The sequence below is a fragment of the Cherax quadricarinatus genome, chromosome 13 (genome assembly GCF_038502225.1).
Source record: "Cherax quadricarinatus isolate ZL_2023a chromosome 13, ASM3850222v1, whole genome shotgun sequence".
Lineage (NCBI taxonomy): Eukaryota > Metazoa > Arthropoda > Malacostraca > Decapoda > Parastacidae > Cherax > Cherax quadricarinatus.
The window spans coordinates 11648759-11720847 of NC_091304.1; the positions used below are offsets into that span (position 1 = coordinate 11648759).

A 72089-nucleotide genomic window follows, 5' to 3' on the forward strand; every position below is an offset into this window, starting at 1 on the left:
TCCTTCCTCCACTCTCCAATAATAATAATAATAATAATAATAATAATAATAATAATAATAATAATAATAAATCTCTAATTCCACAAGTACATGTACAAGGTATACAGACCATAGCTGACATCAGTGACATACTATTATATAGAAAGTCGCTTGTTAGGTAGAGCAATTCTATCAGTTTAGGTTAATCTTTTACCCCCAGGATGCGACCCACACCAGTCGACTAACACCCACGTATCTATTTACTGCTAGGTGAACATGGACAACAGGTGTCTTAAGGAAACACCTCCAGATGTTTCCACCCGTACCGAGGATCGAACCACGGACCTCATTGTGAGAGCTGAGTGCGCTACCAACCGAGTTACGGGACTGCAAGTGAAATTTGTTCTTGACTCATGAAAAACGCAACACACAGTTACGTGGTCGTTGATATGAGGGGTGGTCATGAGTGATCGTGAGTGGTCGTGACAGAGGGCGTGAGTGTTGGGCCTGAGTACTGGGCGTGAGGTGGTGTAAAGGATGAGTGAGTGAAGGATGGATGTGTAAGTGAAGGATGGGTGTGAGTGAAGGATGGGTGTATGAGTGAAGGATGGGTGTATGAGTGAAGGATGGGTGTATGAGTGAAGGATGGGCGTATTAGTGAAGGATGGGTGTATGAGTGAAGGATGGGTGTATGAGTGAAGGATGGGTGTATGAGTGAAGACTGGGTGTATGAGTGAAGGATGGGTGTATGAGTGAAGGATGGGTGTATGAGTGAAGGATGGGTGTATTAGTGAAGGATGGATGGATGTGTGAGTGAAGGATGGGTGAGTTAAGGATGGGTGTGTGAGTGAAGGATGGGTGTGTGAGTGAAGGATGGGTGAGTTTAAGAGGTGGGTATGAGGGAAGGATATGATGAGAGGATGTAAGCATTATTGGTGAGGAAGGAGGTGGGTGGGTGTGGTGTGGGTTTGAAAATATGACTGTGAGGGGGGTGGTGTTAGCCTGAACGATGGTGTTAGAATGAGGATGTCTTTCCTTTGCTGACGATACTACAATTTGCATGATTCTCTCATTCATCCATCGAGGACACTACAAGCATCCAAGTGAGACACAGAAAACATATGATATTCAATGAGGATCAATTTCATTTATTCCGTTATGGAAAACTTGAGGAAATAAAACCTAGTTCGGAGTATTAAACAAATTCTGACCACACGATAGAGCGGGAAGTTAATGTGAAGAACTTGGGAGTGATAATGTAAGAGGATCTCACTTTCAAAGATCACAACAATGTCATTATATCATCTGCTAGGAAAATGATAGGATGGATAATGAGAACCTTTGGAGTAAGAGATGCCAAGCCAATGATGATCCTTTCTCAATCACTTGTTCTCTTTATGCTGGAATACTGTTACATACTAACGACCTTTTCCAAGGCAGGCAAAATTGCAGATCTGGAGAAGATACAAAGAACTTTCACTGCATGTGTACGAACAGACAAGTACCTCAATTACTCGGACAGTTTGAAGTTCCTCGACCTGTACTCTTTGGAATGCAAGCGAGAAAGACACATAATTTACACCTGGAAAATTCAAGAAGGACTAGTCCCAAATGTGTACACATTAATCACTCCCTCCGAAAGCAAAAGACCCGGCAGGCGGTGCAACATCCTGCAACAAAAAGCAGGGCTATCATGAGTACTCTAAGAGACAACACAGCAAGTGTCAGGGGTCCAAGACTATTCAATTGCTTCTCAGCGTACATAAAAGTGATTACCAATAGACCCCTGGCTGCTTCAAGAGAGTGATGAACAGACACTTAAAGATAGCAGCTGACCAGCTGGGCTGTGGTTCGTACGTTGGATTGCGTGTGGTCGGTAGAAACAACCTGGTTGATCAGGCCCTGATCCACTGCGAGGTCTGGTCATGGACCGGACCTCGGGGGCGTTGTTCCCCAGAGTGTGCACAATACACTACCAATCACAGGAGAACCAGGCTGTGCACAATGCGTTGCCACTTACTGGAATACCAGACAGTGCACAATACACTACCACTCACAAGACCAGTCTGTGCACAATACACCTTAAGTCTCCGTCCAAAGTAATTACTCCATCAATTAAAAGTAATTCCAGTCCTGTACATTTGAAATTGTTCACCAGTGAGGTAATTAGTGAGGATGAAGGAACATTCCCTGCTGCATCAATGTGCTATACAACATTCGCTTGTAACGACCACTTCCTTGCTGCATCAATGTGCTATACAACATTCGCTTGTAACGACCACTTCCTTGCTGCATCAATGTGCTATACAACATTCGCTTGTAACGACCACTTCCTTGCTGCATCAATGTGTTATACAACATTCGCTTGTAACGACCACTTCCTTGCTGCATCAATGTGTTATACAACATTCGCTTGTAACGACCACTTCCTTGCTGCATCAATGTGTTATACAACATTCGCTTGTAACGACCACTTCCTTGCTGCATCAATGTGCTATACAACATTCGCTTGTAACGACCACTTCCTTGCTGCATCAATGTGTTATACAACATTCGCTTGTAACGACCACTTCCTTGCTGCATCAATGTGCTATACAACATTCGCTTGTAACGACCACTTCCTTGCTGCATCAATGTGTTATACAACATTCGCTTGTAACGACCACTTCCTTGCTGCATCAATGTGTTATACAACATTCGCTTGTAACGACCACTTCCTTGCTGCATCAATGTGTTATACAACATTCGCTTGTAACGACCACTTCCTTGCTGCATCAATGTGTTATACAACATTCGCTTGTAACGACCACTTCCTTGCTGCATCAATGTGTTATACAACATTCGCTTGTAACGACCACTTCCCTGCTGCATCAATGTGTTATATAACATTCGCTTGTAACGACCACTTCCCTGCTGCATCAATGTGTTATACAACATTCGCTTGTAACGACCACTTCCCTGCTGCATCAATGTGTTATATAACATTCGCTTGTAACGACCACTTCCCTGCTGCATCAATGTGTTATACAACATTCGCTTGTAACGACCACTTCCCTGCTGCATCAATGTGCTATACAACATTCGCTTGTAACGACCACTTCCCTGCTGCATCAATGTGTTATACAACATTCGCTTGTAACGACCACTTCCCTGCTGCATCAGTGTGTTATACAACATTCGCTTGTAACAACCACTTCCCTGCTGCATCAATGTGTTATACAACATTCGCTTGTAACGACCACTTCCCTGCTGGATCAATGTGTTATACAACATTCGCTTGTAACGACCACTTCCCTGCTGGATCAATGTGTTATACAACATTCGCTTGTAACGACCACTTCCCTGCTGCATCAATGTGTTATACAACATTCGCTTGTAACGACCGCTTCCCTGCTATATCAACCTGTTATTCAATATTCATCAATGAAGACAATACGTACTTATATTGGGACTAACTTTTGCTGTTTATAAAGCTCTTCCTTGAAGATAAAGCTCTATACAGAGCTTAACGTGAATTGATGAAGTTCTACAGAGTGTAGTGTTGTACCAACACAGCCGTGTGCTGTAAGGTGATTATTCTCCTCTGTGAGTGATGCTCACTGTATGACCCATGCGGGTATGGCGCTTGGGTCATACAGTGGTTCACTTACTGATTTTTTAGCTCAGAGGAAGCACTAAAATATATTGGAGCGTCAGGACTCGGCTCAAGTCGGCGTCGTAGAGCTTCTTAGGTGAGCTGTGAGCTCTTTCCTCTTCTTTTAATGAGCGTGTCTTTATGGCGTTGAATGGCTCTTCATCCAAGGAATTGGAGTTACCTTCCCCTTCCTCGGATCAAATCTGATTACACCTCATTCCTCACGCGCTCTATGATCGCTGCTTATCTGTGAACTTCCAAAGACTCTGTCTGGTAAAACAAACCACTTAAGTTGTCTTGTGGACCTTTATTACACTAACAGTTTACACATTCATTTAACATGTACAATGTTGTCAGTGGACAAAGTTTGTGGTATGTGTCTGGGTGCGTGTTCGTGTGCGTGTGGGTGTGTATGTTATCTAGTGTTGTAGCCACTACGGCGTGTGGCGCATCTACAGTTTACCTGGAGAGGGTTTCGGGGGTCAACGCCCCCGCGGCTCAGTCTCAGACCAGGCCTAGTGGTACGAGTTACATCAGGGACTTGAGTTAGCGTGCACTCTGTGCTGTACCGACGTCACACAAGGTGATACAAGAAACGCCTGTTACACACTGACCAATCTGGTAATCAAAGACTTGTCCAACATCGCACTGGAAGTGATAATCAGGGTTGACCGGTCCAGCATTTGTACAGATGTAGTACCTGTGGCAGTCCGTAGGGTCGGGGACCTGCACGATCCCACCTGGGCAGTAGGGAGTGCACGAGACTGTGCAGCAAACCTCTTTGTCGCTGACGCATGCCTCCCCATTAAAATAAGGTCTGTCAGGGTCACAGACGAGGGGTCCTTGCACATCATTAGCCAAACAAATATAATAGACGCTACAGTCGAATGCGTCGCTAATCAAGCTGAGGGAGCCGTTGCAGGTGATGTGGTAAACTGGTGGCTTGCATGTGGGTGTACAATCAGCTGGCGAAGCACAGGCGCTTGTTTGAGCATCGAAGTGCTCGCCTGCGTCGCAGGGTAGAGACTGGTCCGCCGCGGTGCCGTCATTGAAAAACAAGCAGTAGTTGGTGCAGTTCAAGGGGTCGGTCACCACGCCACGTTCGTGTTTTCCAGTACAGTCTGGTGTACAAGTGTCTTGACAGACAATCCCAGCGGCGCTCAACACCTGTGTGAAGCAGAGGAGAATGTCACTGTGTAGTAATCAAAGCAGATAGAGAGAAAGTGGGAAGGATAGAAAGATAGAAAAGGACGAAAGTGAGAGAAAAATAGGCAGTTAGAAGAAGCGAGGAGAATTTTTCCTTAATGCATTTAAGGGGCGAATTATAAACCCGTAGGTGTTCCACAGCGCCTGGGGAGAATGAGAAGCAGTTACTTTTGATCCAAGAAAGGGGAAGTCAGGTTTAATTCCTTGGATCAAGAGCCCCTCACCAGATTCAAGGAGCCCCCCTTGAGAAAAGATGAAGAAGAGGGAGAAGAAAGACGAACTAATACAGAAACTCACTAATGAAAAACACGTGGCAGCACGACAGCTAAACTTGACAAGTGTTCACATTAAGTGAACTAGATGCATGAAGGTTGAGACAGAGTACAACCACAACAGTGGGTGAACAGAGCACAGCCACAACAATGAGTGAACAGAGCACAACCATAACAGTGAGTGGACAGAGCACAACCACAACAAGGAGTGAACAGAGTACAACAACTGTGAGTAATCATACATAACTATGTATACAGTAAACCTCAAGTAGTCTACAACACTGACGACTTATAAAACATCCTCCAAATACAGGGAGAAATGCTAAAAAAATGTCTGTTTACAACACACATTTAGCCATGAATGGGATGAGCAGCAGTTGTTTGGTGACACACGTAAAAACAACACAAGTTAGAAAAGTTCAGAAAAAGAGCTGCAAAATGGCTACCCGAGTTAAAATAATATTTATAACGAAAGGCTGAAAACAGTGAAAGTGTCCAGGTTGGCTGAGAGGAGGAAGAAGAGGAGACGTGATAAACAGATGCACAGTGTACAAGAAAGAATAGATAAAGGAGATTCCTCAGCAGCTGCTGCAGAGATAACAAGAGGCCACAGTTGACACTAAGAAAAAATGGAGCCAAATGAATACTATGGAATTTTTCTTCGCGTAGAGTCAGTCGCTGAGTAATGATGGAATGGTCTTAGTACCGAAATAACCTTTGAAAATTAGAAATACTAATAATAAATCCTGACAATATTTAATAAAAATGGGATACCACAAGTATTGTTCTGCTACTGTGGGTACACACAGGTAGTTTTACACACACACACACACACACACACACACACACACACACACACACACACACACACACACACACACACACACACACACACACACACACACACAGCAAACAATAAGAAAAGTTAATCTCTCACCAACAGCACTAACATCATTCGTAGTTTTTCCATGGTGTGAACGCTGGTGACACTGGTGCAGCTGTGATGTGTTGAGGTGTAGCTGAGCTGTGCTGTGATGTAAGTTATAGTGAGATTGTTGTGTTTACATCCTTGTCCTCACCCAAGGGAAGTTATCAGTGTTGGAGTCGTCGTGGCGACGACAACTTCCACACAAACCACAACGTTACACACACCAGAGACGACATTGTCAGCACCTCCGTGTCCTCACTCACCTGTGTTACTGCTTACTACGTGTCAGTATTTTATCCATAATCTTAGTGACACTTGTCAGTGTTTATCCATCATCTTAGTGACACGTGCCTGCATCTTATCCATCATCTTAGTAACACATGCCTGCATCTTATCCATCAATTTGATAACATTTACAGACGTCTTGCCTGTTATCTTCCCAGCAAGTGAAAGCGTCTTAACCACTAACTATTATCTTAGAGACACGCGCCAACAACTCAGTATCTCCTGTAGATACATATGAAGGATGTTACGGCCCCCTGCCAAACTAGCGGTTAAATAGTTAACCTGCCGGCCGGCAGTACCACTGGGTACGTCATCAAACCCATTGTGGGGACTGCCGGCCAGCAGGTTAACTATTTAACCGCTAGTTTGGCAGGGGGCCGTAACAAAGGACATCGATAATGAGTTATGACAGTGGTAGCTTTTGTTTTCCTTTTGCAGTATAAATTTTCATAGTTATATTGCTAGTAATTCTTTGCACTTTTGTAAGACTTTTCTTTATTATTAAAATAGCAGATATGACACAGCTGGAAGCCATTCGCATCATACCCATTAAAAATCAAATTTGATAAACTGGCCATACAACGGGTGGGTAAAGAACCCGCGGTCGGAGAGTCATAAAACTCCAGACCGACGTGTTAGCCACTGGGCCAACTGGCTATAATAAGATTCATCCAACTAGGTATATTTATACACCATAGGAAGGTTAGCATACGCCACCACTGTGACCATAAGTGTAAGTTTTTACAGATGAATCTCCCGCCTGAGGGATGGTTTGTTTGCAATCGTGTCATTACGAATTCGTGAGTCTCGATGAACTGGCCCCTACACAGTCCAATTAACATCTGGAACTCTCTGCTGTGTATAATACGTCAACGTTGACAATTTGATGTCGATCAGAAAAGGAATTCACAAGTTACAGCTCAGACATCAACATCCCAATTTCTTCAGTAAAATTGGCAGATTGACATATTTCTCTAAGATACACTGGAGAGGAGAGTTTCAAGGCGATCAGAAGAAGGATTCTCAAGATATTACAGGGAAACCAATAAATTTGCCATCTTAACTGCAAACCTATGAAGGGTCCTGTAAAACGGGAATTTCGATTCCTCTACGATTATCTTTATAGTTCTCTGCCGGTCATGGACTGGGTCGCGGGGGCGACGACCCCCCCGAAACACCCTCCAGGTATACTCCAGGTAACAGTCTCCAGGTCTTATCAAAAATACTAATCATGCCTTGTAACGCTGACAGACTGTTGAACAGTGTCATTTACAATAAGCCACAACCTTGCTTTGTTTACTCGACTTCCTGCACTGACTGGCTACATCAACAACATACACATCAGTCTACAGTAGTAGAAAATATTTTAATATAAATTCTTAGTTGTGATATATATATATATATATATATATATATATATATATATATATATATATATATATATATATATATATATATATATATATATATATATATAACATATATATATATATATATATATATATATATATATATATATATATATATATATATATATATATATATATATATATGTGTGTGTGTGTGTGTGTGTGTGTGTGTGTGTAAATTACTTACAGTCTGTACACCATAAGTTAAAATTATTACGCCACTGATAAATGTAAAAAAATTTTTTTTTTAATTAATTTTCAATGTCAATCTAAAAGGAAATGGGACTCTTGGAGGAATTTTTATGAAGCAACACTACCAGCCAGTGTTGCTTAATCGTCTCGTGTGTACAGTGTATTGTTTATGAGTGGCGTGGGAACCAACCAGAGTTTGACACCTGTCAACACCTGTCTTATTTCATAGTTTGTGATTATATTATTTTACACTCTGAGGTGTTACCCTCCCTGATGCCCTGACGTGTTACTCTCCCTGATGCCCTGACGTGTTACTCTCCCTGATGCTCTGACGTGTTACTCTCCCTGATACCCTGACGTGTTACTCTCCCTGATACCCTGACGTGTTACTCTCCCTGATACCCTGACGTGTTACTCTCCCTGATACCCTGACGTGTTACCCTCCCTGATGCCCTGGCGTGTTACTCTCCCTGATACCCTGACGTGTTACCCTCCCTGGTACCCTGACGTGTTATTCTCCCTGGTACCCTGTCATGTTATCCTCCCTGACACCCTGACATGTTACCCTCCCTGATACCCTGACTTGTTACCCTCCCTGATACCCTGAAGATCTTGCCACTCAGATACCACATAAAAATACCAGGATAATTAATTTACACGCAAAACATAAACAATCATACGCAGAAAGTCATAATCGGAGGTCGAGTGTCAGTAACTCAGAGATGATGGTGTTCACAGAGACAAGTGACAGGACTGATCTCATTATCTGTGAACAAGACTCGTGTGTGATTTCCTGTTTATAATTGCCTGTTTGTAGCTACAGACTGCAGACAGGCAATTAGTCGGTGTCTCCGTCTTCAATACTCTGTTCATCATATATAATTCTTATAATTTTCAATTGCTGTCGCGCCTATTAATTCCTCGTTTAATGCAGTCCACTAGTCAGTCACTCTATTGAAGAAGAATTTTCTAGCAACCTTTCCACACCACTTTTTTCCTCAATTTTTCAACTGTGGTCTTGTTATCCCTATCTCAGGAACTTAGAAAACTTCGTTATCAGTTCAAGTCCTTTCAAGACCTTATCTGTTTATCATGTCTCATCTCTTCCCCTTAACAGTCAACATGAAGGTCTTAAATGTTTTCAGTCTTTCACCAGAGTTCATAATGTTTATCTCTGGCAGCTATCTTGTAGCTCTTCTCTGGATATTTTCTAATTTATCCATGTGCATTCTCCCAGGTGTGGAGCACCAGGTGTGGAGCACCAAGTGTGGAGCACCAGGTGTGGAGCACCAGGTGTGGAGCACCAAGTGTGGAGCACCAGGTGTGGAGCACCAAGTGTGGAGCACCAAGTGTGGAGCACCAAGTGTGGAGCACCAAGTGTGGAGCACCAGGTGTGGAGCACCAGGTGTGGAGCACCAGGTGTGGAGCACCAGGTGTGGAGCACCAAGTGTGGAGCACCAAGTGTGGAGCACCAGGTGTGGAGCACCAGGTGTGGAGCACCAGGTGTGGAGCACCAGGTGTGGAGCACCAAGTGTGGAGCACCAGGTGTGGAGCACCAAGTGTGGAGCACCAGGTGTGGAGCACCAGGTGTGGAGCACCAGGTGTGGAGCACCAAGTGTGGAGCACCAAGTGTGGAGCACCAGGTGTGGAGCACCAGGTGTGGAGCACCAAGTGTGGAGCACCAGGTGTGGAGCACCAAGTGTGGAGCACCAGGTGTGGAGCACCAGGTGTGGAGCACCATGTGTGGAGCACCAAGTGTGAAGCACCAGGTGTGGAGCACCAGGTGTGGAGCACCAAGTGTGGAGCACCAAGTGTGGAGCACCAGGTGTGGAGCACCAGGTGTGGAGCACCAGGTGTGGAGCACCAAGTGTGAAGCACCAGGTGTGGAGCACCAGGTGTGGAGCACCAGGTGTGGAGCACCAGGTGTGAAGCACCAGGTGTGGAGCACCAGGTGTGGAGCACCAAGTGTGAAGCATCAGGTGTGGAGCACCAGGTGTGGAGCACCAGGTGTGGAGCACCAAGTGTGGAGAACCAGGTGTGGAGCACCACACAACAGCTGCATATTCCAGTCCTGACCTAAGTTATAAACATTTCTTTAAAATTTTATCATACGTATATTTCAAGGACATTTTATTGTTTGTCAGAGCAGCGTACTAGTCTCTCAGTTTTATTTATATGTGGGTGTGCGCGCGCGTGTGTGCGCGTATTTATGTGTGGGGGAGGGTAGACGTGGGGGAGGGTGGGGAAAATGGTACACAATAGCTAGGTCCGGATGCTTTACCCCCTTTCATTCAACCCACTGTCTCACACGCTGTCATTCGATCCACTGCCTCATACACTTTCATTCAACCCCTCTGCCTCATACACTTTCTCGTATCCACCTCATGTTCGTCCTCACTCTCACACTGTCTCAGATCTCACTTTCCCCTGACATGAAATCACCTACACGAAATTTCCCTTAATCATCAACAGTCAACAGCTAGTTTAAACATCCTCTTTATCTTACTAGTACCTCCACCTCTCTATCTTACTAGTACCTCCATCTATCTTACTAGTACCTCCATCTATCTTACTAGTACCTCCATCTATCTTACTAGTACCTCCATCTATCTTACTAGTACCTCCATCTATCTTACCACTACCTCCATCTCTCTATCTTACCACTACCTCCACCTCTCTGTCTTACCACTACCTCCATCTCTCCATCTAACATCTTCCCTCTTACATTTTTAACTGTCAGGTCCACCTGTTCTCCAGACATATTCGATGTTGATAAATTAGACACATGTGCAACTCTTGGGTATCTTTATTGAGGAAACGTTTCGCCACACAGTGGCTTAATCAGTCCATACAATGGAGAATCTTGAAGAACAGGAGGAGAATGAGGTAATCAGTCCCTCAACCTTGAGTCGATGTGGTCAGTCCATCAATCATTCTATTCAGTCATCAATCATTCTATTCAAGATTGATGGACTGACCACATCGACTCAAGGTTGAGGGACTGATTACCTCATTCTCCTCCTGTTCTTCAAGATTCTCCATTGTATGGACTGATGAAGCCACTGTGTGGCGAAACGTTTCCTCAATAAAGATACCCAAGAGTTGCACATGTGTCTAATTTATCAACATGTCGGTTCTCTGAACCATTCATCTACAAAGACATATTCGATCTATTAACATCTCTAGAAGTTTGCTATTCTCAAGAAAATTTGCTGTCAAAGCCTCGCAGTCTCTCACTGTCTCTCTCTTGCGCACTCACCACTTGACAAACCTCTTGCTTTCTCTATATACTCTTGCTTTCCGTGTATTTTCACGTTGTGAAAAGCCTCTTACACGCTAACAAATGCTGCAGAATGTACCGGCTCTTACTGGACATACTTCTTGTCTCGTAAGATAAGATATAAATGCGAATACTGTCCTGAAAATTTTTTTTACGTTGGCAGTTCTTGCGAGAATTTCTCTGGAGTGATTTCCCATGGACTCACATTGTCAGGAGTGTGTTGCTGACGGTTACACTAGTAACAGGGCCCTCCTTCTAGTGTTACTGTGTGACGCCCACGAAGTGTTAAGTGTTGTGGTATACATGTCGACTTCAAAACGCCAGGAACCAGCGAGTATACCTGCACTTGCCACAGTGTACATCTGCATGAGCCACAGCACACCTGGACTCACCACAGCACACCTGGACTCACCACAGCACACCTGGACTCACCACAGCACACCTGGACTCACCACAGCACACCTGGACTCACCACAGCACACCTGGACTCACCACAGCACACCTGGACTCACCACAGCACACCTGGACTCACCACAGCACTCCTGGACTCACCACAGCACTCCTGGACTCACCACAGCACTCCTGGACTCACCACAACATTCCTTTCGGTAAGATTCTATATAATCTGAAATATATATGCTAGCATTTCTTTGCTTGTGTTTCTATAAATCCAGACCTCATAAAAGCCAGTGCAACTACTGTCTTAAGCTTTCTTACACCCAGCAGCAGGTTGTAGGCTATACAGCTTCATAAAATTGGATAACATGGGTACGGGGAAGTGAGTCCCCCACATCAACCTCCTGACAAGGTGGAATTTGAGGAGACGACTATACACACCATCAGAACTACTAAGGTAAGGAAATGTTTTGAAAGACTTTTTACCTTTATGACTTATGAGATGAGATACATGTATATGCTCGGGCAGTGTCGATTTCATCTGCTAGTTTACAACATGAAAAAAACATGATGAAAAAATTCGCAACCAAACCACAAATTAGGAACGAAGATTGGCCGACGTTTCGGTCTCTGCTGGACCATTATCACTCACAAAATGATTGATAATCGTCCAGGAAGGACAGCAAATTTAGTTTTCATTTTTAGTCTCATGAATTTGCATTTCTTTGATTTTTAAAAGCCTTATGCACGTTTCCGATAGTTTTTTTAGTCTTCATTATTTCGATTTGCATTCAACAGATAAATTTGATGCCGTCCTGTCTGCTCCTCGTCAGGATGAGGTTAAATTCGAGATATGTGTGTGTGTGTGTGTGTGTACTCACCTAGTTGAGGTTGCAGGGGTCGAGTCCTGCCCCCGAAACACAGTATGCGATGTGTGTGTGTGTGTGTGTGTGTTTTAAATTTGTATAAAAAGAGCTTAAATATGTGCTGTTCATCAAAGTACAACGATAACAATGTTATCCTCGTTTCCTCTGTGAGGCGCCGTCTATAAATGAAACTTTTGGAGTGCCCTATAGTCTCAAGTTGTTCCTGGGAATAATAAAGCCATTGACGAAGTTTGATTTTACTGATTTTCATGGGGACCGAGTTAATTTTTTTATCAAATCAACATTAATAAACATAGGCAAATTTATAAGAGAAACTAAGTAGTGTTGTGCAGAAGCGAGTCATTGTTATTACAACTATCATAGTCACTAGAAATTCGTCTCTGACTTTTTTATATATTCAGGAACAAGATAACTGGTACCTCCCCTTGTTATTTCAGCTGTGATGCTCACACAGTGATAAGTGTTGTGGCATATGTTTCTACATCATGACTCCAGAAGCCATAGTATATAACTGCTCTAGCCACAGTACATTGTTACAACAGCTGCCAGGATCTACCACAACACTAGTGGACTCACCGCAGTACTCGGGGACTCACAACATTCAGACTGTCCCTCATGAGCAAGCTCTTCCTGTTTATGTCCTTATCAGTAAGAATCTATGTAATCTTATATTTATCAACGTTTATGCTTGTGTTTCTTTAATTCGGTCCCCATGAGACTTAGCGTAACCAAGTTTTGCCACAGACTGCCTTATACTCAGCAACAGTTTTCAGGCTACAAGATATTCCAAGTTTAATTTGTATTTGTCTCTGGCCTCAAGCTTCTGCTTTACAATAAGGGACTGACCACCACCTCTGGCTGGGAGACAGCCTAATAGAAGTGTGATATACGCCGTATGAAGTGTAACATACTCGTAGCATGTCACACCTATACTTTTTCTAAACTCTAGCACACTTGGAATGGACTCTCCACACCTCCTGGTAAACCATAGACTCAATCTGGTCTTCCCGTTGTTTCTGTTGCCCCTTGGTACGAACTTCTCCGCTGCCTCCCTGCACTCTGTGGTCACGTGTTCCATCATTTCGCGTACTTTCCTTCCCTCTAGTTCACTTGCTCATTGCACCTCATGTAGGAATTGCCTCATGTTTGTGTAGTCCCCTCTTTGGAAGTTTGACTTCTCCCATCCTTCACGTACTGCTTCCCTCTTCGTTGTTAACTCAACTATGTATTAGAAACACAAGACCACGTGGCCACTGGCGCCTAGGGGCCGTTCATGTATGGATACCCTCTGTCTGAACTGCTCATGGCGAATTCGAAGTTCAATCTTGCTGGTACATCGTCTCTCTCTCTCTTGTTGTGTTCCTATTATGTCTGTGCAGGAAGTTTTCCAGTACCGTCTCCAGCATCTTGGCTCTCTACGTCCCTGCAACCCTCCCCCCATGTGTGTGTGTGTGTGTGTGTGTGTGTGTGTGTGTGTGTCTTCCATACTGCCATCCTGGGGTGATCGAGGCGCCAGATCCCACCGACTGCAGCAAATACTATATATGTATTGCAGTTGGACCGGTCGATGAGGCACTGCATTTCAACTGTGATCCTGGGTCTAATTTTGAACTGGCTCTGGGTCAGTGTGTGGTAGGAGCCCCGTGTAACACACTATGTGGAAACACCACCATGGCCACGCCATTTCTAACTGTATGACATCAGGGGCATGTATCGAAGTCGACAGCCTCTCCAAGTGCTCTTGTTTTCAGCCGCAGCACTTCCACCGTCTTCAAGCAGGTGAATCCTCATTAGTACAGAGTTACACAAAGCTTCGTCTTGTACACTGACCCCGACTACCCTTACCCTATCGACTGCCTCCAAAAGCCAGTGATCTGAACCCACCGCCCACTGATATGAGCCACCAACCCTCTGCTTCCAATCTGTTGCGTCTGCCCCCCCCCCTTCATTCACCCTCCCATGCTACTTATCAAGTAACCTCTCTTCTCGACCCACCACCTTCACTTGTAAATCAACAAATCTCAACTTAAGCAACCTTTGTAAATCATTTGTAAAGGTCACATTCAGAACCAATTCATGAAATTAATATATACACAAAATTATTAATGTACATTGAATAATACGTATATTGTTCGTAACAAATAAAGAATCCAAACAAAAGACGAGTATCTCTCCTGACCTTCACTCTCCTCTGAGACAACAGATATGAAGGTTTCCTCAGCCCTGTAAGATCTTAAGTAGGTATGACCAAAGCTGGCTCCTCTTTAGGAAAATTAATGAACAGAAAAAAGAATAACATGCAAATATAAACACTTTGTTAGAACTGAAAATATAAAACATTTAAATATAAACTTTTATCCTACTTTAAAGAGCAATGAAAAATGAAATATAAAAATATTTGAATTCAACGCTAATTTGTATAAAATGGAAGAAAATTATGTCGACGTTGTTGACACCGCAATGTATTATTATTATTATAATCAAAAAGAAGCGCTAAGCCACAAGGGCTATACAGCAACACCGCAATGTAGAAACTGCAGCCGTTGTTGATGAGGGGGGGAAGGGGGTTCACAGTTGGTAAGTGACAACCCACCGACTATTCGGTCACAATGTCTAGCCTTGAATGATCCGTCAAGATGATAGGAACTCAGGTCTTTCACCACTGCAAAGATGAGGGGTAGTTGCCTGGGGTTGGCTACACTCAGGTACGTAGATCAAGGATGACGTCCCAGAACCAAAGTGAGGTTCGTCTCCTTCAGCACTGTCTCTGTAGTTACCAGAGGACCCAAGCTGACATTTCAAGCTAGAAAGAGACAAAAGTTAACCACTGCTCAATAAAACACTTTCCATGATAGGTGAAGGGCAATTAAAAGAATGGTGAAGATTTAAAAGCAAGATGTTAAACATGAAATTCAAGACAGTATGAACTAAGTCTCAGAGTGGGTGAAAAGTGAAGCTTTTAACCAATATATCCATTAAAATAGGAGCAGAGGCTTTTACTTACAGTTGTGTTGGGACCTGTGAGTCAAGTGAATATCCATTTGGTCAGAGTCCCACACATCACCTTTCCGGGTGGAAAAAGGGGGGGGGGGTGTAGCGGGAGCTAGACACTGACCCTACCTTAACAAGTAGTCTGGCAATCAAACTATCGTCACCACATATTCGCTCACTACTCCTATCTGTTGAACTTTTCCCTCACAAGAGACAAGAAGTGAAATTCCTACATGGCTAATGAAAAACACATTTGTCGCTCGACCTCTGCACTGCCCTCTGCTGGCCGTTGAAGCAAGCTGAAATTTTCTCAATATGGCACAGCAGGCAAGGAGGTGGATCAACACTGTATAGAGCTGGTGCGTGGGGCTGTGGCGGCCCAAACAGCTTCTGTTATCCTGCCAGCCATCATCAGGGAGACTTAGTTGTATCATCCACGTAACCTACCAACCCAGGCCAAGGCTTCTGCACACCATCCCTTCCCCCATTTCTTAGACGGTCCTCCACCATCCTATAAAAGGGATCCTGAACACATACAAACAATAGTTGGGATATTGGACAGCCCTGCCGAAGACCCCCGCCCCATGTTGACTGCCTCCCCCCACACACCCATTGACTTGCACCCGCGCTTTCGCTCCCGAGTACAATGTATCCACCCACCACACAATTTCTTCCCCAAAACCCTGTCTGATGAGAATATTCCACAAAGGTCCCCTTTCCACCCTGTCATACACCCCTTGCCAATCCAATGCCAACAACCCCCCCCTTTCTCCCTCCATGCCCTCCACGAACCCCTTGATGATCCCATGACCCTCGACCATTGACCTACACCGCAACCCAAATTGAGACTCAGGCACCACCCTCCCCACAACACATCTAAGCCTATTCCACAGGATTTTCGCAAACAACTAATAATCAGCACATAGCAATGAAATGGCTCGGTAATCCCCAAAGATACTCTGCTTTTTTCCCTTTGGAACCAACACCACCACCACCGTTGCCTGCGTTTCTCCCATCTTACCTCCGTCTTTCATTGCATTCAGTAACCTAACTAGGAATCCACTTAGCAGCCCCCAGTGTTGCACATAAAATTCACAAGGTAAACCATCTATCCCAGGTGCCTTTCCCTTACTCATGTCCATAAGTGCTCTCCATATTTCTTCCTCTTCAATGACCATCCCCCCCAGTGCCTCCCGATCACTCCTCCCCAGTTTGCACGGCACATACCCACACACCTGCCCAAGAACCTTCCCATCCACCCCATGACTTTCCAAGTACCCCTCATACCATCTATCCACATACGCACTCACCCCCTTTGTGTCTCGCAATACCTGACCCGCTCGAAATCCCCCCACTGAAGAAATGACTTACAATTCCGGTATTGCAGTCATTTGCCGTCGCAACTTCTGGCCTCGCAGCACACCGATGGCTTGTCTCCCCAGAGTACCTCTTCCAACCCCGCCTGTACCCGCACTGCTGCAAATCACTCTTCTTGCAAATCCCTTATCCTGTCCTTCAACATTTATATTTCCTACACTAGGTAAACCCCCGACAACAACCCCCCCCTGCACAACATTCCCATAATCTAGATTCAAAATAATTTGGCAAGCCATACAGCAATTGATTAATTCGTTTGCCCTCCCTCACATAAAATTGATGGATTCTTGCCTTTGCCACACTGTTCCACCAGCCTACCACATCCTCCACAGTCCTTCCCTCTGCACAGATCTGTTCCCATAATACTGCAAAACCTTCCAATCCCTCCCCATCCCCCAGAACCATCGTATTCAGTTTCTAATAACTCCCATGCCTATGAGCCAAAGCCTCCCACTCCACCTCCACCATTACCGCCCTGTGATCAGAAACCGCCATCTCATTTGTTTTAAAAGACTCGACCAAAACCCTCTGCGATAGATATATCCTGTCTAACCGAGCCGCATATCCCCTCCGTACAAAAGTATGCACCACCTCCCACATACCTCCCCCAAATGCATCTCTTAACTGGAGATCTCTGAAAAGGCCCCCTAAGACTGACGAAAAGTACCCCGCTTCCCTGGGTTCCACGTCTTCCCTCTTAACTACACAATTCCAATCCCCCCCACAATCGCCATGGACGGTAACGTGCGTAGTAAGTACACAAGTTCCTCATGCACGAAATCTGTTATCACTTTCGCATCACTTTCAGCTGGGGCATATACACACACAAACGCCACTCTCTCTCCCATCCACCATCCTTCCACACGCAATACTCTCCTCCCTTCCCCCTCATTCCTGTGCAAAACAAATGGGCTCACCTCCCTGATCAACACACCCACTCCCCCTTTCAACCGCTCAGACAGCAACACAAAAGCTTGATAACCAGACACTACTAATTCATGACCAAGCTTAAAATTGTGTTCCTGCACAAAAGCCACATCTACCTTACATCTGTTCAAAAACACTCTAAAGCACTCACGTTTCACGCCATCACACAAACCATTTATATTTATAGTTACACACCTGAGGCCGGCTTAAGGTTTCCCTGCCCTCCGCCTTTCAACACTCTTCCCTTTCCGACCATTCCCCTGGGCATTACCTTTGCCACTCTCTCCACTCTCCTTCCCAACCCTCCTCCCCCCCCGGCTGTTGTGGCCCTCTCTTAGGGTCACTTTGGGTCCCATAACCCCATGTCTTTTTCCCTTTGCGCCGGCATCAGGACATCGTCCGAATCTGACGCTGCCGCCCTTTTCCTTGTCACTACCTCCGCCTCCATGTCTGTGTCCTGAGAGGCCTCGCAATGGACTTCCACCTCCACGTCGAATCCGCCTCCATGGCCTTCCATGTCCACCGCACTGTCCATTTCAGGTGCCACATGGTCCTCCCTCCTCTCACACACACCTTCTTCTGCCCTGAGCCCAGGCTCCTGCTCCTTGTGACTCTCCTCATCGGTAGGCTGTAACATAGCCTGTAACACCGTCGCCAACTCCTCCTCTATAGCCTCCACTTCGGCGCACACTTGCACCTCCTCACTCAACAACTGTACTGAGGATGGGCTGGGTGATACTTTGGTCTCCACGTCCTCTCCCGTTTCCACAGGAGGAACCACCACCTCTTCATTCCTCGTACGACCATGCCTTCCTCCGTGACCTCGTTCGTCCTCAGACACCGTTCTCTCGTGCGCAGATGCCCCACCACTTGCCGGTCCAAGAGCCTAATTCCGCTTGTCACAATCTGCCACCATATGGTCATATTCACCACACAGAGGGCACGTACGCTTCTGCCCGGCATACGCCACCATTACCTGGGTTTTAAACTCCTCAAGCTGTATAGCCCTTGTGGTTTAGCGCTTCTTTTTGATTATAATAATAATAATTTAAACTCCTCAAGATATACATATGAGGGTATAGGATGTCTCACCATCATCTTAAGATTAAAGGTGCCCTCTGGAAATCCTGCGTAGGCCCCTTTCACCCACTTTCCAGGTTGGGTTAGATGAACAGTCCCATATTTTTCGAGGACACGTCGAATATCCGCTTCGTCAGCCTCAAAAGGCACGCTTCGGAGCTTGACCCACGTGTAATGTCTGGATACATCCGTCAACCTGATCCTCACTGCCGGCATCACGTTAATACAAACATCTTGGAAACGATGCCGTATGTCTCTCATATAATTTTTGGCAACAACACCTCGGCTGATGTAGGCGTTAATGCCCCACTGATGAACTCAATGCCCACCATATTCACTCTCCGGCACACACCTAGAGCCATGTTGTTTCTGAGTAGCTCGTCTGGGTAAACAGTAGAGGGGTGCTAAGCACGACTGCACTCTACCCCATCCAGGCAGCAAAAAAGGAGCTACTGCACAGCACAACCTCTCGGCCCGAAAGCGAAGAGGTCAATGAAGGCGGATGGGAGTGGGAGTGGTGAATGTGAAGAGAATACAGTCAGGGAGGGAGTGGTCTTAGCGTAAATAGGGTGAATGTGCGCTGGTGAGGGTGAGTGTGAGGGTGAAAGCAAGGTTGTGTGTGAGCATTGTGAGAAATGACATAGACTGCAGTGTGTTAACTCACACAGAGACAGACTGTCCGGGACGACAATGCTGTCTTAAGGTGAAGCTCAGGGTAACGTGTCAGCCTCGTAGCTCGATCGCTAGCGCACTCAGCTCACACACTGTGGTTCGGGGGTCGATCCCCGGTACGGCTGGAAAACATTAGGACGTGTTTCCATAAGACACCTGCTGTCCATGTTCACCTAACAGTAAAATGGGAACCTGGGTGTTAGTCGACTGGTGTGGGTCGCATCCTGGGACAAAACTGACCTAATTTTCCTGAAATACACTGCATAACAAAGGGCTTTCTATATAGTAGTATGTCACTGATGTCAGCTAGGCCTGTATACCTTGTACTTGTAGAAATAAAGATATAATAATAATAATAATTACTATTATTATTATTATTATTATTATCATCTTCGCTGTTTGTTTTGTAAATGTTATTTAATTACTCTTTATTTAACATGGACAGAAATTTGAGTCACCTTTAATCTTTAATATTTTTTGGTAGATTCAATGGTGGCACAAGTAGTCCCTCCCCTTGTGGCAGCGGTGACGCCCTCGATGTGATAAGTGTTGTGATTTGTATGTTGACTCTGTGACACCTTCACTTATAGTGCATACCTGCTCTAGCTACAGTACACAGCTGCATCAACCACAGCATATGAAGACTCACCACAACACACCTGGGCTCACCACAGCACACCTGAACGCACCACAACACACCTGGGCTCACCACAGCACACCTGAACGCACCACAACACACCTGGGATCACCACATCTGGACTTACCACAACACACTTGGACTCGCCACAGAATTCAGAGTCCCTCCCAGCTTGTCCTTCATGAATAATTGTATGTTGATATATGCCTGTCACCAGGAATCTGTGTAAATTAAAAAAAAAAGTCACAAAATCGTGGCTGAAACAATTCACAACTAACCCACAAATTGGAAAGGGACGCTAACGGACGTTTCGGCTTGTCTTCGACCATTATCAGTCTCAAGCTAACAAAGATCCAGGAATGACCGGAAATTTTAATTTCTTTTCCAGTTTCTAGCATTTACTTTTCCGGGATTTTTTAAAACCTGTTTACGTCTGTTTATATGCTCTTTTTTTCTGTCATTTCCTCTATTCTTCAATAATTTTTACCTTATCGTCTTTAGATAAATTGGATGCCTTCCCGTCTGTTCTTCAGTGTCTCACGCCAACACTGAGACGTTCCCAGTGTTCCGCACACTGACACAAGCTGAGACACATCCAGTGTGTCTCACGCCAGCAGGGAGACGTTCCCAGTGTCCCACACACTGACATAAGCTGAGACACATCGTAACAATACTCTGTGCTGGTGTTTATCTGCAAATGGGTGAGTACGAATAGGAAGGCGTCTGTGTCGAGCTCAGCAGACGGAGGATCAAGCCTCCACCACGTCTTGCGCTGAATGACCCATATGGGTTTAGCGCTTAAATTATTTCATAACTGTTATTTTGCTCACACTCCCAAAGTCTTCATAAAAATCGCATGTCTGTATACACTCGTATTTTACATGCTCACATATCTGTTGGATGTTCAAACATTTACCACTCAAAACCTCCTTTATCCCCTCATTTCAGCCCTTCCCGGAGACGACTCCCACCTCTCCTTCCCTCCATTCCAGATTTATATGCTCGCCTAGTCATCCTATTTTACTACATCCTTTCCAGATGTTCAAACCATCTCGATAACCTCTCCTTCAGCCTTCTGAGTTTTACCTTCTAATTTCCACACTCCGAAGTCTCTACGTAATATTCAGAATAAACACCACATCTCCACTAACTCCACCAGCCTCCTCCTCGCTGCAACATTCAAAACCCAAGTTTCACACACGAATAACAGTGTTAATTCCATTATGCTCTGATGCCTTCCCTTTCTCCTCCATGGATAAAGTTCTTATTCTCCATAGGTGCCTAAGTGCATCAACTACCCTTTTTTCCCCTTTTCTATTCCATGGTTCACTTCGTTCATTTTTTTTAGTAGACCTATCTGCCGTGAGTTTCACTCGCGAATATCTGGTTGTATCGACTTCCTTCATACTCCCTCCCTCCAATCTGGTATTCAATCTTTCATTGCCCAGATTTTTATTGTTGCTATCATCAGCTGGCTCTTTCCCTTATTCACTTTTAATTTCCCTCTTTTTTTTATACCCTCAGGAGGTCTGTAGGCAAACTGATCTTGTCATAGTTAGTATGTGGAGCAACACACACCTTAACGAAGCCCGTCGGCGATGTTAAGCCACCAGTGCTGAGACTACTGCTGCTTGTCCAGCATTTGACTCCCCAGGATGCGATCCACCACAGCTGGCTTAATCGTGTAAACAATTGTAAAGTGACTCACCCATAATGCTACAAGAGTCACCCATAATGTTATAAGAGTCTCTCATTATCCTACAAGAGTCACCTATAATACTGGACTTGCCTAGAATACCAACCCAGAAAACTTGGAGTGTGAGTGGACTGTGTTGCCACAAGACTGTGTTGCTGGACTCACTCTTGGAGAGGGTTGTTAGACACCCGACTTGTTAATGTTCAGTAGCATCAGTGTGGTCGATACTGAACGTGAGCTGAGAAGCGTTGACTTAAAAACAAAATCATAACTAGCAATTTTATTGAACAAAAAGAAGAGAGAGAGAGAAAAAAATACATGAAACACAAAATATTGAGTATAAATCAATGAAAGTCAATAGCGATAATTTATGTATACATGATCCACTGAAACGCGTCGGAGGGTCGAGTCCTCCGTCCTTTAGCAATACCTAGAATAAACAGGTGACGAAGGTCGACTGAACTCAGCAAAGCTTAACACACTCTGCAGTTGGAGAACAATGACTCACTTTGTAATCGTATACTTGACTGTCAGGGCACGTCAGAAGTGAGTCGTCAGAGGGAGTGCCAACTTCTATACATATGTAGTATTTATGGCAGTCTTGGCCATGTGGCACCCATTTGCCCTTCTTAGGGCAGTAAGGTGGGCAGGGGTAGGAGCAACAGGAGTCAGAGTTAGTGGTGCAGGAGGTACCGTTGAAATAAGGGGTCTGGTTGGGGCAGCTCATGTGTAGAGGACTTCCTTCGTAACAGAAGTAGTATTTAGAACAGTCTAGAGGATCGTAGATGCGGTCACTGTCGGAGCAGGTGTAGGGGCAGATGGCATCGCAGGCTTGCGGACACGGGTATGTGCCATCCACTATTTGTTGGCACTTGTGATCAGTTGGGTTGTAATAGTATCCGTCTGGGCACGTCAATGGAGTTTCATAAATGTTTCCACTACCCAAGCAAACGTAATAACCCAGGCAGTTGTGAGGATCCGCTTCCATGGCACCCGGTGGCTTGTCACTGCAGTCTGGCTCGGGTAAGCAGCCCATGGATGGGGATGTGGTGGGAGTGGGTAGTGTGGTGGTACTTGTAGTTGTGGTACTTTTAGTCGTTGGACTTGTAGTTGTGGTACTTGTAGCTGTGGTACTTGTAGTTGTGGTACTTGCTGTAGTACTTGCAGTCATTGGACTTGTTGTTGTGGTACTTGTTGTAGTGCTTGCAGTCGTTGGACTTGTTGTTGTGGTACTTGTAATGCTTGCAGTCGTTGGACTTGTAGTTGTGGTACTTGTTGTAGTACTTGCAGTCGTTGGACTTGTAGTTGTGGTACTTGTTGTAGTACTTGCAGTCGTTGGACTTGTAGTTGTGGTACTTGTTGTAGTACTTGCAGTCGTTGGACTTGTAGTTGTGGTACTTGTTGTAGTACTTGCAGTCGTTGGACTTGTAGTTGTGGTACTTGTTGTAGTACTTGCAGTCGTTGGACTTGTAGTTGTGGTACTTGTTGTAGTGCTTGCAGTTGTTGGACTTGTAGTTGTGGTTATTGGTTGTGGGGTCGGTGTGGTCACAGTACTGTCTGGGGTTGTGATAACTATATTGGTTGTAGTGGTGACAGTTGTTGTGGTTGTCATATCTGAACAACAGGCTTGACTGTTGCTAGTACAGTCTTCCCCATTAAAATACGGCTTGCTGTCTGGACAATGCATCGGCATGACAACATCCCCAGGATAGCATTCATAATACAACGTACAGTCATAATGGTCGGCAAATTTACTAAAGTCCCCATTGCAGGAGAAACTGCAACTGTCAGCGTTGCTGATGACGATCCTTGATATTCGTGTTGAGTCCAGCGCCAACGGCGGAGGAAATTTAGTTCCGTCAGAGCAGAATTTTAGACAGGATGTGTCGATGCAACGACCGGTGTCGATGTGGAAGCGTTGGCCTGGTCGACAGGCGTGGTTGTCGAGGGTAAGACCTCCCTGATGGAGGAGTGGACAGGGACACACGTGAGGACACTGTGGGACACAAGGAATGTCCTCCTGCAGGCAGCTCCTCGAGATGGGATGGAAGTAGTGACGTTGGGGACAGCGTTGAATGGCGAGGTCAGGTCGGCCGTCCTCCACACACAGATGGTAGAGATGACACTCCCAGGGGTGAGGCACCAGCTGCCCCGGCTGACAGCTGGCTTGTAGCTCACACCTTGGGTCTTCCATAGCCCCTACACTGCTCTGAAATAAAAAAAAATAATCTTAGTCTCTCACGGTCCTGTCCTGGATTATGTATTTTGAAAAGATAAACGATAAAATTAGCTAACAAACCGAAGTTTAACTAACATCTCTGGTTGTAAAGTCGTGTCAAAGGCTTTCTTAGTGTTCCAATTCCGCCTGTCTAATATTGTTCGAGTCTGACGGTCTGCAAACATTGCACTCTGATGCTGCAGCAAATTCCACAACCTTTTCTTATCGTTTCCATGAGTTTGCAGAGTCAGCTACATTAAAAGTAGGAACAAGAGACTTCTCCCGCTGGTTGTGATGATAGTAAGTACATGAGCAGCGCCATGAATTTGTAAACATACAGGTAGGAGTGAGTGGCATAGGTCCCTAACTACAATGAGGTATGAGGTTAATACACTCACCAAGCATGAGATTAAAACGAGAAGCATTTTGACGGGCTTCACAACAGTGTAGGCTGGAGTAACACAGGCTTCACAACAGAGACAGTAACAGCAGCACAGCCGATACAACAGTGACGGTGAGAGTAACACAGGCGTCACAGTAGTAGAATGAACTGCGTCACAATCTTGAGTAATATCACAAACAATGGCTCTGTTTAAAAAAAACTGCTTTGTCGCGTTAATGTCAATCCTCTGATTAGATAGCTGATGTAGCCTAAGATTGTGAGCAATGTGTGAATGTGTGCTCTGTAACTTCCACATTAGTGTTTCATGGGGATACTACTGAATTTTTTCCCTTAGAATCCAAATAAATGTGTGTGTGTATATGAGAACTCATATGTGTGTTCAGTGATCGATTCACTGCTCCTGTGAGTGTGTGTGGACGAGAGAGATTTCTTAATTGTAATTACCATTTCTTCTTTGGCTAAAGGAGCTCAAAGTTCGTAGTGCCTCGTCTTCAGTACTATCATACTTGCTTTTTATTTTTTTCTAGTGGTTGTAGTACTTACCTCTTGTCTAACACATACAATTGGAGTGCTGATCTGCAGTACATGATGCGTGTGTAGGATTTTGAGAACGACCCGTCTTGTAAGCACATTAGTGTTCCTGCTGGCGAGTCTGAAGGTCACGCCTCACGTTAACTGTAAACTCCTGCAGCAGTTGTGCTCCTGGGACTGTGAGATCTGGTGATGTCTATGATGATTATGCTTGTTACGACAGAAATGTTTGTACTGTCTTTACGGTGGGATAGTGACAGCAACCTGTCTTAGGATGAGAACAAGACTACGACCAATGTTGCCTGCATATTGTTTGACCTGTCTGTCTCTCTATCACTTGTGACATCTCCCTAGCCTGACCTCAGGTGCTCATTGGTATTGCAAGGCTGCGTATCTGCGTGTTTTGTATACTTGATAAAATACTGTCCTAGATGTAACATCGTTACAAGCGTTTCTCTGAAAGCAGTGTCTATCTCACTCCCTTTCATCGCAAGTCATCGTTTATCTTCTTATCCGCTTATCAGCCAGAAAATGCATATTTAATGTCTTCAGCATTTCTTAGTAACTCACATTTCTTAGTTCTGATAATAATTTTATTAGTCTGAAGTGTTTCTAGCACATCCACAATTTTTTTTTTCAAGTGTAGACATCGTACCACAGGTTCTGTGCTTAGAATCTGTCTTTGAGGCCTCTTTTTTTTCGCTCTCTGCACCTCACCTAATTCACTGTCCGTATTATTATTACACGCACTGGAAGAGAGCTGCACCCGTAGGGGGTCTTACAGCGCCCTATGGGGAGTGGAAGGCCTTCAAGTTCGACCCCACCACAGATTCGATGTTCTTGGATCAAGAGCCCCTCACCGGCATCAAGGAGTCTCCCTCGAAGGGAATTCTTTCTCACTAGACCTTCCTTGATTTTGTTAATTTTTTTTCCCTAAATCTTATTAACAAAAATTTTCAGTACACCTGCCTCTTATCTTTCTTTATCAATATATGTTTGTTTTGTAATTACTTATGTAATTTGTGGACATATCTGACCTATTTTTCTTAAGTCCTCTTTTTTCTACTAATTAAAAATTTACTGTAGATTTTCTTAGATTTTCTCCAGAGGTTAGTAGGTTAATAAGCTATTTTATTTGTTTAAGTTTCAGCTCGGTAGCAATGAGAGAATACAGAGGAGACGTTGAAACAGTACCAATGTACCGAACCAATGTACCCGACGCAGTTACAATGTCCTGTCACCGCAACACCACCGAAACACCACACAACACCATTCAACACAATTCAACACCATGCAACACCGTGCAACACCGTGCAACACAGTGCAACACCATGCAACACCATGCAACATCATGCAACACCGTGCGACACCATGCAACACCGTGCAACACCATGGGACACCATGCAACACCATGCGACACCATGCAACACCATGCGACACCATGCAACACCATGCGACACCATGCAACACCATGCGACACCATGCAACACCATGCGACACCATGCAACACCATGCAACACCATGCAACACCATGCAACACCATGCGACACCATGCAACACCATGCGACACCATGCAACACCATGCAACACCATGCAACACCATACAACACCATGCGACACCATGCAACACCATGCGACACAATGCAACACCATGCAACACCGTGCGACACCATGCAACACTATGCGACACCATGCAACACCATGCGACACAATGCAACACCATGCAACACCATGCGACACCATGCGACACCATGCAACACCATACAACACCATGCGACACCATGCAACACTATGCGACACCATGCAACACCATGCGACACCATGCAACACCATGCGACACCATGCAACACCGTGCAACACCATGCAACACCATGCGACACCATGCAACACCATACAACACCATGCGACACCATGCAACACCATGCAACACAATGCGACACCATGCAACACCATGCGACACCATGCAACACCATGCAACACCATGCGACACCATGCAACACCATGCGACACCATGCAACACCATACAACACCATGCAACACCATGCGACACCATGCAACACCATGCGACACCATGCAACACCATGCGACACCATGCAACACCATGCAACACCATGCGACACCATGCAACACCATGCGACACCATGCAACACCATGCGACACCATGACACACCATGCGACACCATGCAACACCATACGACACCATGCAACACCATGCAACACCATGCAACACCATGCGACACCATGCAACACCATGCAACACCATGCAACACCATGCGACACCATGCAACACCATACAACACCATGCGACACCATGCGACACCATGCAACACCATGCAACACCATGCAACACCATGCAACACCATGCGACACCATGCGACACCATGCAACACCATGCAACACCATGCAACACCATGTGACACCATGCAACACCATGCAACACCATGCAACACCATGCGACACCATGCAACACCATGCGACACCATGCAACACCATGCAACACCATGCAACACCATGCGACACCATGCAACACCATGCAACACAATGCAACACCATGCGACACCATGCAACACCATGCGACACCATGCAACACCATGCAACACCATGCGACACCATGCAACACCATGCAACACCATGCAACACCATGCGACACCATGCAACACCATGCGACACCATGCAACACCATGCAACACCATGCAACACCATGCAACACCATGCGACACCATGCAACACCATGCGACACCATGCAACACCATGCAACACCGTGCGACACCATGCAACACTATGCGACACCATGCAACACCATGCGACACAATGCAACACCATGCAACACCATGCGACACCATGCAACACCATGCGACACCATGCAACACTATGCGACACCATGCAACACCATGCGACACCATGCAACACCATGCGACACCATGCAACACCGTGCAACACCATGCAACACCATGCGACACCATGCAACACCATACAACACCATGCGACACCATGCAACACCATGCAACACCATGCGACACCATGCAACACCATGCGACACCATGCAGCACCATGCAACACCATGCGACACCATGCAACACCATGCTACACCATGCAACACCATACAACACCATGCAACACCATGCGACACCATGCAACACCATGCGACACCATGCAACACCATGCGACACCATGCAACACCATGCAACACCATGCGACACCATGGAACACCATGCGACACAATGCAACACCATGCGACACCATGCAACACCATGCGACACCATGCAACACCATGCAACACCATGCGACACCATGCAACACCATACGACACCATGCAACACCATGCAACACCATGCAACACCATGCGACACCATGCAACACCATGCAACACCATGCAACACCATGCGACACCATGCAACACCATGCAACACCATGCGACACCATGCGACACCATGCAACACCATGCAACACCATGCAACACCATGCGACACCATGCGACACCATGCAACACCATGCAACACCATGCAACACCATGTGACACCATGCAACACCATGCAACACCATGCAACACCATGCGACACCATGCAACACCATGCGACACCATGCAACACCATGCAACACCATGCAACACCATGCGACACCATGCAACACCATGCAACACCATGCGACACCATGCAACACCATGCGACACCATGCAACACCATGCAACACCATGCGACACCATGCAACACCATGCAACACCATGCAACACCATGCGACACCATGCAACACCATGCAACACCATGCGACACCATGCGACACCATGCAACACCATGCAACACCATGCAACACCATGCGACACCATGCGACACCATGCAACACCATGCAACACCATGCAACACCATGCAACACCATGTGACACAATGCAACACCATGCAACACCATGCGACACCATGCAACACCATGCGACACCATGCAACACCATGCAACACCATGCAACACCATGCAACACCATGCAACACCATGCAACACCATGCGACACCATGCAACACCATGCAACACCATGCAACACCATGCAACACCATGCAACACCATGCAACACCATGCGACACCATGCAACACCATGCAACACCATGCAACACCATGCGACACCATGCAACACCATGCGACACCATGCAACACCATGCAACACCGTGCGACACCATGCAACACTATGCGACACCATGCAACACCATGCGACACAATGCGACACCATGCAACACCATGCGACACCATGCGACACCATGCGACACCATGCAACACTATGCGACACCATGCAACACCATGCGACACCATGCAACACCATGCGACACCATGCAACACCGTGCAACACCATGCAATACCATGCGACACCATGCAACACCATACAACACCATGCGACACCATGCAACACCATGCAACACCATGCGACACCATGCAACACCATGCGACACCATGCAACACCATGCAACACCATGCGACACCATGCAACACCATGCGACACAATGCAACACCATACAACACCATGCAACACCATGCGACACCATGCAACACCATGCGACACCATGCAACACCATGCGACACCATGCAACACCATGCAACACCATGCGACACCATGCAACACCATGCGACACCATGCAACACCATGCGACACCATCCAACACCATGCGACACCATGCAACACCATGCGACACCATACGACACCATGCAACACCATGCAACACCATGCGACACCATGCAACACCATGCAACACCATGCGACACCATGCAACACCATGCGACACCATGCAACACCATGCAACACCATGCAACACCATGCGACACCATGCAACACCATGCGACACCATGCAACACCATGCAACACCATGCGACACCATGCAACACCATGCGACACCATGCAACACCATGCAACACCATGCAACACCATGCAACACCATGCAACACCATGCGACACCATGCAACACCATGCAACACCATGCGACACCATGCAACACCATGCGACACCATGCAACACCATGCGACACCATGCAACACCATGCAACACCATGCAACACCATGCAACACCATGCGACACCATGCAACACCATGCGACACCATGCAACACCATGCGACACCATGCAACACCATGCAACACCATGCAACACCATGCGACACCATGCAACACCATGCAACACCATGCAACACCATGCAACACCATGCAACACCATGCGACACCATGCAACACCATGCGACACCATGCAACACCATGCAACACCATGCGACACCATGCAACACTATGCGACACCATGCAACACCATGCAACACCATGCAACACCATGCGACACCATGCAACACCATGCGACACCATGCAACACCATGCAACACCATGCGACACCATGCAACACCATGCAACACCATGCAACACCATGCAACACCATGCGACACCATGCAACACCATGCAACACCATGCAACACCATGTAACACCATGCGACACCATGCAACACCATGCGACACCATGCAACACCATGCAACACCATGCAACACCATGTAACACCATGCGACACCATGCAACACCATGCGACACCATGCAACACCATGCAACACCATGCGACACCATGCAACACCATGCAACACCATGCAACACCATGCGACACCATGCAACACCATGCAACACCATGCAACACCATGCAACACCATGCAACCCCATGCGACACCATGCAACACCATGCGACACCATGCAACACCATGCGACACCATGCAACACCATGCAACACCATGCAACACCATGCAACACCATGCAACACCATGCGACACCATGCAACACCATGCGACACCATGCAACACCATGCAACACCATGCAACACCATGCAACACCATGCGACACCATGCAACACCATGCAACACCATGCAACACCATGCAATACCATGCGACACCATGCAACACCATGTGACACCATGCAACACCATGCAACACCATGCGGGTTCATGGGTTAACAACTTTACATTATGTAATAGACCACAAGTGCGACCAATGTGACATTTTACTGTTGCAACGTTTCGCTCTCCAGGAGTTTTATCAAGCGAAACGTTGCCACAATAAAATGTCACATTAGTTGCACTTGTGACCTTTTACCCAACATATTGTCGGTGATTCTACCAACATTAATACAACATAACATTAGAAATGTTAATGAGGACAAACTACAGACTCTCCACCTCCTCCCAGCTGTGTGGGGTTGAAAGCCTATCGACTACGCAGTCGTCTAGGATTTTATATCACCTGTACACCTGTTAATGATAATCAAAAATACTATCATAATATTTATGGGCAAATACTAAATAATTATGGGTCATACAGCGCCTGGGAGAGATAAACAAGTTTGATCCAAGGATGTTAAGGATAGCTTCAGCCCCTTGGATCAAGAGCCCTTTATCGGCATTAAAGTACACCCCTTGGAAGGACCTAACAATATTTGTCCAGTATATTTACTTTTCACTTGCCGAAATATCACAAGTGGAGCGAAAAACAACAACATATATACCTGGAATATACCTGGAGAGGGTTTCAGGGGTCAACGCCCCCTCGGCCCTGTCTGAATTCCATTTAAAATACTATAGAGTGCAGATGGGGTACAGAGTACAGACAGAGTACAGAGTGTAGAAGTGTAATCTCTCTATCAGGGATGGAACAACAAGCATAGGTAAAAATTACCCAATATAATGAACCACTGGAATGTTTACACATTCCACTGATCAAGGTTAAACTTGATAAGCGGAATGTGTGAACAATGATACTGATACCAAACTCTATAGAGAGATTCATAAAATCACGCCAATAGGTCGAAAGTTCAAAGGCTGGACCAGGAGCTGCAGCTCACCCCCTTCCCTCGCAAAATGAGACATTTAAAGATGAGTGATTGCACAAAAGCACAGTTTTGTATGAAGACGGAACATTACGATGATATCCAGAATATCATGGTATGCTGAAAGTTTTCTTTAATCCCTATTTAGGGATTAAATGGCGAACAGGTGACCCTCGTGCATAGATCTGTTCTTGTAGATACAAATAAGAAATTATACACACAAACACACACACACTAAACTCGTCAGTCAAAAACTAATATAAGGGGAAGTGTAGGGTGTAGGGAAGACCCCAGGAGTGAGCTGCTACCCAGATGTCAGCAGAGGCAGCTGGTGCCTCACCCTTGGGAGTGTTATTACTGTGACCTGAGGGCAGCCGACCTGACTCTGCTACTCAACGCTGCTCATAACGGCACTACTTCCATCCTGCCTCTTGCTTGCAGGACAATCCTTGTGTCCCACAGTGTTCTCACGACTGTCCCTGTCCACTCCTCCATCAGGGGAGTTTTATTCTCGATAACCATCCTGTCGATCAGCTCATTTCCTGCATTACGCCGATCGCTAATTCGACACATCTTGTCTAAAATTCTGCTATGACGAAGCTAAATTTACTTCGATGATGACGGTGGACTCGGCAAGAATATCCGGGACTGTCAGTAGCAACGCTGACAAGGGCGATTTCTCCTGTAATGGAAACGTTAGTAAATATGCCGTCTATTAAGACCGTAGCTGTATTACACATACATGCCTGGGAATGTTGCCATGCATATGTTTCGTACAGGCGACCTTCAGTATTTTGATGGGGAAGGCTACACCGGGGAAAAAAAAACTTGTTGCTCCGATATGACGAACACAGCAACTGTAACCACAACTAATACAATAACAAGAGGCATTAGTGTAAACATATCGACCCCACAGCTAATAACCCCATCTTACAAGTACCACCACAGATATAGGAAACTCCACCATTAAATCAATCTAAACCACCAGTACATCAACCACCAGTGCATCGGTCTTCCTGCAGACCAGAAGCTCCCTGACCGAGACAACTGCCACAGGTGCTACCTTGGTATGACTGACGGTCAGACAACAGACGTCTCCGTTCCTTGTGGCTCTTTCACATACCATAGTCCAGAGTCATGTTCCTCACTTTGCTTCGATGGTCAGGAGCGCACAGAGTGATAAAAATAATCCTGCCGTTCCTCTTCTGGCTCTTCCCAGTGTCCCGTTGAGAACGTTATCATTCCCGACGTGAGGGACTCACAGATGCTTAATTTTTCAAAAAGCTGTAGAGGTCTCAGAAATCACCCACTTCACCTGCCCACATAATCAAGTATTTTGTTATACTCATGGCAGCTACAATCATGACAGGTACAATCATGACAGCTATAATCATGACAGCTACAACCAAGACAAGAACAACCACAACTACAACCATGACAGGTACAACCATGATTGGTACAACCAAGATAGGCACAACCATGACCGGTATAACCACGATATCTACAACGACGACAGCTACAATAGCTACAATACTTGCAGATGCTCTGACCTCTGTAACACAATTGTCCTCACAGATTTGTTAAGTTTTACCATGAATTAAGGAAAGATCCGGGATTTCACCTTACGAAAGCAGACAAAGAAAATGCGATAAAAATTATGAACAAGGTAGATTACAGGGGAAAAATAAACATGATATTAGGAGACAGGGAAACTCACTCGCCTCTTGAACGTGGTTGGCAAATAATAGTTTATGCTAAGGTTTCATTTTCTATTATAATTTAATGTACGTTTTCTTTTACAAAGTTTATGCACTAACTATTTTGTCACGCATCTCTGTGACCACAGGTTAAGAAGTTGTTCAAGTTATTATTAACCTGGAAGGTTAGTAACCCAAAAATCCAGTCAATTTGGCTGGTTTTAGTCTGGGTCCATTGATTCTCTTATTCCCCAGGATGCCACAAACATCAGTGTGCTAACACCCAGGTACCTACTTACTGTTGACAGGTAAAAAGAAGCAACAGGTGTCAGAAAACGTGCCACCTGCTAAAGGATCGAACCCGGGTCCTCGGTTATAAGCGTATGGGTTATCCTAGGTTCTCTACACATATGCTGCTATGTATGATAATTCTATGTAACTGTATTTGTGTATACCTGAATAAACTTACTTACTTACTTACTTACTTACGGCCCTATCACTGACTCACCCTAATTAGTGCTGACTACAGCTGCTCCACAAACAACTACACTGTTTGAATATCCAGAATTATCCTTGGTTATTATCCTTCTTAGATTACTATGTCAAGTTGTTGTCGTCTTGTACTTCTAGTAGAGAGAAGAGTGAAGGTCTAACTGAGAGAGGCATCCTAGCTGGAGGATTCTGGCTGGAGGATTCTGGCTGGAGGATTCTGGCTGGAGGATTCTGGCTGGAGGATTCTGGCTGGAGAATCTTGGCTGGAGCATCCTGGTTGCAGCAGCCTGGCTGGAGCATCCTAGCTAGAGCATCCTAACTGGAGCATCCTAGCTAGAGCATCCTAACTGGAGCATCCTAGCTAGAGCATCCTAGCTAGAGCATCCTAGCTAGAGCATCCTAGCTAGAGCATCCTAGCTGGAGCATCCTAGTTAGAGAGTCCTATTTGGAGCATCCTAGCTGGAACATCCTAGCTAGAGCATCCTAGCTGGAGCATCCTAGCTAGAACATCCTAGCTGGAGCATCCCAGCTAGAGCATCCTAGCTGGAGCATCCTAGCTGGAGCATCCTAGCTAGAGCATCCTAGCTGGAGCATCCTAGCTGGAGCATCCTAGCTGGAGCATCCTAGCTAGAGCATCCTAGCTGGAGCATCCTAGCTGGAGCATCCTAGCTAGAGCATCCTAGCTAGAGCATCCTAGCTGGAGCATCCTAGCTAGAGCATCCTAGCTGGAGAATCTTGGCTGGAGCATCTTGGTTGCAGCATCCTAGCTAGAGCATCCTAGCTGGAGCATCCTAGCTGGAGCATCCTAGCTGGAGCATCCTAGCTGGAGCATCCTAGCTGGAGCATCCTAGCTAGAGCATCCTAGCTGGAGCATCCTAGCTGGAGCATCCTAGCTGGAGCATCCTAGCTAGAGCATCCTAGCTGGAGCATCCTAGCTGGAGCATCCTAGCTAGAGCATCCTAGCTAGAGCATCCTAGCTGGAGCATCCTAGCAAGAGCATCCTAGCTGGAGAATCTTGGCTGGAGCATCTTGGTTGCAGCATCCTAGCTAGAGCATCCTAGCTGGAGCATCCTAGCTGGAGCATCCTAGCTAGAGCATCCTAGCTGGAGCATCCTAGCTGGAGCATCCTAGCTGGAGCATCCTAGCTAGAGCATCCTAGCTAGAGCATCCTAGCTGGAGCATCCTAGCTTGAGCATCCTAGCTGGAGCATCCTAGCTAGAGCATCCTAGCTGGAGCATCCTAGCTGGAGCATCCTAGCTAGAGCATCCTAGCTAGAGCATCCTAGCTGGAGCATCCTAGCTAGAGCATCCTAGCTGGAGAATCTTGGCTGGAGCATCTTGGTTGCAGCATCCTAGCTAGAGCATCCTAGCTGAAGCATCCTAATTGGAGCATCCTAGCTGGAGCATCCTAGCTGGAGCATCCTAGCTGGAGTATCCTAGCTAGAGCATCCTAGCTGGAGCATCCTAGCTGGAGCATCCTAGCTGGAGCATCCTAGCTAGAGCATCCTAGCTGGAGCATCCTAGCTGGAGCATCCTAGCTAGAGCATCCTAGCTAGAGCATTCTAGCTGGAGCATCCTAGCAAGAGCATCCTAGCTGGAGAATCTTGGCTGGAGCATCTTGGAGCATCCTATCTCGAGCATCCTCGCTACAGCATCCTAGCTAGAGCATCCTAGCTAGAGCATCCTAGCTAGAGCATCCTAGCTGAAGCATCCTAGCTGGAGCATCCTAGCTGGAGCATCCTAGCTAGAGCATCCTAGCTAGAGCATCCTAGCTGGAGCATCCTAGCTGGAGCATCCTAGCTGGAGCATCCTAGCTGAAGCATCCTAGCTACAGCATCCTAGCTAGAGCATCCTAGCTAGAGCATCCTAGCTAGAGCATCCTAGCTAGAGCATCCTAGCTGAAGCATCCTAGCTGGAGCATCCTAGCTGGAGCATCCTAGCTGGAGCATCCTAGCTGGATTAAGGCCAAATGCAACCCTAATCACAACAGAGTTACGGTATCATCTCTGCCCTTCCATTCCTCAGCTGGCAAGACTTAACGACTCAACAAACACTGAAGGTGTAATAGGGTAACAAATATTAATTTTTTTAATGTCATCCTCCAGACCAGAACAAAACTTTATTAAATATAAACTGTTTATTTTTTAAATATTTATTTAACCCTGAAATAACTGAAATAACGGAATAAATAGCAGAAAGAAATATTAGCCAATTATATTTCCTTGTAAGTAGGACAACAGAATTTTTTCGTAAATGCAGAAATATATTGAGAAATATTTTTAATCAACGTCAAAAATACTAAAGACAAAATAAGATCTGATATCTGTATCGAAATTATGTTTATATATGATAGTGGTATTATGCCCGTATTCCTTACACGGTGTGCACCCCGTGTTCCTTACACCGTGTATACCCCGTGTTCCTTACACTGTGTACACCCCGTGTTCCTTACACGGTGTGCACCCCGTGTTCCTTACACTGTGTACACCCCGTGTTCCTTACATCGTGTACACCCCGTGTTCCTTACACCGTGTGCACACCGTGTTCCTTACACTGTGTACACCCCGTGTTCCTTACACGGTGTGCACCCCGTGTTCCTTACACTGTGTACACCCCGTGTTCCTTACACGGTGTGCACCCCGTGTTCCTTACACTGTGTACACCCCGTGTTCCTTACATCGTGTACACCCCGTGTTCCTTACACGGTGTGCACCCCGTGTTTCTTACACTGTGTACACTCCATGTTTCTTACACTGTGTACACCCCGTGTTCCTTACACCGTGTGCACCCCGTGTTACTTACACTGTGCACACCCCGTGTTTCTTACACTGTGTACACCCCGTGTTTCTTACACTGTGCACACCCCGTGTTACTTACAGTGTACACCCCATGTTCCTTACACCGTGTGCACCCCGTGTTACTTACACTGTGCACACCCCGTTTTTCTTACACTGTGTACACCCCGTGTTTCTTACACTGTGCACACCCCGTGTTACTTACACTGTGTACACCCCATGTTTCTTACACTGTGTACACCCCGTGTTACTTACACTGTGTACACCCCATGTTTCTTACACTGTGTACACCCCGTGTTTCTTACACTGTGCACACCCCGTGTTACACTGTGTACACCCCATGTTTCTTACACTGTGTACACCCCGTGTTACTTACACTGTGTACACCCCGTGTTTCTTACACTGTGCACACCCCGTGTTACTTACACTGTGTACACCCCATGTTTCTTACACTGTGTACACCCCGTGTTTCTTACACTGTGTACACCCCGTGTTTCTTACACTGTGTACACCCCGTGTTACTTACACTGTGTACACCCCGTGTTTCTTACACTGTGCACACCCCGTGTTACTTACACTGTGTACACCCCATGTTTCTTACACTGTGTACACCCCGTGTTTCTTACACTGTGTACACCCCGTGTTTCTTACACGTGTTACTTACACTGTGTGTTTCTTACACACTGTGCATACCCCGTGTTACATTGTGCACACCCCGTGTTTCTTACACTGTGTACACCCCGTGTTACACTTACACCCCGTGTGCACACCCCGTTACACCCCTTGTTTCTTACACTGTGTACACCCCGTGTTTCTTACATTGTGTACACCCCGTGTTTCTTACATTGTGTACACCCCACCCCGTGTTTCTTACATTGTGTACACCCCATGTTTCTTACACTGTGTAACCCCATGTTTCTTACACTGTGTACACCCCGTGTTACTTACACTGTTTACACCCCTTGTTTCTTACACTGTGTACACGTGTTTCTTACATTGTGTACACCCCATGTTTCTTACACTGTGTACACCCCGTGTTACACTGTTTACACCCCTTGTTTCTTACACTGTGTACACGTGTTTCTTACATTGTGTACACCCCATGTTTCTTACATTGTGTACACCCCATGTTTCTTACACTGTGTAACCCCATGTTTCTTACACTGTGTACACCCCGTGTTACTTACACTGTTTACACCCCGTGTTTCTTACACTGTGTACACCCCGTGTTTTTTACATTGTGTACACCCCATGTTTCTTACACTGCACACCCCGTGTTACACTGTGCCCACCCCGTGTTACTTACACTGTGTACACCCCATGTTTCTTGCACTGTGTACACCCCATGTTTCTTACACTGTGCACACCCCGTGTTACTTACACTGTGTACACCCCATGTTTCTTACACTGTGTACACCCCGTGTTTCTTACACTATGTACACCCAGTGCTACACTGTGTACACCCCGTGTTACACTGTGTACGCCCCATGTTACATATCCCCGTGTTACAATACTCAGTGTTCCTGGCACCATGCCAGTGTTCCTTGCACCATGTCAGTGTTCCTTGCATCATCCCAGTGTTCCTTACACAATTCCAATGTTCCTTACACCATTCCAGTGTTCCTTACATCATTGCAATGTTCCTTACACCACCTCGAGTTTCCTGCGCCTCCCCCGTGTTCCATGCACCAACACCGTGTTCCATGCACCAACACCGTGTTCCATGCACCAACACCGTGTTCCATGCACCAACACCGTGTTCCATGCACCAACACCGTGTTCCATGCACCAGCCCCGTGTTAAGTGCACCCCTGTGTTTCTTACACCACCCCGTGTATACTACCAGGCAGGGATACAATAATGCCTGAGAAGGCACTTAAAGTATACCATCACTGAATACACTGGAATACATACTTTTAGTGTATACCATCACTGTATATACAGGACTCCACAATTCTCAGTATAATTATACTGAGCATTTCTGTGTATTTCTGAAAAATCTGTGTATGCACTATGGATTATAATCCATCAGTGTATACGCAGAAATACTCACCTTTCAGTGTGCGTATACAATGAAAGATATACTCATCTGTGTATATACACCGAGATGCACACTTCTCAAATTGTTTATAGAATTCGTGGAAACATCTTTCGGTGTAAAAACATTTAGATATATTTATGTCTCAGTGTATATACCTCTTCTTCCAGGAATATATTATCACAGACCGGACCGCGGGGGGCGTTGATCCCCGGAACCCTCTCCAGGTATACTCCAGGTACATATTTGAACCTTGTAATCTTAAATATCAAAATCATATACCCAGGAAAAGTGTAATTCTTTATTTTTAATCTAAATTATAAGGAGATACAAGTAAAATCGGGTATATTTTTTCGAGTATTTTTTTTTTCGTCAGTGCGTTGTTGATGGTGAGTTAGAGAGGGACAAGATAAAACATGGTGCTCAGATTTTGTTTAATATTCGTGTTCTGTATACAGCAGTTTGCCTGACACAGTAAGTCACTGTTTACATGTGGTATCGGGCCAGTGAGGACAACACAGTCTGTTTACATGTGGTATCGGGCCAGTGAGGACAACACAGTCTGTTTACATGTGGTAACGGGCCAATGAGGACAACACAGTGTGTTTACATGTGGTATCGGGACAGTCAGGACAACACAAGGTGTTTACATGAGTCCTCAGGCCAGCGAGGACAACACAGTGTGTTTACATGTGGTATCAGTCCAGTGAAGACAACACGGAGTGTTCACATGTATCCAGAGAACAACACAGAATGTTTATATGTGTTTGGAGGTCAGTGAGGACAACACACAATGTTCACTTAAGTCCTCAGGCCAGTGAGGACAACACAATATTTACATATGTTCTCAGGGCAGTGAAGACAACACAGTGTCTTTAAGACAATAAAGACAACCCAGAGTGTTCACATGTGTCCTAAAAACAGTAAGGACAACACTCAGTGTTTCTTTGGTTTCTTGATATCAATTATTTACATAAATTTTACAGAATGAGCCTTCTCTCTCTCTCTCTCTCTCTCTCTCTCTCTCTCTCTCTCTCTCTCTCTCTCTGACGTACTGTGAGTAATAACTTTTCTTCGTATATATATATATATATATATATATATATATATATATATATATATATATATATATATATATATATATATATATATATATATATATATATATACATAATTTTTTTCATTATGCACAGACATACAGGTATGTAAGTACTTTAATATAGTTGTGTACATTCACATGTGTTACAGCTGTTAATGCATGCAAATAGCCATGCACATGTGTTTTTATATCGCTTGTGCATGTTGGTATAAAATATATCTCTTATATACACATAACTCTACCACAACACATAAACAGAACTCCTCAACACCGAGAATGTAAGCTTGTATAAAACAGATATGTATATAACGCACAAGGAACCTGATTTCCAGGTTAAGATCTTCTTTGAATTGTTATTATATTCAAAGTAAGTTCTAAGGTAATCTCATGAGGGCTTTGCAGTTCTTATGAGACGAGGCCAAGCCATGGCTCCTTGTGTTTCGCTGGCTCATTTACCGCGGCTTATGAGACAATAATTCTGGTTTGTTTCCTGATTGGGATGTTGGTTCACTGAGTTGTACTGAATTTGTAAGCTAGTCACATGTCACTGGCAATGCCACGGCCTGGCTACATCTGTTGCTATATTTGATGGATTCGTGGTGGATCTGTGGTGGATGAGAGAGAAAGAATTTTGGAATATCTTGCTGAACAAAGCATGACAAGAGTCACTCTGAAGGATGGCAGAAGCCTAACCGACAAACATTAAATTTTACCTTTAACAAAAAGAAAGTGACATCGTATGACAGCAGCATCCACTTGCTGTCAGAGCCCCTCCACTGACAGACAGCAACTCCACCTGCTACTGTCAAAGTCCTTCACTGACAGCAGCTCCACCAGCTGCACCTATGGTATTTGGGCCCGGAATCTACTATAGCAAATCACCCTAAAGCCAACAATACCTCAACAAAAACCGGCTGTACGTATGATCACTCAATCCAGTACCAGACAACACACTCTCCCACACTTCAAAAATTTAAACTTGCTTAGTATATATCATTCACTAATACTACTTTACATGCTATATGTACCAGACAGTCAATTCAAATATAAACTCTGCTCTGAAACTCTTCCTGGATAACTGTGACAGAACTTACAGATATAATACAAGACATAAAAACTCTTTGATGCCCCATGAAATAATAATAATAATAATAATAATAATAATAATAATAATAATAATAATAATAATAATAATAATAATAATAATAATAATCTTTATTTCTACAAGTACATGTACAAGGTATAAAGGCCTAGCTGACATCAGTGCAGAGCATCTCGGGCAGATTAAGTCAGTTTTGTCCCAGGATGCGACCCACACCAGTCCACTAACACCCAGGTACCCATTTTACTGATGGGGAACACGGACGCTCGCCGTGCGAAGCGAGGGCTTCAGCCACCAGGCCACGGTGCCACGGGTCGTGACGCTGCTCCGAGAATGTCACATTACGTTCATCACACAACCATCCGTCACACCTTCTTGACCAGTGAACTGGCAGTTCAAAGTGTAATAGTTCTGGGGCCCAACTGTTGCGTTTATTGTCCGACTGAAACCAGCAGTAGGTGGAAGACTGCTACTTCAGCCAAGGTAACGTTACTTCAGTTTACCTGAGTGGCAGAATTCCGCAGACACTGGTCGTGACTCCTGCTTCGAATGGCTCTAAATTGTACGATTTCAAATAGCCAGAGATCTTCATTATTCATTAATTCTGTACACAGTGTATATATTGGAGGGGGAATACATAGATAAAGAAATCTACCCCTGCTTGTTTTCCCTAACCTAACTCTATCCTCCTAAGTGCTTTATTTGCTAACTCAGTTACGACCAAGTGCCACAGGCCTTCAAATACCACCTGTGTTCGTAATAGGTCCTAAAATCTATAACTCTATGCTTGAAGGTTCCAAAAAGGCCTTATCTGCCAACCACTTCAGGGCTGATAAAAGTACCTCCTCACCTCAATGTGATCCTGACAGCAATATACTTCCATAAACAAATCCTGGAACTATATTCGTTTTGTTCCAGCTGTCTTTCAACTCCCATATATTGTAAGATAGGCATATGTGCCCTCATTATATTTTGTGATGTAATTTAGTGATGTAATTTGTGATGTAATTTAGTTCGTACGTTGGACTACGTGCGACCAGCAGTAACAGTATCGTTGATCAGGCCCTGATCCACCGGGAGGCCTGGTCATATTTCAGTCATATTTCTTTGTGATTTTTATATAAATTAACCTGTAACCTGTTTCTGTTTTTAAGTTCCCAATAAATGTGTCTATTAGACCCTCAGAGAAATAATATAAATGAAAACTAAATCAAATTAGAAAAAAATGTGAAATTTGTGTATGAAAAAGTCGACATTTTTTCCGAGTCTCTGTAGATTATCATATAAATCCTGAGTAATAATACTAATATATACATCAGTGTTTTAATTTGTATTTGCTCAATATTTATAATAGTAACTACAAACGTTATAATAAATTGTTAGTTAATGTCAAGGAATTTAATTTTGAGTATTTATGTAAACCAACTTAATTATATATTTATCCAGTATTTATTAGGTTTTATTTTTAAGGTTGCTGTAAATGGTCTGTATAACCAGGGGTTTTCTAGAGAGTGTCGGTTATGTCGACTACTATTTAAACATTAATGAAAAAATATATCTTTAAATGTATAAGAGAAAATTTTAGAAATAACTTAATTTTAAATGAGTTCTTGCTAATTAACCGGTTTTACCTATTCGGCACGATATATATATATATATATATATATATATATATATATATATATATATATATATATATAAGGAATTCGCGAGAGCATGCGAAATATACACAAACACTGATCTCTGGCTGAAGGAGACTCGAACCTACGAACCTTAGGACAAGGTACGCAGTGCTTTACCAATCTACCCACACTGGACAATACCTTGGCGTGTAGCTGCGCTACACGTTTGATCCAAGGCAGCCAGCTTTCAGGGAGAAGGCTTACAGCTTTTCATCTCATCCCCTGCATGCATCTAGTAAGGCTGATGCATGCAGGTGATGAGATGAAAAGCTGTAAGCCTTCTCCCTGAAAGCTGGCTGCCTTGGATCAAACGTGTAGCGCAGCTACACGCCAAGGTATTGTCCAGTGTGGGTAAATTGGTAAAGCACTGCGTACCTTGTCCTAAGGTTCGTAGGTTCGAGTCTCCTTCAGCCAGAGATCAGTGTTTGTATATATATATATATATATATATATATATATATATATAATGTGAGTAGTCACGAAAGCGCTTGGAATTTCTCTATTCTTTCAGAGTGGTTGTTTTGCATATATATATATATATATATATATATATATATATATATATATATATATATATATATATATATATATATATATATATATATATATATATAATGGTAGACCATTTGAACGTCTAATTTTAGTTTATTGCCGTATTTAAAAACAGTGTATATGCATTTTGTTAACACAAACATACAGAGAGAGAAAGAAACAGATAAGACACACACACACACACACACACACACACACACACACACACACACATATATATATACATATATATATATATATATATATATATATATATATATATATATATATGTATATATGTATATATATATATATATATATATATATATATATATATATATATATATATATATATATATATATATATATATATATATATATATATATATATATATATATATATATATGTCCCGTAAGTAACAAATATACCAAGAAAATGAGGCAAGAAACCCTGATTTATGATGTAATGTGCAGATATACAAGTGACCAATCTGCTGATATACCAACTGGTCCATTGAACATAGTCTCAGATATCCCAGGTAAATAACGTAGTATCTCCTAACTTCCTGATATACCAGGTAAATAACTAACAATAATTTACATATGCATACCTAGTTAATTATTCACAATATACAGTAATCCAATAAAACCTAGTATGTAAATATAACTAGTAAATGTCTATCACCATGATTTACAGCCAATAGTACAACCAGAAAAATTCGCAAGACACTCTTAACCTTATTATATATATATATATATATATATATATATATATATATATATATATATATATATATATATATATATATATATATATATATATATATATATGCAAAACCTTATCATTTATAGATACAGACAAATATACATATATATGTATATAAAAAAGGCTGTATGTACATAAAGTTTATGAATATTCATAAAATTCCCCGGCATAGCCAGGATGATGTATAAACTGGATCAATAAGTGATCCAACAAACTTTCGTACAGGATGAGCCAACAAGGGTTGATGATCCAACATGTCATGGATGCAGGTGGCCAGCGATCTACTCCACCTTATGACGTACTGGTGTGGGGAAGGGATAGGTGGATGAGGTCTCTAATGTCTTCCTTGATATCTATGCAAAGAATCTAGAAGTGGAAGAGGTACAGATGGACCTGTGTTGTAGACAGAGGCAGGGTGGTCATCATCGAAAATGAAAATGGTTCCTAGCACTTGCAGGGTTTTCACTAAGTGATCCGACAGTTTTTTAAGAAAGAGATTAGACACATGTGCCACACCTGGGTATCTTTATTCGATGACATATCGCCAACCACTGGCATCATTTAAAGATACAAAGGTATGGTACACGTGTCTAAATTCTCACCTTGTCGGTACTGTATCCTAGCATTGTAACGAGGCTTCAAGAGAACCCCCCCCCCCAAAAAAAAATTATACATCGCCCCCAGACATACAAAATACTCCTGAACGAGTCTGGTCCATATCAGAGGCCACTTTAAATACTTTATTGGTAAAACAGTTCACGGCACTTGCAGACCTACTAAAATATACCGTTTTAACTGGTAACTCGAAAGACAGGATTGCAATGCACTTATAAATAAAGCCAGAAAATGATCCAGTAGACACCGTTGATAAGGCCGAAGGTAGAGGGGAAGAAAACTCTAGAGAATCGGTCCACTAGGATGGCTCTGGCTCTCCTCTTCTGCGCAGGACTGGGTCCTGGCATTCTAGCTGGGGGAGGAGGCGGCGGGGGCACGCTTGGCAGGGGCGGGCATAACAGGTCCGTGTATGTCTGGTTGCTGTGTGGCCGGATGCTGTGAATGGGCGCACCGTGGCCCAGACCACCAGAAATGGGCGGGTCGTGGGATGAGCTGCCTGTGTGAGGTGGGCCGTGGGACATATGCCCATGCATGGGCATACCATGCAGGCCCCCGTGATAGTGGTGGGCTGAGCTATCGTGGATGTGGTGAGGGCGATGTATCTGCGGCCCGTGTGCTAAGGAGCCCTGCAGAGCTGCACCTTGGGTTAACGGGCGTAGTATGGGTGTACCGTGAGCCAGCGTGATGGGGCTGTGGGTGTGGTGGCTGTGCAAATGGGTGCTGTTGTGGTAGGAGGGGGCGGTAAGGTCGCTGAGGCGGTCGTAGTGGGTACGAGCGTAGAGAGGGTGATGGTGAGAGAGCCCAGTGAGACCCAGACGACCATTCTCCTGCTGCTGCTACAGGAAGGTAAAGAATCTTAATTAATACTCATCGCTATGTGCCATCTCGTGACACAAACGGGCACTATGACACACACGGGCACTATGACACACACGGGCACTATGACACACACGGGCACTATGACATAATAAATACACGGCCAGAGTATATTTAATTATGTCTTATGATTATAATACTCAAAGGAAAAGTAAAATATGCTTTATCTTATTAATTTTTATAAACTTTTCACATTGCATTAAAAAATATTAATATTTTATGCTTCTGAATCATATATTTCTTAATTTTAATGATTTTTTCCCTAAAAATTTGTGAAAAGTACCGCCAAAAGATTCAAATTATGGCGAAAGTCAATATTTTTCGCTTAACATGAACTAACTTCTTCACAAACAGTAAACACGAGTGGGAGAGAAAATTGAAACAGCCAGCAAGTGGTAAGACTACAGGACAAGCATGAGAATTATCACAGGTGAAAATATCTTATAAGAGAGAGAGAATACAGTATTTAGGTAGGGAGACAGTAAGGAGAGAGAGGCTAGTGAGGTAAATAATTTCCCGAGCGCACGCATGAACCACCTACGAACCTTATCTGGAGTGAAGTGGTGTTGCAGAGACTTGGTTTCCTTGTCGACGACAGGTCTGGGGTTCTTGGGAGGAACGTCTGGGCCGTCTCCCAGCACCACGTTCACCAGCGCGTACTCCATCAACGCCAGGAAGACGAACCTGCCGTGGGCGACATGGATGAGTGTGTGGCGACAGGTGATGGAGGGTTCAAATGGGTGACTGTGACTAACAGGTTATGGAGGGGTGCAAACGGATGAGTGTAGCGACAAGTTATGGAGGGGTTCACACGGATGAGTGTAGCGACAGGTGTAAGTGGATACGCAAGAAAGTGGATGATGAGTGTAGAAGACAGAGTTGTTATGCTCAACTGGGTTACTGAGTGTGCGCGCGTTACCTGTCTCTCAGGTGAGAGCTACTTAGTGGTTGTTAAGTGAGAGAAAAACCAATAAGTGTGGCCCGTGATATTTAGTTCACTGTGACTTTTTCCTCAGAGCTTGCACTAGCTACTGCCCAGAATTTCTTGAGGAAGAATATGACGTCTTAGTAAGGAAACTTCCCGAACCTGTCAACAGGGAGTGCTGGAGAACACACAAAATACTCAACATCTTGCCTGCAGACAACATCGTTAAATACAACACCATCAACCTATAGGAGTCCCAATCATAACATTAATAAAGACCTCATCAAATACAAGCAGGACTGCCAAGACCCAAGTAACGCCGGGGTCTACATCATACCTTTCGGGAACAGTGACAGTAATACCTGTGTAGTACACGGAGATAAAAAACAAACACCTGATGTCATGGAAAGACGTCCAACTTGTGAACGAAGAAAGAGACAGAATACGACACAGGTGTCTGAAATCCGCCTTAACTGCATGTAAAATACAGCAGAATCAGGAAGCTTCCAATTTAGCAAAACCTTTAGCCCAACTTCTGTGCAGATATCCAAGAACTAGCTACAAGCAGTATTAAAACAGGGAAGTGTTTTTGGGTATGCCCAAATGAGATAAATCTGTGGACTAAAATCACATTGGTATTAAAAGAGGACAACATCAAAGCTGCTTTCATAGACAACCTGGAAGCTTTCTCCAACAGATGGGAACATAAAAAGTCTGGGCTGGATGGTACTGCCCTTGATACTGGCCATGTAGTCAGAAACTGTAAGGCTCGAAGTGATGTCCTGGTAGTCAGTAAATGTGGGGCTGATAGTGCTGTCCTGGGAGACAGTAATGGTGAAGCTGGAGGTGCTGTCCTGGGAGACAGTAATGGTGAAGCTGGAGGTGCTGTCCTGGGAGACAGTAATGGTGAAGCTGGAGATTTTGTCCAGGTAGTCGGGAATTATACGCAGGAAGGAATGCATATAAATGACCTCATGGGAGACAGGAGCCGTAGTGGGGAAACAAGTGTAGTCAAAGATAAGATAAAACCAATAATGCAAACTAGAAATACCACAGGAAATAGCAAACAAGAGGACTCCACTAGCAATAGTGAGGATATGTTACCAAAAGCAACTTGTGGGAGCTCCATTGTTGGTGCTAGTGAGGATAGGAATAAGACAGGTAAACATGCACCAACGGGGAATACAGTCACAGAAACCCAAGGCAAACGGAAGCCAAGCCTGTGCACATACTATGCACTTGGCATCTGCAAGCATGGGAAATCTGGAAAAACAGATGGGACGTGCAACTATGACCACCCTAGAAAATACCGTGCCCATATGACAACAGGAAAATGCAAACTCCCTTCCTGTAAGCTTTTTCACCCTGAAATGTGTACCTCTTCAGTACAGGAAAGACTGTGCTATAACTTAAATTGCCAGGCACACCATCTAAAGGGGACAAAAAGATACAAAACATCCAGGCCATGGGAAAACCTGGGTAGCCACAGCCACCCAAGAGGGAGAGGTTTTTTAGTGCCAGGAAGGAAAAAAAACTGGCAGGAAATGGCAGAAATCGTACATCAAATCCAGTCATTCCTGGAGTGGAACCACAGTCGATGGCCTCCACTCCAAACCAATAGATACAGATACTAATGCCGGAAAAAAAATCCCCCCCAGTACCAACAATACCACCAGTCCGATGACATTCTTCTTTGCAAATATACAGGGTCTAAAGCCAGCAACAAACAACAAAATACCTTTCATCCGTGGACTGCTTGCAGAGACAAAGGCAATGTTCGCGGCTTTCACTGACACCCACATAAAGGATCACTTGGACAACGAAATATGGATCCCAGGTTACAACCTATACAGATGCGACAGAGTGAACAGGCAAAAGGGGGGGGGGGGTAGGTCTGTACATTGCAGAGTCACTTGTTTGCACAGAAGTGCTAAATGCCTCAAATGATGTAGTGGAAGTTTTAGCAGTAAAGGTCGAGAACCAAAACCTAGTCATTGTGGTAGTCTACAAGCCTCCGGATGCAACATCCCAGCAATTCCAGGAACAGCTGTTAAAAATTGACCACTGTCTGGAAAATCTTCCAGCTCCTGCACCCAACATCTTGCTTCTGGGGGATTTCAACTTAAGGCACCTAAAATGGAGGAATATAGCAAATAATATTGTTGCAGTAATAACACCAGGAGGCAGCTCTGATGAAAACTCACACTCACAAGAGCTTTTAAATCTCTGCACAAAACTCAATTTAACCCAGCAAATAATAGAGCCTACTAGGCTGGAGAATACACTAGACCTCATCTTCACTAACAATGATGATCTGATACGAAATGTCACATATCAAAAACAATATACTCAGATCACAACATAATTGAGGTTCAGACATGTATGCGTGGAGCCCCAGACCGACATAATGAGACTAGTCACGAGGGAGCATTCACCAAATTCAACTTCAACAACAAAAACATAAAGTGGGACCAAGTAAACCAAGTCCTGACCGATATAAGCTGGGAAGATATACTAAGCAACACAGACCGCAACTTATGCCTAGAACAGATTAAATTGGTGGCACTCGATGTATGCTCAAGGCATATTCCTCTAAGAAAAAGGAGGAGTAGATGTAAAATAGAAAGAGACAGGCGCTCCCTTTACAGGCGACGGAAAAGAATAACAGAGCGGCTAAAAGAGGTCAATATATCTGAAATGCATAGGGAGACACTGGTCAGAGAAATAGCAAGCATCGAACTTAAGCTAAAGGAATCTTATAGGAGTCAGGAATCGCGGGAAGAACTAAAAGCCATAAATGAAATCGAAAGAAACCCAAAGTATTTCTTCTCCTATGCCAAATCAAAGACGAGAACAACGTCCAGTATTGGGCCCCTACTTAAACAAGATGGGTCCTACACAGATGACAGCAAGGAAATGAGTGAGCTACTCAAGTCCCAATATGACTCAGTTTTTAGCAAGCCGCTAACCAGACTGAGAGTCGAAGATCAAAATGAATTTTTTATGAGAGAGCCACAGAATTTGGTTAACACAAGCCTATCCGATGTTATCCTGACGCCAAATGACTTCGAACAGGCGATAAATGACATGCCCATGCACTCTGCCCCAGGGCCAAACTCATGGAACTCCGTGTTCATCAAGAACTGTAAGAAGCCCCTATTACGAGCTTTTACCATCCTATGGAGAGGGAGCATGGACACGGGGGTCGTCCCACAGGTACTAAAAACAACAGACATAGCCCCACTCCACAAAGGGGGCAGTAAAGCAACAGCAAAGAACTACAGACCGATAGCACTAACATCCCATATCATAAAAATCTTTGAAAGGGTCCTAAGAAGCAAGATCACCACCCATCTAGAAACCCATAAATTACACAACCCAGGGCAACATGGGTTTAGAACAGGTCGCTCCTGTCTGTCTCAACTATTGGATCACTACGACAAGGTCCTAGATGCACTAGAAGACAAAAAGAATGCAGATGTAATATATACAGACTTTGCAAAAGCCTTCGACAAGTGTGACCATGGCGTAATAGCGCACAAAATGCGTGCTAAAGGAATAACAGGAAAAGTCGGTCGATGGATCTATAATTTCCTCACTAACAGAACACATAGAGTAGTAGTAAACAGAGTAAAGTCCGAGGCAGATACGGTGAAAAGCTCTGTTCCACAAGGCACAGTACTCGCTCCCATCTTGTTCCTCATCCTCATATCTGACATAGACAAGGATGTCAGCCACAGCACCGTGTCTTCCTTTGCAGATGACACCAGAATCTGCATGACAGTGTCTTCCATTGCAGACACTGCAAGGCTCCAGGCGGACATCAACCAAATCTTTCAATGGGCTGCAGAAAACAATATGAAGTTCAACGATAAGAAATTTCAATTACTCAGATATGGTAAACACGAGGAAATTAAATCTTCATCAGAGTACAAAACAAATTCTGGCCACAAAATAGAGCGAAACACCAACGTCAAAGACCTGGGAGTGATCATGTCGGAGGATCTCACCTTCAAGGACCATAACATTGTATCAATCGCATCTGCTAGAAAAATGACAGGATGGATAATGAGAACCTTCAAAACTAGGGATGCCAAGCCCATGATGACACTCTTCAGGTCACTTGTTTTATCTAGGCTGGAATATTGCTGCACACTAACAGCACCTTTCAAGGCAGGTGAAATTGCTGACCTAGAAAATGTACAGAGAACCTTAACGGCGCGCATAACGGAGATAAAACACCTAAATTACTGGGAGCGCTTGAGGTTCCTGAACCTGTATTCCCTGGAACGCAGGCGAGAGAGATACATGATTATATACACCTGGAAAATCCTAGAGGGACTAGTACCGAACTTGCACACGAAAATCACTCACTACGAAAGCAAAAGACTTGGCAGACGATGCAACATCCCCCCAATGAAAAGCAGGGGTGTCACTAGCACGTTAAGAGACCATACAATAAGTGTCAGGGGCCCGAGACTGTTCAACTGCCTCCCAGCATACATAAGGGGGATTACCAACAGACCCCTGGCAGTCTTCAAGCTGGCACTGGACAAGCACCTAAAGTCGGTTCCTGACCAGCCGGGCTGTGGCTCGTACGTTGGTTTGCGTGCAACCAGCAGTAACAGCCTGGTTGATCAGGCTCTGATCCACCAGGAGGCCTGGTCACAGACCGGGCCGCGGGGGCGTTGACCCCCGGAACTCTCTCCAGATAATCTCCAGGTAAACATAAACAGAAACAGTGCACTGAAAATTCTAGCTCGCGCACCAGGTACAGTGGACCTACAATATTGCATGGTCTCTCACTGCTTCCTGCAGTGCTGCATGGTCTCTCACTGCTTCCTGCAGTGCTGCATGGTCTCTCACTGCTTCCTGCAGTGCTGCATGGTCTCTCACTGCTTCCTGCAGTGCTGCATGGTCTCTCACTGCTTCCTGCAGTGCTGCATGGTCTCTCACTGCTTCCTGCAGTGCTGCATGGTCTCTCACTGCTTCCTGCAGTGCTGCATGGTCTCTCACTGCCTTCTACAGTGCTCACCAGTCTCTCACTGCCTCCTGCAGTCCTCACCGGTCTCTCACCGCAGCGAGGAGGAAGCTGGAGGCAATTGCGATGTTATATTTGAGTATAATGAGTAGTGTGAATTCTATGCAAAGAATTAGGAATATGGAGAAAAAAAATGATGTGGGAATAGGTAAAAAAAAAAAACCCGGCTGAGTAGCTACCCGGGTGTTTTTCCATGAGCTGGTGATAGGCGCTTTTAGTGACCGGGGAACAGGCTGAGTAGGGAATAGAGCATTATCCTAGATCGGCTATGACTATGCTTTAGCGGCTAAAGTTTAGCCCCTGGACCAAGGATATTGAGCTATTATTGAAAACTGTGTTTATTTATCTGTCACATGTCTTCCAAAATGATATTTTGCATGCAATAATTATCATAAAAACATAACAGAGATGCCGAAATAAATAAGAAAAGACTTATTGTCTTTGGCAAGACAGTGATGGAGTGAATGATGATGAAAGTTTTTCTTTTTTTCGGGCCACCCTGCCTTGGTGGGAAACGGCCGATGTGTTAATAAAAAAAATAATATTCTGAAAAGTGATCGGAGCAGAGCGTAAAAAACCGTCTATAGCAGTTTATGCTCAAAACTTATATTTTTACATTCTCTCTAGTCCACTAACACTATAGAAAACATGTGTATCACGGGGTAACTATAGAAGAACACTAATATACAGTGCGATTTTTTTTTTTTTTTTTAACACAGGGTTTGACAAGGTTAAGGATCCCTGGTTTTATTGACAATCTATTTACAGGTTAAGGATTCTCTCTCTCTCACAAAAAAAAAAAAAAAAAAAAAAATCCCGGTGGCCTGGTGGCTAAAGCTCCCGCTTCACACACGGAGGGCCCGGGTTCGATTCCCGGCGGGTGGAAACATTTCGACACGTTTCCTTACACCTATTGTCCTGTTCACCTAGCAGCAAATAGGTACCTGGGTGTTAGTCGACTGGTGTGGGTCGCATCCTGGGGGACAAGATTAAGGACCCCAATGGAAATAAGTTAGACAGTCCTCGATGACGCACTGACTTTCTTGGGTTATCCTGGGTGGCTAACCCTCCGGGGTTAAAAATCCGAACGAAATCTTATCTTATCTTATCTTAATCTTATGTTTGGCTGGGTTTTTCTCGATATCTAGGAAGAAAGTTATTGACGTGTTTATTGGTCACCATCAATTAATAATGAACGGACTGGCAGCAGGTTATCAACAAACATTCAACAAAGAATGCTTTACAAACTAGTGCAAATATTCTCGCAATGGCACAATTTTTTTTTTTTTGCATTTGTTGGGCTTAAATGCCAGATATTTTACAATATTTCAATAGGTTTATTACAGTATCTAAATACAATTTTCAGTATATACTTTTTTATTCACTTGTTTGTTGGCCGATCTTAGTGAAACTTGTATATGAAAGAAAGACATGTAGGCTTATACAAACACAAAATATAGAAACTGGACGAAAAATAGAAAAAATCTACTAAATTATTCTCCCCTGAGGTGCAGGTGGCCATAAATATACACGGTGCAGGTGGCCATAAATATACACGGTGCAGGTGGCCATAAATATACACGGTGCAGGTGGCCATAAATATACACGGTACAGGTGGCCATAAATATACACGGTGCAGGTGGCCATAAATATACACGGTGCAGGTTGCCATAAATATACACGGTGCAGGTGGCCATAAATATACACGGTGCAGGTGGACATAAACATAATTGGTGCAGGTGGAGACACACACTTACACGGTGCAGGTGGACATAAACATAAATGGTGCAGGTGGAGGCACACTTACACGGTGCAGGTGGACATAAACATATCGATGATCTTGATGTAGGAGACAGGAGGGAGGGAAGCCTGTGACTTGGCGTGCTGAGTAGAGAGTGTCAGCAGCGAGGTCACACCCAGGGTCACTCTGGCAGGGGCAGCCTCGGGTTTGATCCAGAACGACACCCACTGTGGAAGGTAAGCGGGGTCAGCGTGCTGTTGTAGAGCTATAGCTCTTGGCTCCTGTTAACTACTCTTGAAACTGAATGATATCTGCCTCCACCTTACTTTAATTAATTCCAATTATTAGTATCATTATTATTTTTATAATAATAATAATAATAATAATAATAATAATAATAATAATAATAATAATAATAATAATAATAATAATTATTATTATTATTATTATTATTATTATTATTATTATGTTATTATTATTATTATTATTATTATTATTATTATTATTATTATTATTATTATTATTATTATCATCACACATTTCTATCTCACTGCTCATCCCTCTCCCTCACACTTCTCTCACTCAATCATCAGTTTCTCCCACTTACGAATCCCATTCTTCCTAATTAGCTTTCTCACACATTTGTTCCTTATTTCTCCCTCTCTCTCTCTCCTCCTCAGCTTCCCTTACTCCCTCCACCCATCCTCCCCTTTCCCTTCTTCCTCCCCTTCCCCTATCCCCTTTCCCTTCCCCTCATTCCATTCCCCTCCTCTATTTCGCCTTCCCTCCTTCCCCTCCTGTCCATCTCCTCATCCCATTCCCCTCATCCCATTCCCCCTCGTCCCCTTCCCCTCGTCCCGGCAGCAGTGGGTACGTACAGACATGATGACAATAAGGCAGGTGGGCATATACGTGTGGAAGAGATAGTACCCGAGGCGGCGTCGCAGCTGGAAGACCACCTCCAGACAGGTGAAGTTACCTGTAGTGTGAGGGAGAGACGTAACACCTGTTATAACACATGTTATAACACCTCCAGACAGGTGAAGTTACCTGTAGTGTGAGGGAGAGACGTAACACCTGTTATAACACATGTTATAACACCTCCAGGCAGGTGAAGCTACCTGTAGTGTGAGGGAGAGACGTAACACCTGTTATAACACCTCCAGGCAGGTGAAGTTACCTGTAGTGTGAGGGAGAGACGTAATACCTGTTATAGCACATGTTATAACACCTCCAGGCAGGTGAAGCTACCTGTAGTGTGAGGGAGAGACGTAACACCTGTTATAACACATGTTATAACACCTCCAGGCAGGTGAAGCTACCTGTAGTGTGAGGGAGAGACGTAACACCTGTTACAACACCTGTTATAACACCTCCAGGCAGGTGAAGCTACCTGTAGTGTGAGGGAGAGACGTAACACCTGTTATAACACATGTTATAACACCTCCAGGCAGGTGAAGCTACCTGTAGTGTGAGGGAGAGACGTAACACCTGTTACAACACCTGTTATAACACCTCCAGGCAGGTGAAGCTACCTGTAGTGTGAGGGAGAGACGTAACACCTGTTATAACACATGTTATAACACCTCCAGGCAGGTGAAGCTACCTGTAGTGTGAGGGAGAGACGTAACACATGTTATAACACATGTTATAAGACCTCCAGGCAGGTGAAGTTACCTGTAGTGTGAGGGAGAGACGTAACACCTGTTACAACACCTGTTATAACACCTCCAGGCAGGTGAAGTTACCTGTAGTGTGAGGGAGAGACGTAACACCTGTTATAGCACATGTTATAACACTTCCAGGCAGGTGAAGTTACCTGTAGTGTGAAGGAGAGACGTAGCACCTGTTATAACACCTCCAGGCAGTTGAAGTTACCTGTAGCGTGAGGGAGAGACGTAACACCTGTTATAATACCTACTACACAGGCTCTAGGCAGGTAAAATTACCTGTAGTATTTTTATAATATTGGCTGGTTTACTGTGCACCTCATGTCCATCCTGTGAACGATAACGAAAGAGCATGTGGATATAAAACAGGCCCATTAACTAGGCCCCATTAACTATGAGTACATCTCTTGCAAGCAATTTTAGAATATTGACTTAATATATCTGCTATCTTATTGTCATTGATAAGATATCTTGATATGTCACATACATGCTTGTAACCAAGCCTGGCTACATCAGTCAGTACTTGTAACCAAGCCTAAGCCTGGCTGCTACAATATCAGTCAGTTCTCGTAACTAAGCCTAAGCTAGATATCTTCAGCATCAGTCAGTCTGTTCACATCACAACGTTGCTCCTTAAACATACTTATCTACCTTCATGTTATCATAGTGAATGATAAATCTTCTCTTATAACATTCAATTTCATTATTTAATTTCCTTCTAATATTATTCATAATTCACGACACAGACAAACCAAAGTTAAATTCTTCATTTTCTTTGAAAGTAATTAACTTAGCTAACTTAGCAACTTTATCATGTTGGAGTAATTCAGTGTGTGATGAAATCCTTTAAAAAAATGATAATAATTCCTTTTTCTCTGATTTTTAAATTTCTATACCTGGCTTCTCCAATGAGCAAGTTGTTAGAATTATCATTTAAGTTAAGCGCCTTCAGTGATACCATAGGATCAGTAATTATCATAGAGTCAGGCTCAGTCTCATAAGGTAATGTTAGTGTCATTATGATGATAAACAATTCAGTTTGCAATGTAGACGCCCAGTTCTTAATTCATTTGCCAAACTCAACATGGTTCCTACCGTTCTTAATTAACTAGAGAGGTGACAACAAGAGCAGGTGCAACCCTGCCAGTAGACTCCTGCTTAGATCCATCAGTGTACATGACTTGTGATGGATTATTAATAACAGTTAAGAGAGAAATTTCTTCTTGAACAGTTGCCTTTGCAGTTGATTTAAGGAAGGAATTACTAGTAATGAGTTTTTTGGAAGGGACTTGCAGGTATGTGGTATTAAATGAACACATCTTCCACAGAGGAGTGAAATACTCTTGTTGTCTGCAGTGGTACAGTTTGTGCAAGTTATAAAATTTAATACTATTGCATGCTTTAACATCTGTTACTCCACTCTCAAGCAGGTGAAGTCACCTGCAGTGTGTTGGAAGGAGGAATACCTGTTACAACACATGTTATACCACCTCCAGGCAGGTGAGGTTACCTCTAGTGTGGGGGAAGGAGAAACACCTGTTACATCGCCTCCAGGTAGGCAAAGTTACATATAATGTGAGGGAGAAGAAATACATGTTACAACACCTGCTACACCTCCACTCAGGTGAAGTCACCTGTGATGTATGGGAGAAATAAACATCTGTTGCAACAAGGAACAACTGTTATAACACCTGTCACACCATCTTCAATAGGATGAAGTTACCTTTAGTGTGAGGAGGGGGGAGTGGGAAGAAAAAACCCGTTACAATACCTGTTGCAACACTTCTTACACATCCCGTTACTACTCCTGTTACAACTGCTGCAACTGTCGATATGTTTTGTAACGTCAACAAAAATTTGCATGACTAAAAGAATGTTTTTGTGTGGCCAGGAGGATGTTTATGACTTTTTCAAGATTGTTTTGAGACAAGACACATATTTTTAGTTGGCAAGACAATATTTGAACATTAAAATGGTATAAAATACCGACAGGTTGTTAGGTAAGACACATATGCAACAGTTAGGTATCTTTATTTCGAAACGTTTCGCCTACACAGTAGGCTTCTTCAGTCGAGTACAGAAAAGTTGATAGAAGCAGAAGATACTTGAAGACGATGTAATCAGTCCATCACCCTTAAAGTTTTGAGGTGGTCAGTCCCTCAATCTGGAGAAGAGCATTGTTCCATGGTATGAAACAATAAAGATACCTAACTGTTGCATATGTGTCTTACCTAACAAGACAATATTTCTTGAGGTCTGAAGGACGTTCTGTGGGTTAATTGTTGAGATACTAGGGATGCTTTCTGAGGTAATAATGACGTTTGCTGGAATGTTGGTATTTTCTGATGTATGAAGATGTTTTCTGAGGTATGGCGATGTTTTCGTATGTAACGATGTTTAGTTGGGAATGATGTTTACTGAAATAATTAGGATGTTTTCTGAGACTGAAATATATTTGGGGAGATTACTATTTAGCTTCCGGAGGTCATTGAGATGTTGAAATTATTGAAAGGTCAGATCATGTTAATCCTGTCAGGTGACCTTAACTTACTAACTGACTAACTCCCTGACTGAGAGAACTTACTGACCTGTAAAGTAGACCTGAGTGCAGTCGGCCGTGTGGTTCCTGACCAGGTCGAACTGGGGCAACTCAATGTTGTCGTCGACTTCCAGAGGTATATTGGGGTCCCAGTCGAAGACCAAGTCCTCCGTCGTGTGAGAAACTGCAGAGGGAGAAGCAAGAAGACTCAATACTCATGCCTCGAAGACCTTTTCTAATTAAATGCAAATGAGACTTCCAGGTGGGTGTTACAAGGTGAATACGATAATTACATAGTGGGAACACCAGCAGTGTATTGCAGTCCTGGAAAGAAAGGCACCAATGTTTTCCTGTCTTATTCCAAAACAGAGGATGAGTTTAGCATATGAGGCAATGTTATGTGTCAGCCTGAGCTGGGAGACTTCAGCAAAGTCAGCTTGAGTTGGGAATCTTCAGAAGCGTCAGCTTGAGTTGGGAGACTTCAGATCTTAGTCTGTAAAATTGATGTGTAAAAAGAATGTGTCAGGCTGAGCTGGGAGACTTAAGTAGTCTCAGGCTGAGCTGTGAGATTTCGGAAGTGTAAGCCAAAGCTGGCAGACTTCAGTAGTGTCAACCTGAACTGTGAGACTTCAACAGTATCACCATGAGCTGGGAGGCTTCAGTAGTGTCAGCATGAGTTAGGAGGCTTCAGTAGTGTCAGCCTGAGCTGGCAGACTTCAGTACCGTCTTCCTGAACTGGGAGGTTTCAGTAGTGTCAGCATGAGTTAGGAGGCTTCAGTAGTGTCAGCCAGAGCTGGCAGACTTCAGTAGCGTCTTCTTGAACTAGGAGGCTTCAATAGTGTCATACTGAACTGGGAGACCTCAGTAAGATGACGAGGATACCGTCAAGTATTCTACGGCAGAGCTGGAGTTACTATCACTTAGTTTTGGGTGGTGGCTGGAATTTTGAAGATATTTAGTAAGTCAGAGAAGTTAGGTTAGAGTTAAAAAGGAAGAAATCAGTGGTCCATGCCAGGTCAAAACGGAAAAGATTAGGATAAATATCAGCTGCCAGCTAAAGAGAAAACAGAAAACAGGGCCGGAAATGTTCCAAACACGTAAAAGGAAAACAGTGGCCTTTGCCTTGGTAAGCTCTCAGATCACTGCTGGCCTGACCTTACGAGGTGGCCTCTGACCTCTTTGTCATGCCCAAACACAGTGACCTTCTTACGTGACGTAAGAGACCAATCTGTATATGTTTGACCTTTATTTTCTGGTTCCTCATTGGCCTGGCATTTTGCGAATGTCATCATTGTCATCAACACACAAACCTGCCATAGGAAACGGAAATCTGTACTGAGGACACCTTACATAAACACTGCTTGCATTGCTATTGCTACTACCACTACTATTACTACCACTACTACTACTACTACTACTACTACTACTACTACTATTACTACTACTACTACTATTGCTACTAATACTACTACTACTACTACCACTACTACTTCTACTACTACCACTACTGCTACTCATACCACAAGTATATACGATTCTAGTACCTGCTGGTGAATGGTGGTGGTGATAATGGTGGTGGTGATAATGGTGGTGATGGTGATAATGGTGACGATGATATTGGTGGTGGTGATAATGGTGGTGGTGTTAATGGTTGTGGTGATAATGGTGGTGGTGATAATGGTGGTGGTGATAATGGTGGTGGTGATAATGGTGGTGGTGACAATGGTGGTAACGGTTTTTGCGTTACTCTCTCTCTCTCTCACACACACACACACACACACACTCTCTCTCCCTGTCTTTCTCCCTCTCTCTCTCTCTCTCTCTCTCTCTCTCTCTCTCTCTCTCTCTCTCTCTCTCACACACACACACTCTCTCTCTGTCTGTCTCACTCTCTCTCTCTCTCTCTCTCTCTCTCTCTCTCTCTCTCTCTCTCTCTCTCTCTGTCAACATGAACTACGCACAGGTGGACACCACAGGTGGTTACTCACGGCTCTCCATCTGCAGCTTGCACTCTTGAGTGTCATGTGGGTAGATGGCGTAATTCATGGCACAGGAGAGCGTCAGCGTCAACCTGAAGGAGGCCATGAAGATGGTAGTGAGAGAACTATATCTTAAGGAGGCCAAAAACATATGTTATTCACCAGTCCATGACGGAAAGTGTTACAACACAACCTGTTCTCAACACCATCTGAAAGGGACTGGAAGGGACTGGAAGGGACTGGAAGGGACTGGAAGGTACAGATCCCACAGACCTTTGGAAACAGTCCATGATAGTTACAACCACTTAACAGAAAGAGATTTTTAAGTGTCAGCCTGAAGAAGACTGGCAGGAAATAACAAAAATACTCCACCACCTCGTAGCCTTACTGGAGTGGAGGCTCAGTCAGTGGCTCCAACTCCAGAATAACAGATATTATTGTAAACAAAACCCCCAACCACTAGTAGTAGTCATGAGGGTACATGACTACTACTACTGCTACAAGGAACTGAGGGTACATGGCTACTACTACTGCTACAAGGAACTGAGGGTACATAGCTACTACTACTGCTAAAAGAAACTGATGGTACATAGCTACTACTACTGCTACAAGGAACTGAGGGTACATAGCTACTACTACTGCTACAAGAAACTGATGGTACATAGCTACTACTACTGCTACAAGGAACTGAGGGTACATAGCTACTACTACTGCTACAAGAAACTGATGGTACATAGCTACTACTACTGCTACAAGAAACTGAGGGTACATAGCTACTACTACTGCTACAAGAAACTGATGGTACATAGCTACTACTACTGCTACAAGGAACTGAGGGTACATAGCTACTACTACTGCTACAAGAAACTGATGGTACATAGCTACTACTACTGCTACAAGAAACTGAGGGTACATAGCTACTACTACTGCTACAAGAAACTGAGGGTACATAGCTACTACTACTGCTACAAGAAACTGATGGTACATAGCTACTACTACTGCTACAAGGAACTGAGGGTACATAGCTACTACTACTGCTACAAGAAACTGATGGTACATAGCTACTACTACTGGTACAAGAAACTGAGGGTACATAGCTACTACTACTGCTACAAGAAACTGATGGTACATAGCTACTACTACTGCTACAAGGAACTGAGGGTACATAGCTACTACTACTGCTACAAGAAACTGATGGTACATAGCTACTACTACTGCTACAAGAAACTGAGGGTACATGGGTACTACTACTGCTACAAGGAACTGAGAGTACATGGGTACTAATACAAGGAACTGAGGGTAAATGGGTACTAATACAAGGAACTGAGGGTACATGGGTACTGATACAAAGAACTGAGTGTACATGTCTCCAGCTACAAGACACAGGTGACACGGTCCCGTAGCTAACGTACTTGACCATGTAGAGGATAGTAGAGTCCTTGTGGAGCCAGACGTAGTGATTGGGGATGGTCATAGTCTGGAAGGTGACCTGCTTGGCGTTCTTAAAGAAACTATCCGGCCTCCACATGTCGTTCAGCCAGTCCACCTCCAGGAGCCTGTCAACGAGGGTAAGATAATGTTGTTGTTGTTGAAGAGGATGATATTGTTGTTGTTGTGGCTGTTGTTTTTGTCGTTGTTGATGTTTTTTCCTCTGTTGTTTATATTGTTCATGTTGTTGTTGTTGATAGTTCGTCTGTTGTTTTGTTGTTGGTGTTGCTAATGATGTTATTGTTATTGGTGTTGTTGCTGATGTTGTTATTGTTGTTGATGATGTTGTTGATGATGTTGGTGTTGATGATGGCTATTTTTCTTACACTGGAACGCCACAACATTCCTTGACACATAACAAATGTTCTCCTGGAAAAATGTTCTTGTGAGTTTTGGGATAAGACTTAAATATCGTAAATAACTATCGAAGAAAGACTTACCACTGTGTGTGTGTGTGTGTGTGTGTGTGTGTGTGTGTGTGTGTGTGTGTGTGTGTGTTGTGTGTGTGTGTGTGTGTGTGTGTGTGTGTGTGTGTGTGTGTGTGTGTGTTGTGTGTGTGTGTGTTGTGTGTGTGTGTGTGTGTGTGTGTGTGTGTGTGTGTGTGTGTGTGTGTGTGTGTGTGTGTGTGTGTGTGTGTGTGTGTGTGTGTGTGTGTGTGTGTGTGTGTGAGTGTGTGTGTGTGTGTGTGTGTGTGTGTGTGTGTGTGTGTGTGTGTGTGTGTGTGTGTGTGTGTGTGTGTGTGTGTGTGTGTGTGTGTGTGTGTGTGTGTGTTGTGTGTGTGTGTGTGTGTGTGTGTGTGTGTGTGTGTGTGTGTGTGTGTGTGTGTGTGTGTGTGTGTGTGTGTGTGTGTGTGTGTGTGTGTGTGTGTGTGTGTGTGTGTGTGTGTGTGTGTGTGTGTGTGTGTGTGTGTGTGTGTGTGTGTGTGTGTGTGTGTGTGTGTGTGTGTGTGTGTGTGTGTGTGTGTGTGTGTGTGTGTGTGTGTGTGTGTGTGTGTGTGTGTGTGTGTGTGTGTGTGTGTGTGTGTGTGTGTGTGTGTGTGTGTGTGTGTGTGTGTGTGTGTGTGTGTGTGTGTGTGTGTGTGTGTGTGTGTGTGTGTGTGTGTGTGTGTGTGTGTGTGTGTGTGTGTGTGTGTGTGTACTCACCTAATTGTACTCACCTAATTGTGGTTGCAGGGGTCGAGACTCAGCTCCTGGCCCCGCCTCTTCACTGATCGCTACTGGATCCTCTCTCTCTCTGCTTCCTGAGCTTTGTCATACCTCTTCTTAAAACTATGTATGGTTCCTGCCTCCACTACTTCACTTGCTAGGCTATTCCACTTGCTTACAACTCTATGACTGAAGAAATACTTCCTAACGTCCCTGTGACTCGTCTGAGTCTTCAGCTTCCAGTTGTGACCCCTTGTCCCTGTGTCCCCTCTCTGGAACATCCTATCTCTGTCCACCTTGTCTATTCCCCGCAGTATCTTGTATGTCGTTATCATGTCTCCCCTGACCCTTCTGTCCTCCAGTGTCGTCAGTCCGATTTCCCTTAACCTTTCCTCGTACGACATTCCCTTGAGCTCTGGGACTAGCCTTGTTGCAAACCTTTGTACTTTCTCTAACTTCTTGACGTGCTTGACCAGGTGTGGGTTCCAGACTGGTGCTGCATACTCCAGTATGGGTCTAACATACACAGTGTACAGTGTCTTGAACGATTCCTTATTAAGGTATCGGAACGCTATTCTCAGGTTTGCCAGGCGCCCGTATGCTGCAGCGGTTATTTGGTTGATGTGTGCCTCCGGTGATGTGCTCGGTGTTATGGTCACCCCAAGGTCTTTCTCCCTGAGTGAGGTCTGTAGTCTTTGTCCACCTAGCCTATATTCTGTCTGCGGTCTTCTTTGCCCCTCCCCAATCTTCATGACTTTGCATTTGGCTGGATTGAATTCGAGGAGCCAGTTACTGGACCACATGTCCAGCCTCTCCAGGTCTCTTTGCAGTCCTGCCTCATCCTCGTCCGATTTAATTCTTCTCATCAACTTCACGTCATCTGCGAACAGGGACACTTCAGAGTCTATTCCTTCCATCATGTCGTTCACATATATCAAAAATAGCACTGGTCCTAGAACTGACCCCTGTGGGACCCCGCTCGTAACAGGCGCCCACTGTGATACCTCTTCACGTACCATGACTCGTTGCTGCCTCCCTGTCAGGTATTCCCTTATCCATTGCAGTGCCCTTCCTTTTACGTGTGCCTGATCCTCCAGCTTCTGCACTAATCTCTTGTGGGGAACTGTGTCAAAGGCCTTCCTGCAGTCTAGGAAAATGCAATCTACCCAACCCTCTCTCTCGTGTCTTACTTCTGTTACCTTGTCATAAAACTCCAGGAGGTTTGTGATACAAGATTTGCCTTCCATGAACCCATGCTGGTTTTCATTTATAATCTTGTTCCTTTCCAGGTGTTCGACCACTCTCCTCCTGATAATCTTCTCCATGACTTTGCACACAATACATGTCAGAGACACAGGTCTGTAGTTTAGTGCCTCGTTTCTGTTTCCTTTCTTAAATATGGGGACTACATTAGCTGTCTTCCATTTCTCAGGTAGTTGCCCAGTTTCAAGGGATGTGTTGAAGATTGTGGTTAGAGGCACACACAGCATCTCTGCTCCTTCTCTAAGGACCCATGGGGAGATGTTGTCCGGTCCCATCGCCTTTGAGGTGTCAAGGTCACTTAAGAGCTTCTTCACCTCCTCCTCAGTTGTTCGTATGTCATCCAACACTTGTTGGTATATTCCCTCTTGATGTTCCCTTCTGTGCTGTCTTCCCACAGCCCTTCCTGTCTCTACTGTAAAAACTTCCTTAAATCTCCTGTTCAGCTCCTCACATACCTCCTGATCATTTCTTGTGAGTTCTCCACCTTCTGTCCTTAATCTGATCACCTGGTCTTTGACTGTTGTCTTCCTCCTGATGTGGCTATACAACAGTTTCGGGTCAGTCTTGATTCTCGATGCTATGTCATTTTCATACTGTCGCTGGGCCTCCCTCCTTACCTGTGCGTACTCGTTCCTGGCTCTGCGACTGATCTCCCTATTTTCGTGTGTTCTCTGCCTTCTGTACTTTTTCCATTCTCTATTGCACTTTGTTTTTGCCTCCTTACACCGTCGGGTAAACCAGGGGCTTGTTCTGGTCTTCCCGTTGTTACTGTTGCCCTTGGGAATGAACCTTTCCACTGCCTCCTTGCATTTTGTTGCTACATATTCCATCATTTCATTTACTGGCTTTCCTGCCAGTTCTCTGTCCCACTGGACCTCCCGCAGGAAGTTCTTCAACCCTATGTAGTCCCCTCTTTTATAGTCAGGCTTTTCCCATTCTACTCCTGTTATTCTCTCCACTTGCAGCTCTACTATGTATTCAAAGCACAGAACCACGTGGTCGCTAGCTCCTAGGGGACTCTCATACTTGATGTCCTCAATGTCTGAGCTGCCCAGGGTGAACACAAGGTCCAATCTTGCTGGTTCATCCTCCCCTCTCACTCTGGTAGTGTCCTTAACATGTTGGTGCATGAGGTTTTCCAGCACCACGTCCAACATCCTGGCTCTCCATGTTTCGGGACCCCCATGTGGCTCCAGGTTTTCCCAGTCAATCTCCCTGTGGTTGAAATCCCCCATAACCAGCAACTTTGCTCTGCTGGAGTGAGCTCTTCTTGCCACCTCAGCAAGTGTGTCCACCATTGCTCTGTTGCTCTCTTCATATTCCTCTCTTGGCCTCCTGCAGTTCTGTGGTGGATTATACATCACTGCAATGACCACTTTGTGTTCCCCAGACTGAAGTGTACCTGCTATGTAGTCTCTTTCTCCTGTCTCATCTATTCCTTCCATTTTCTCGAATTTCCATCTGTTTTTTACGAGCAGAGCAACCCCACCTCCCCCCCTACCCCTTCTATCTTTCCTCATGATCTGGTATCCTGGTGGGAAGATTGCATCTGTTATTGTCTCCATGAGTTTTGTTTCTGTAACTGCTATGATGTCTGGGGACTTCTCATTGATTCTTTCTTGCCATTCCTCATGTTTATTCGTTAATCCATCTGCATTTGTGTACCAAACCTTCAACTTCTGTTCTAATACTGTAACTGTGGTGCGGGGGGTGGAAACAGAGGGATCGGTGTATGATGGTTGGTTTGGAATGTTCAGTTGCCTTGGGGGTGTCGTGGCTGGAGTCCTTCTGCAGGTGTTTCTGGGGGGTGCGCTTGTCCTTCCATTTGATCCTGGGTTATTCTGCTCTCCTTTTTCATTTCCTCCCATTTCTCCTTTCGTTTTTGAACTCTCTCTTTCATTGTCTTCCTTTCGTCCTGTGTTCTGTCTCGGTCGAGGTACACACACCGGAACTCCTGCTTGCCTCTCAGCCGTGCTTTCTCCTGCAGGATCATGGTTCGGGTTGATTCTGCCTTGAAAATTACTTTGAGAGGCCGATTCCTTTTCTTTGTGAACCACCCAATTCTCCGAAAATTTGCCACCTGGGTCATGTCCCCCTCGCCTATCACCTTCATGATGTCTTCAATCGCTTTTTTCTCCTCCTGCTTTCTTTCATCATAAGTTTCCCCTTTAGCTTCGTCTAGCCCATAGACAAACACGGATCTCTCCCTTTCCACCTCCCACTGTGACTCCCATTGCATCCTCTGATGTGTTTTAGTTCCTTCCCGTGGAGTGTTCCTTCCTTCAGTCCCTTCCTTCGTTATGGCCCCTATGCTTCTTGGTTTATCCTTCCTGCTCACCTGCTCCTGGCCCCCACAGGTATCTGGTAAGGTCCTTGCACATGTCCTAGTTCCATCAATGTCTTCCAACCTCTCTTTCTGTCCTAGAGTGCTCCCTGTCTTTGTTTTGGCCCCATGTGGGTTTGACAGGACCTCTGCATACAGTTTAGTTTCCATGCTTCCTTCGGACCTGTTGTCTGTGTTCGATGTAGCCATTGCCGATGCTACTTCTGTAATATCTTTGTCTCTGTGCTGTTTCAGATGTCTCAGCTCCTCTTCTAATCTCTCTATCTTGATTTCTGCTGCTGTGGCCTGTTGCTTCCACCTTCTGCATTCTGCTGCTAACCTCTCTTCCATCTTCCTTTCCAGCTCATCTAGTCTCCTTCCCCAGTCTTCCTCCCTTTTTTGGAGCTCTATCTCCCATTCCTCCCTCTCAGATTCGTCCTTGGAGCCCCTTGTCCTCATCCTGGTTAGGGGGAGGGGAATAGATGGTTAGGAGAGGGGATGGATGGTTGTGGGGGAGGGGGAGGATGGTTATTGGAGGGGCAGAGATAGTTGGGGGAAGGAGTTAGATGGTTTGGGGGAGAGAGGGGATGGATGGTTATGGGGGAGGGGGAGGATGGTTATTGGAGGGAGGGAGGTTGTTGGGCGGGGGTTAGACGGTTTGGGGAGGGGTTAGGTGGTTTGGGGGAGGGGTAGGTGGCTAAGGTGAGGTGGTTAGGGAAGGGGTGTTACGTGTTTGTGTCAAGTGTTTGTGTCAAGTGGCGGAGGGTGGGTGGGTGGGTGTGTGTGTGTGTGTGTGTGTGTGTGTGTGTGTGTGTGTGTGTGTGTGTTTGTGTGTGTATGTATGTGTGTGTGTGTGTGTGTGTGTGTGTGAGTGTCTACCCTTGTGTGTGTGTGCTTGTGTGTGAGGGAGGGAGGGTTAGGGGGGGGTGTGGTTGAAAGGTCCGTCGTGTAGGCACAAATTTAGTCTCATTTATCTTTCCCAATTATCTACTCTCTCCACTTATTGCCCTTTCTGGATTTACGTGTTAATTGTTGCTGGTTATTATCATTTTCCTTGTTCACATTGAGAGAGGACTTCCTAGCTTCCTAAGTATTCTTACTGCTAATAACTACCGGTAGTAACACTGCCTGTGTGCGTGTGTGCGTGTGTGTGTGTGTGTGTGAGTGTGTGTGTGTGTGTGTGTGTGTGTGTGTGTGTGTGTGTGTGTGTGTGTGTGTGTGTGTGTGTGTGTGTGAGAGTCTTGTGCGGTGTAGTTACTGGCCGCAACTTCTTGTGACCTGACAACTCTCCTGGGACCTACCCTAGCACCGTCTTACAATGTTGCCCTTAAAAGCTTGTCCCACCTACCTTCTCACACTCGTCAACACTATATTCTCTATGTCTATGCTATTTCTAATCTAATTCTGGTAATAACTTGCAGGAGTGAGTGACCAGTATCAAACAGTATACAAGGCCAGCCAGGGCCGTCAACATGCAAACCACAACTAGGCGAATAAACTTGCGGTTGACAGTTGCCAGCTGCTGATGACGTAGTCGTACGTAGGCCTTAAATCCCTATTTTGGAGATCCTTCACCCGTGATGATTATAACCATATATTCCGCTTCCTCACTTCACTCTTCACTGATGATAGTATACACTTCACATTATATACACTTCACTTCATATGTATAATGGCACACAACTTGTCGTGACGTCACTTCATCAGGCCTACCGCTACCAATGTGGCAACAGCGCCTAAGACCCCCAACGGTTTGCGCTTTGAAATATTAGGATTTCAGCTTTCCTCTCACTTTCTTTAACTAATAACTTTAATTATCACTCGTAGTATTGTTCACTGACGTTCCACTACCACTGATTACTTCTAGCTGATATTACTCGTCTTTCAACGCTAAGGTTCTCGGAGCCTTGTTACCCACGTCTTCACCCCACGGACCCACGTGTGTGCATGTATGTGTGTTTGTGTGTGTCTATGTGTGTTTGTGTGTGTGTTTGTGTGTGTGTGTGTGTGTGTGAGTTTGTGTATGTGTGTGTGTGTAGGTGTGTGTGTGTGTAGGTGTGTGTGTTTGTGTGTGTGTGTGTGTGTGTGTGTGTGTGTGTGTGTGTGTGTGTGTGTGTGTGTGTGTGTGTGTGTGTGTGTGTGTGTGTGTGTGTGTGTGTGTGTGTGTGTGTGTGTGTGTGTGTGTGTGTGTGTGTGTGTGTGTGTTTCAAATCCCGCCCGTGGTATGGTTTGGTTTACGTAACAACGAGCCAAAATTTTCTGTGTTAATGAAAAGATATTAAATCTCTCGGTGTCACTGTGGGAAATCCATCTCTTTCTCCTGATTTTCAGAATTAGTAAGGTGGACAGGTGGAAGGATGGAGAACTTCAGTGGGTCTCCACTCACTTCTCAGACCGAGCAGCGGGGGCGCTGACCCCCGAAACCTTCTGCAGGACAAGTTCATATGTGTTCTAACTGCAACTAACGTGTACAGACGATCTAAAAATAACCATCGGCGATGTTTCTCTTATTGTGGAGAAATTTTCTCCAGGAAGGGGGTATCAGCCCCCTTCAGCACCTTTCAGCCCCTTTCAGCCCTGAGGGGCCCAGCCCTCTCAGAAGGGGCAAACATCTTGTTTACTGCTGCAGTGAGTAATTGATCCCAGATGCAGTATGAGTATGGGATGTGGTCAAGCGACCGCTGCTCCTTGCAGTCCAGTGTTGCAGAGTGTATTTTAATAAGAGACAGTACATCTCTTACCTTAGCAGGACAATTAAGGAAAATCCTGCTCCCACTTTATTACCATAGTAATGATAGTGCACATTGTTGTCTATGCTTAAGACAGCAAGAATCAAACATTCTGCTTTGCTTCATCGAGGAAGTGGCAAGGAAACAAAAGTACTATGTCAGCTTTTCCTTTGTGCTGGGGGCAGTAACGGCGTGGGGCGCTGTGGCGTCTTCAGATTACTTTTGACTCTACTGAGAGTGACACTGACGCCAGGATAACCAACAAAGAACGATCTGTGCGTTAGTGTGAACAAAGTGTCTCACAAAACACGATAAACACTTACAGAGAAGTGTGATCAACTTCTTAGTGATATTGTGTGAACAATTATTGATGAACAGTGTAACAACGAGTGTTGCGATCCAACAGAGTGTAGTGCGACATTCTTCAAAGAACACTATTCTTCAATCAACTCAACGGATATCTGGGCGTAATTATGGGTCAGATACATATACCCAGGTAAGTGTTCTAACTCGTGATATACTACTATTGACTGCGCAGTTGAGTATAAAGTCGTGAGTTAGTCACTTATCATAAACCCCGGTGATATGCGGACCTTTGAGTCCACACAAGTAAGTTTGTCAGCCATCAGTGAATGAAATATGCTGACATAACACCCCCTAGGGGTAAATTATTGTTTACATAATATGATCTCATTACAGCCCGTTGAGAGATGACTTCGACAGCTTCTCAAGACCTCGTCTGCAGGGGCGGCTGTGCAGGCGATGAGCTGTCTTTCTAAGTTAAGTTTCCCTATATTTAAACTTAGCTGGTAATCCCATTTCTCAACACTTTTAATATTTGGCGATCAACGTGTATAAAAAAATTAAAATAGCATAGTTACTACACACACACACACACACACACACACACACACACACACACAAAGGGATCTGGACAGGCTGCAGACCTGGTCCAGCAATTGGCTCCTGGAGTTCAATCCCACCAAGTGCAAAGTCATGAAGATTGGGGAAGGGCAAAGAAGGCCGCAGACGGAGTACAGTCTAGGGGGTCAGAGACTACAAACCTCACTCAAGGAAAAAGATCTTGGGGTGAGTATAACACCAGGCACATCTCCTGAAGCGCACATCAACCAAATAACTGCTGCAGCATATGGGCGCCTAGCAAACCTCAGAACAGCATTCCGACATCTTAATAAGGAATCGTTCAGGACCCTGTACACCGTGTACGTTAGGCCCATATTGGAGTATGCGGCACCAGTTTGGAACCCACACCTAGCCAAGCACGTAAAGAAACTAGAGAAAGTGCAAAGGTTTGCAGCAAGACTAGTCCCAGAGCTAAGAGGTATGTCCTACGAGGAGAGGTTAAGGGAAATCAACCTGACGACACTGGAGGACAGGAGAGATAGGGGGGACATGATAACGACATACAAAATACTGAGAGGAATTGACAAGGTGGACAAAGACAGGATGTTCCAGAGATTGGACACAGTAACAAGGGGACACAGTTGGAAGCTGAAGACACAGATGAATCACAGGGATGTTAGGAAGTATTTCTTCAGCCACAGAGTAGTCAGTAAGTGGAATAGTTTGGGAAGCGATGTAGTGGAGGCAGGATCCATACATAGCTTTAAGCAGAGGTATGATAAAGCTCACGGCTCAGGGAGAGTGACCTAGTAGCGATCAGTGAAGAGGCGGGGCCAGGAGCTCGGACTCGACCCCCGCAACCTCAACCAGGTGAGTACAACCAGGTGAGTACACACACACACACACACACACACACACACACACACACACACACACACACACACACACACACATAGGAGGTAGGAATCATACACAGTTTTAAGACATGGTTTGATAAAGCTCATTGAGCGGGGAGAGAGAGGACCTAGTAGCGATCAGTGAAGAGGCGGGGCCAGGAGCTATGACTCAGCCGCTGCAACCACAAATAGGTGAGTACAAATAGGTGAGTACACACTTAGTGTAATCGTTACACTCACACATACTGTAATCATTACAAACACACACACACGTATTGTATTGTAATGTTCAACGATATTTTAGAATGGTATATGTAGTGGTGAGAATGTAAGAGCAGTGATGATGGTTCGGTTACATCTTCTGGGAAGCTGAGACAAAACCCAGTGTTTACATCCAAAAACAATGCTGTGTTTTACTTTACCTGGAACTAATTAAATGTCTGAGAGTACAATTTACCACAAAAGAAATTGAGAACAGAGAAGAAAATCTTTTATCTAGTGTTTTCTGCCCCATGACCAGACTTGCGCAACTTTATATTCATTAAAAATTGTAAGAAACGACTACCTCGGCCTTCATTATTGCATGAGGAAGAAGCCAGGTCACAGGTGTCGTTCCACACCCATTAGAAGAACACTGATATTGCACCACTTCACAAAGATGTAAGTATCAAAAATGCAAAAAAAAAAAAATATATATATATATATAGACAAAAGCGTTAACTTTACATATTACCATTATCTTGCACGGGACGTAAGAATCAAGATAACCAACCTCATAAAATTACAACATTTACACAAGCCAGGGCAACATTTACACAAGCCAGGGCAACATTTACACAAGCCAGGGCAACATATATACAAGCCAGGGCAACATTTACACAAGCCAGGGCAACATTTACACAAGCCAGGGCAACATTTACACAAGCCAGGGCAACATTTACACAAGCCAGGGCAACATTTACACAAGCCAGGGCAAAATTTACACAAGCCAGGGAAACATATACACAGGCCAGGGCAAAATTTACACAAGCCAGGGCAACATATACACAAGCCAGGGCAAAATTTACACAAGCCAGGGCAACATTTACACAAGCCAGGGCAACATTTACACAAGCCAGGGCAACATTTACACAAGCCAGGGCAACATTTACACAAGCCAGGGCAACATTTACACAAGCCAGGGCAACATTTACACAAGCCAGGGCAACATATACACAGGCCAGGGGAAAATTTACACAAGCCAGGGCAACATATACACAGGCCAGGGCAAAATTTACACAAGCCAGGGCAACATATATACAAGCCAGGGCAAAATTTACACAAGCCAGGGCAACATATACACAAGCCAGGGCAAAATTTACACAAGCCAGGGCAACATTTACACAAGCCAGGGCAACATTTACACAAGCCAGGGCAACATGAGTTTCGAGCAGGTTGTTCCTGCCTTTCACAATTCCTAGACCATTACAACAGGGTCTTGGATGCACTGCAAGACACAAGTTAAATGCGGACATAGTGTACACTGATTTCGCTAACTCCTTCTTCAAGTGAGAGCAAAAGGAACAAGTGAATATCTAACTTCTTAACAAACAGACACAGGGGAGCAGTAGTAAACAGTTGAGTAGGAGGCTGCCGAAATGAAAAGTTCTATTCGTCAAAGCACAGTACTCGCCCCGCTTTTGTTTCTCATTCTTATATACTATGTAGACAAAGACATAAATCAAAACACCGTAACATCCTCTGTTAATGACAACAGACTCTCTACAAGAGTGGAGTCTATCGAAGACAGCTAATTTTCAAGAAGATATTAATAAAGTCCCACCAGAGGCCCTGAGGCAACTGTTTGATGTTCACTGATGACAAGTTTTGGTTACTCCAAGATGGAAGAATGGAGAAAACAAAGACTGGAACCGAGCACACGACAAACTCAAAGCGTTCAATGGAGTGAAAATTTAATATGTCCGAGACTTAAGAG

The 72089-nt window shown here is 44.6% G+C and overlaps 3 protein-coding genes and 1 long non-coding RNA gene across 7 annotated transcripts in view; 1 reads left to right on the forward strand and 3 right to left on the reverse strand.

Annotated features, from left to right (window-relative positions):
• Positions 1-3927: 3927 nt before the first annotated feature.
• LOC128688641 (uncharacterized) lies at positions 3928-6160 on the reverse strand. The gene is made up of 2 exons (XM_053776564.2): positions 6029-6160; positions 3928-4780 (listed from the first exon to the last, which is right to left on the reverse strand). Exons 1-2 carry the CDS (start codon positions 6059-6061, stop codon positions 4160-4162), a joined length of 654 nt encoding a protein of 217 aa, XP_053632539.2. The 5' UTR covers positions 6062-6160; the 3' UTR covers positions 3928-4159.
• A 27-nt stretch (positions 6161-6187) lies between these two features.
• LOC128688642 (uncharacterized) lies at positions 6188-21895 on the forward strand. Of its 4 annotated transcripts, none has more exons than XR_008407035.2 (4): positions 6188-6303; positions 11349-12038; positions 12906-13116; positions 21677-21895. It is a non-coding gene; the product is annotated as an uncharacterized lncRNA (long non-coding RNA). The 4 variants fall into 4 exon arrangements; XR_008407033.2 differs by lacking the exon at positions 6188-6303 and having other exon boundaries at positions 10988-11793; positions 11909-12038; XR_008407034.2 differs by lacking the exon at positions 6188-6303 and having other exon boundaries at positions 10988-11793; positions 11912-12038.
• A 218-nt stretch (positions 21896-22113) lies between these two features.
• LOC128688639 (mucin-5AC) lies at positions 22114-24623 on the reverse strand. The gene is made up of 2 exons (XM_053776563.2): positions 24465-24623; positions 22114-24057 (listed from the first exon to the last, which is right to left on the reverse strand). Exons 1-2 carry the CDS (start codon positions 24489-24491, stop codon positions 22312-22314), a joined length of 1773 nt encoding a protein of 590 aa, XP_053632538.1. The 5' UTR covers positions 24492-24623; the 3' UTR covers positions 22114-22311.
• Positions 24624-44168: 19545 nt separating this feature from the next.
• LOC128688638 (glycine receptor subunit alpha-2-like) overlaps positions 44169-72089 on the reverse strand; it is a 67080-nt gene continuing 39159 nt past the window's right edge. The window contains exons 3-9 of the mRNA XM_070084500.1: positions 60819-60962; positions 59416-59498; positions 57477-57611; positions 54097-54197; positions 53285-53445; positions 46057-46195; positions 44169-45471 (exon numbers count right to left, since the gene is read on the reverse strand). Coding sequence (XP_069940601.1) covers positions 44848-45471; positions 46057-46195; positions 53285-53445; positions 54097-54197; positions 57477-57611; positions 59416-59498; positions 60819-60962 — 1387 coding nt within the window. The 3' untranslated portion in view covers positions 44169-44847. The remainder of the gene's footprint in view (positions 45472-46056; positions 46196-53284; positions 53446-54096; positions 54198-57476; positions 57612-59415; positions 59499-60818; positions 60963-72089) is intronic.

Bases quoted from the DNA above. Each gene is read 5' to 3' on its own strand.
- LOC128688641 (XM_053776564.2), bottom strand. From the start codon at position 6,061: ATGGAAAAACTACGAATGATGTTAGTGCTGTTG. The intron at 4,781-6,028 runs GTGAGAGATTAA...TGCTTCACACAG, and splicing joins GAATGATGTTAGTGCTGTTG to GTGTTGAGCGCCGCTGGGAT.
- LOC128688639 (XM_053776563.2), bottom strand. From the start codon at position 24,491: ATGCTTCTCGTTTTAATCTCATGCTTG. The intron at 24,058-24,464 runs GTGAGTGTATTA...TTTTTATTTCAG, and splicing joins TCGTTTTAATCTCATGCTTG to AGCAGTGTAGGGGCTATGGA.